Raw genomic sequence first — 72089 nt, forward strand, 5'->3', positions numbered from 1 at the left:
ATGCATCCCCCATCACCCCTACACACACACACACACACAATGCACCCCCCATCACCCCCTACACACACAATGCACCCATCACCCCCTACAAACACAATGCATCCCCCCATCACCCCCCCCCCCACACACACACACACAATGCACCCCCCCATCACCTCTACACACACACACACACACACAATGCACCCCCCCATTACCACTCCCCCCACACACAATACAATGCAACCCTCATCACCCCCTACACACACAAATCACACTGCCCCATCCCTACACACTCCTGCCTCCCCCCCTCGGAATACAGTACTCCCCCTCTGCCTGTCACAAAGCTGTGTTCCACTTCCTTCACAGATGTTCCCTGTTATGTGTCCTCAGCCCCTCCCCACTCATCATCATTAATTAAACCTGTCTATTCGGCTCCTTCATGGAGCGCTTACCATCTAATCTCCCTTGTGTGCCGGCGCCCGCAGCACTGTGATGACGTCAGCAAGGTGCTGATCTCATCACGTTGCTGCACGTCGGGGGCGGGGCCCAGTCCCGGCGCGCTGTTCAAATGTATTTACGTCTGAAAGACACAAATACATTTGAACAGGAAGAAGGAGGAAGCTGCAAGCACCGGCTCCGGCTCCGCTGCGCTCCTCTGCATTGTGTGCATGCCGGGCACACAGCACACAGCAGAGCCGGCACAGCACAGCGCTGCCTCCTGCTCTTGCTGCAGCTAGTGTGTCGGGCCTGCATGCACACACTGCGGAGGAGCGTGGCTGCACATACAGCGGCCCATTGCACCATGCCCCTGCTTCTAGGAAGGGGGGGGCAGGTGCCCCCCCGCCCCTCGCTGGGTACGCCCATGACGGCCGCAGCACATAGCAGGGAGCTCATTGGCACACCTCTGACCCCGGAAGTACAATCGCTGGTACTTCCGGGGTCATTCAGCGTCCTGAGCCCGCAGTTTGTTTTTGCGTCTTAAAGACGCAGATACAAAAAAATGCCGGTGCACCGCCCCACCCCTCCCCCCTCCGAAAACACAGCTGATTTATTAGACTGTCTTTACGGAGGGGGATAGGGTGTGAAGAAAAAAAAAATGCTGACAAGTATGGCCCTGGTGGTGGGGGCCCCCTTAGAAGCTCTTTTGGTGGGGGCCCCTGGGCTGGAGCCCCGCTTGCCCCACGTATAATCCGGCCCTGCATATTGGCACCACCACAAACACTCTGTCTTCCACACGGTCAAGTGTCAGTAGCCGTGATACTGCACCGCACATTTCAGAACCTGATCCTCCTTCCTACCACCAGGCCGAGTACACGTCCACGGACACTCAGAAGAGCTGTTCACGTTTCCATTCACACATTCTGGCCTCTCGCCAGCTCCTATTGAAGTGGGTCATGACGAGATTGTATGTACAGATGCCCAAATATTTGAGCAGACACGTTCTCACGAAGTTGGCAATGTGTCTCAACAAGGGGTGGACGATGATGAGACACAATTGTCAGGAAGTCAGGAGGAGGAGCAGGGTGCGGAAGAGGAAGACGACGTGGTGGATGATCCAGTAACTGACCCAACCTGGCAGGAGGATATGCAGAGCGAGGACAGCAGTGTACAGGGGGAGGGAGGCGTAGCATCCCAACAGGCAGTAAGAAGCAGGGTGGTTGCCCCAGACAGAAGTCAGGCAACCGTTCCCCGGAACAACAACACGACACAAGGTGCCTGTACAAATGTTAGGTCTTCCCGAGTCTGGCAGTTTTTTAAGTTGGCTCCAGTTGATTCTAAAAAGGCCATTTGCAACACCTGCCATGCCAGCATCAGCAGGCGTACCAAAACTAGCAGCCTGACCACCACCAGCATGATCAGGCACATGTCAGCCAAGCACCCGACCTTGTGGGATGTACAACAGAGTCGAGGAGCAGTGCTTGGTGATGTCACTGCTGCGTCTTTGCTTGTTGTGCATGCGAGCAAATCCCCTGTCCATGCTGCCCGCGAACAAGCCTCCTCCGGCCCTGCACCTGCAGTTGCCCACGCAGATATAACACCATCATCAAGCACATCCTTGTCCCAGCGCAGCGTTCAGTTATCCATTCAGCAAACCTTTGAACGCAGGCGCAAATACACTGCCAACGCCCCACATACCACACTTCTAAATGCTAACATTTCGCGACTGCTTGCACTGGAAATGTTGCCTTTTAGGCTGGTGGAGACAGAAGCATTCCGCGACCTGATGGCGGCAGCTGTCCCACGTTACTCGGTCCCCAGCCGCCACTATTTCTCCCGGTGTGCCGTCCCCGCATTGCATAACCACGTGTCAAAAAACATCACACGTGCCCTGAACAATGCTGTTTCAGCCAAAGTCCACCTAACCACAGACACGTGGAAAAGTGCTTGTGGGCAAGGCCGCTACATCTCGTTGACGGCACACTGGGTTAATATTGTGGAAGCTGGGACCCAGTCTGAGCAAGGGACGGAACACGTCCTTCCCACACCAAGGTTTGCAGGCCCTACCTCAGTCAGGGTTTCACCTACACTCTACAGCTCTGGAATGTCATGCTCCTCAGCCTCCTCCTCCTCCTGCGCATCCTCATCCACTTTACCCTCCACACCAGTCCCAAGCTGGAAGCACAGCAGCACTTCCTCGGCGAAGCGGCAACAGACTGTGCTGAAGCTAATCTGCATAGGTGACAAACCCCACAATGGAGAAGAGGTGTGGACAGCTCTGAAACAGCAGGCAGATCACTGGCTCACACCTCTGAACCTAAAGCCAGGAAAGGTCGTGTGTGACAATGGCCGGAACCTGGTGGCGGCTTTGAGGCGAGGCCAGCTGACACATGTTCCATGCGTGGCCCATGTGCTCAACCTCGTGGTTCAGCGGTTTCTAAAGTCATACCCAGAGCTGTCTGATCTGCTGGTAAAAGTTCGCCACCTGTCTGCACATTTTCGAACATCACCTACTGCTTCAGCCGGCCTTGCTGGCTTTCAGTGCCATTTGCATCTTCCGGCTCACAGACTGGTGTGTGATGTCCCCACGCGTTGGAATTCAACTCTGCACATGTTGGTCAGGATATGTGAGCAGAAGAGGGCAGTTGTTGAGTACCTGCATCACCTAAGCCGTCGGGAAATGGGTCAAACTCCACACATAACACCTGAGGAGTGGAGATGGATGTCCGACCTATGTACCATCCGCCAAAACTTTGAGGACTCCACCAAGATGGTGAGCGGCGATGACGACATTATTAGCATCACCATACCGCTTCTCTGCCTTCTAAAATGGTCTCTGCTCAAAAACAAACATGATGCATTGCAGGCGGAGCGCGATGAGTTTGAGCAAGAAACAGTAGTGGGTGTGGGTTATAACACACAGCCCAGCCTCTTCTCATCACAACGTGCAGTGGAGGACTATGACGAGGAGGAGGATGAAGACATGGAGCAACTCTCCGGCCAAATTGAGGATATGACATGCAGTCATATCCTCGGTTCAGCGTGGCTGGCCAGAGAACAGGGTAGATGATGAGGAGGAGGAGGAGGACAGCATGTTCAGTCATCGTGTTGGTCAGGATACTGAAGTGATGGCTGTTAAGAGTCTGGCGCACATGGCTGACTTTATGGTAAGCTGCCTGTCTCGTGACCCTCGCGTTAAGAAGATCTTGGCCAACAATCATTTCTGGTTGGTAACACTGTTAGACCCACGCTACAAGGAGAAATTTATGTCTCTTATTCCCGAGGCGGAGAGGTCAGGCAAAATGCAGCAGTTCCAGAAGGCCATAGTCACGGAAGTAGGCAAAGCATTCCCCTCACAAAACGCTAGAGGCATAGGTCAGGAATCAGTGGACAACCAAGGCGTACAGCCGAGAGGGGCACAAGTCTAATCCGCCAGAGGTACGGGAACAGTCTTTAAGATGTGGGACAGTTTTCTCAGCCCCTCACCTACCACAGCCCCTGAGGTGCGGGGTAGTGCCACAAGAAATCCTAAGTCTGCCCAGATGCTCAAGGAGTACCTTGCAGATCGAACAACTGTACTCCGACATTCCTCTGTGCCTTACAATTATTGGGTATGCAAGCTGGACACGTGGCATGAATTGGCTCTCTACGCCTTGGAAGTCCTGGCCTGCCCTGCCGCTAGCGTTTTGTCAGAGCGTGTTTTTAGTGCCGCAGGTGGAATCATTACAGATAAACGCACCCGCCTGTCAACTGAAAATGCTGACAGGCTGACTCTGATCAAGATGAACAAGGGTTGGATTGGGCCAGACTTCACCAGCAAATGACAGCGGAGTTTAAAGTTTGTAACGGGAATTTGCCATGTACCTCCACTCACCCATGGGTACACACTTCTGGACTTTGGCTAATCGCTGGACTGCTCCTCCTTCTCCTCATACGCCACCATGATGACCGTTACAATAGTTAGGTCGTTGTTTCAGGTATACCCCCAGTGGCAAATTTTTTCGCCCATTCTTGGGCATTCAATGGGCATTACAACGACAGGAGACCCGCTCCTTTGTAATGGGAACAATGTTTTGAGGCCCTCATGCACGTCTCTATCCAGGGACAATGTGGAGCCTCCCAATTTTTGGCTGCCCTGCCAAAGGGCTATACTATAATAGACCCACTTCCTTACAATGGGCACTTCAGGTTTACAGGCCCTCATGCATGTCTCTATCCAGGGACAATGTGGATCCTCCAAATTTTTGGCTGCCCTGCCTAAGGGCTATACTACAATAGACCCACTTCCTTACAATGGGCACTTCAGGTTTACAGGCCATCATGCACGTCTCTATACAGGGACAATGTGGAGCCTGACGCTGCCACCGACTGCCACACACGTGCGGTTTTTAAATGCAAGCACGGACGCAATAAGAACCTAACAGGTTTTTAGGAGCGACAATTACTGAGAAGTTTGACACTATCAGACACTGCTGACGTGTATTATTCACTAGACTTGTGCGTTATATACTAGTTTGTGCAAAACGCACACAAGTGCACCTGTACGCTGCCACCGACTGCCACACACGTGCGGTTTTTAAATGCAAGCACGGACGCAATAACAACCTAACAGGTTTTTAGGAGCGACAATTACTGAGAAGTTTGACACTATCAGATACTGCTGACTGACGTGTATTATTCACTAGTCTTGTGCCTTATATACTAGTTTGTGAAAAACACACACAAGTGCACCTGTACACTGCCACCGACAGCCACACACGTGCGGTTTTTAAATGCAAGCACGGACGCAATAACAACCTAACAGGTTTTTAGGAGCGTCAATTACTGAGAAGTTTGACACTATCAGACACTGCTGACATGTATTATTCACTAGACTTGTGCGTTATATACTAGTTTGTGAAAAACGCACACAAGTGCACCTGTACACTGCCACCGACAGCCACACACGTGCGGTTTTTAAATGCAAGCACGGACGCAATAACAACCTAACAGGTTTTTAGGAGCGACAATTACTGAGAAGTTTGACACTATCAGACACTGCTGACGTGTATTTTTCACTAGACTTGTGCGTTATATACTGGTTTGTGCAAAACGTGCACCTGTACGCTGCCACCGACAGGCACACACGTGCGGTTTTTAAATGCAAGCACGGACGCACTAAGAACCGAGCAGGTTTATGGGAGCGACAATTACTGAGTAGTCTGACACCATCAGGACTGTTTTAGACTGTGTACACCAGCCCCAGATATGATGAAGGCTGGTATACGGTCACCACTAGGAATGGCTATATGCCCTGCCTGCCTGCCTGTATACAGCTACAATAGTCCTGAGAAGGACTCTTCTGGTCACTATCCTGTATTCCGACCTGGCTATACCCTGCCTGTATACAGCAACAATAGTCCTGAGAAGGACTCTGCTCCTGTACTCCGACCTGGCTATACCCTGCCTGCCTGTATACAACTACAATAGTCCTGAGAAGGACTTCTGGTCACACTGTTTGCAGCCCTGCTACGGAAATAACTATAAAGGGCCGCAAACCTTTCCCTGAAGCAGCAACACTCTCCCTGCACTGACTGTCTGGATGGCTGTGTGCAGAGCACAGCGCGCCCGCCGGTATAAAGGCTCGGTCACGCTGTGCAGGCCGGCCAATCACTGCAATTCCACAACTAACAGGGCTGTGGCATTGCAGTGGTCTGCCAGCCAATCCCTGCATGAGGGCTGGCTCTCAAAAGAGCGCCAACATGCTGGGTTGAAGACCACGAGTACAGCACGAGTATCGCGAGATTACTCGGTCCCCGCCGAGCAGCCCGAGTACAGCGATACTCGTGCGAGTACCGAGTAGTTACAAGCATGCTCGCTCAACACTATTTATTACATGACATGTTCCCTTCAGGCTGTGCTCCCTCTACAAGCATTTGATGAGTTTTTGAAGTTGCTAAAGTTCTGCAGCATTTCTGCTTCTATCATGTAAATTAGAGAGATACAGCTTATGTTGCTGGTGTAGATAAAAAAAAACACCAACATAATTGTGGTAGGATAAAATAAAAAAATATGTATTGAAAGAAAACATTTAAAACAGGTTGTCTGAATGCATATCACATAGATAACAGGTCAGACAAGTAAGGAGGATTAATCAAAACATAAGAGCACAAGCAAGAACTATCAGTAGTAGTGTGTATAGGCAAGACATAGTGCTAGAAGGTCCCAGTTAGTTGCCAGACGTCCTTTGACAAATGCAAAATAGCATTACATAGATGATAATGTTCATTGTGCACAGTTTTCCCTAAAGTGATGTTCTCTAGTGTCTGTGGGCTCGTCACTTCTAGTATATGGTATGTTTGACATCTGATATTGCATTCAGTGATATGTCATATACCTAGGCAGAAATAGAGCGATGTCACAAGCGCTGTCAGTATGAAATCTCCTTTATTAATGTCATGCAATGCATTTAAAGGGCGTAGCGTCCTCTTCCTCAGGCAACTTTAGGAACACTATTATAGTATACTATTATGTGTACTATTTTACCACTATTGTAATGCCCTGTTCCAGGTAGATTTTTTTTTTCTGAATTTTATTATGTGTATTTGCTCGCCACCATTTTAACTGTTATATTTCAACTATGCGTCAATAAAACTATTTTAGTATTATATTCAATAAACACATCAATATATTGGAGCAAGTCCAGAGAAGAGCAACAAAGATGGTAGAAGGTCTGTAAGCCATTTTAATTGAAGACTTTCTAAAAGAACTAGGAATGTTTAGTTTGCAAAAGAGAAGACTGAGAGGAGACTTAATAGCGGTCTACAAATATCTGAAGGGTAGTCACTGTCATGATCCAGGCCGGTTTTTCCCTGCTGTTGGTTACACCCAGCTCTGGCCTGGTCATGTCAGGGGTTCACTTCCCTTGCCTCGCTCTAGATCCCAGGACACTATATATTGCCTCTCTACCTTCGGCTCAGTGCCAGTGATATTTCTGCCTTGCAGTGTGTATACTGGCTCTGGTGAGTGTTCCTGATCTGTTCTGCCTCCCTGCTACTGTGTCCTGACTTTGACCCTCCCCCGTTTGTCTGCCTGACCCTGACTGTTTGACTACTCTTTTGCCCCCTGGTGATTTGCCTGTTAACATGACCAGCTGAGGGAGGATTCTCCGGTCGTGATGTCTGTGTAACCAAACCCCCCTATCCTCTAAGAATAAACACACGGACTGCATGCGACTTGGTTCAAAATGGCCACAGCAGCCTTTTATTGCCTATTGTTTTACAGACTAGCACCTTAGGGACGCCGTCCAACGGGCGACCCAAAACAACCACATAACGGTAACAATAGACAATAACATTTACAATACCCCCCGGGGTAGGCCCAGTCCACTAACTACTACTCCCCCTGTCCCCGGCCGCAACACACCGACCCAGAGACGAGGTGCCAATCACCCACGGATTGACCCCCACACTTTGGCAGAACCCCGTGCCTGCCACATCCCGGAAACCGAGAGCCACCATACCAAGACAATGACTCCCGGTCCAGCCACCAATCACTTCCAAACCTCTGGACCAGACCTACCCCCACCGCTGCTGTGACAAAGGGTATCCCAACTACCCAAAAAACATCCCCCACATGACAACACAAAGGGAGGGTGGGCGGGGATCGTTCGGCGTCCGGAAACAGAAGAGGAGGTAACTCTTTCCTCTCCCAGACTAACCCTTTCCCTGCTCCTCCTCTTCCTCCCCGGCTAAGACCATCCCCAATGCCATATTAGGCATACACACCACTGTCCCTATTAACCCCATCACTCCCTACCTCCCCCTTGGTCATGTCGCCCCTCCCCCCCAAGTGGGTCCGTGGCTTTCTTGACCAGCTGAGGGAGGATTCTCCGGTCGTGATGTCTGTGTAACCAAACCCCCTTATCCTCTAAGAATAAACACACGGACTGCATGCGACTTGGTTCAAAATGGCCACAGCAGCCTTTTATTGCCTATTGTTTTACAGACTAGCACCTTAGGGACGCCGTCCAACGGGCGACCCAAAACAACCACATAACGGTAACAATAGACAATAACATTTACAATACCCCCCGGGGTAGGCCCAGTCCACTAACTACTACTCCCCCTGTCCCCGGCCGCAACACACCGACCCAGAGACGAGGTGCCAATCACCCACGGATTGACCCCCACACTTTGGCAGAACCCCGTGCCTGCCACATCCCGGAAACCGAGAGCCACCATACCAAGACAATGACTCCCGGTCCAGCCACCAATCACTTCCAAACCTCTGGACCAGACCTACCCCCACCGCCACAGGACAGACCACGTGACACCTTACGTGGCCTGGACCCGCCACACACCAAAAGCACGCTCCATACCATCCTGCAGACCCAACGCCCATAAATCCAGACCGACCTCGTTGAGGTGCACACCATCACCCCTCCGAAATCGCCAATCTGCCGGCTCCAAATCCCTGTGCCGTACCACAATCCCACCATTCCTGGTCACAAACCTAGCCACTACCCTATTCACCTGGGCCCTGGCCTTATTAACCTTCTCCACCGACCGAGCCCCTCTCCATGCCAACCTGGTCACTATGTCAGACCATACGACCAGCAAACCAGGATACCGCTTCCACAACTGCAGTAAGTCAATCTTTATGTCTCGGATCAAATCCCGTGACGCCCTGGCACCAAGATCATTACCCCCCACATGTAATACCAGCACATTCGGGGGCCGCTCCACTTTACAATGGAAACGAAATTCCGGGACCACCCTGCCCCACTCCATGCCCCGAACTCCGATCCATCGAACAGTTGCCTGCGCACGATCCAAACCCAGCTGTCGACCATTCGGGCGGACCTCAGCCCGACGGGCACCCCAAAATACGAAGGAGTGCCCCAAGATCCAGATCAGGCACTTCCCTATAACAAATAAAACAAAACGAAAATATCAAAACCAATAACAGCACAACCACCAACACATCTAGAAACACCCCTTTCCTCAAACCTACCGCACGTAACCAAAGTACCATGATGCTACAACAACTGCGGTCTCACATACCGCCGAAAACAAGAAGATTCCCATCTACCAATACGCTTTACCACCTCATCTCCAAGCCCCCAATGAGCTGCCTCCGTTGCTGCACCAATTCGGAATGAATGCGACCCGAATTCCTCCGGGCGCTCCCCCGCGTTACGTAGACTTAGCCGCAGCACCGCCACAAACTGAAACCTCGACAAAAACGACCCATTCAAATGCCGCAACAACGAGCCAGGTAAGCCTCCCCTCACGGCCATAAATCTCTCGACTAAACGCACAGGGCACAATTCCTCTCCTGGAACCGCATATAACACCACCAATCTACCACGGCCCAGCTGATCCATTTTTGACCGGCGAATCCGGCACTCCACCTGACTACTGCTCACTCGCACGTCCTCAAACATCAAACCACCACCCGTCACCCTGGACGGGCTTACCAGCTCGCCTATCCGGAACGCCCCATAAAAAGCGAGACCGAAAGCCGTTGTAAACAGAACCGTCTCGTACACAGACTCACAAATGCCGCTCAGGCCACCCACCATCCGTCTCAACAAACCGAACGATACAGGACGCCTCTTGTTCCTCTCCCGTACGCTGCGGCGAAAACCCCGCAAAGCCTGACGAACCCGAAAATCCTGTGAAACATCACGCTCCCCTCTCATTTTTAACCAAAATGCCACTGCCGACACCCGATGTGCCACAGCCGATGCCGATCGCCCGGCTGAAAAATCCGTACTCACCAATGACAACAAAGCCACCAAGTAATCCACGCTCTCCCCACCAAACATCAGACACAACAACTCCTCCCATTCAGCCCACACCTTAGCATACCGGCACCAAGTCACCTCGGTCACCGAGTTCCGAATCAAGTCTGAGATCACCGCCTCACCAGATGCCACAAATCCTCGGGACACTCCACTCCAACTTCGTCCGCCCACGGCAACAGCGCCCGAAACCTGCTGAACTGAAAACGAGACAAAGCATCAGCCACCTCGTTGTCAACACCCGGAACGTGCCTTGCCACTACCTGCACATTCAACTGCAGACATCTCAACACTAAATGCCGCAAATACACCACCACCGGCTCCGACTTAGCAGACAAGTTGTTAATCGCGTGCACCACCGCCTGGTTATCACAATGAAAACACACTTTCCTTCCGGCAAAGTGCGACCCCCATAGCTCCACTGCCACTACAATGGGGAATAGCTCTAACAGAGCCAAATTCCTAACCAAGCCGCTCTCCCGCCACGCCTGTGGCCACTGCCCGACACACCAATGACCTCTGAAGACAGCCCCAAACCCGGCCGACCCCGCCGCATCCGTAAACAGCTGCAACGCCCCGTTAGACGCCACCCTCTCCATCACCAGCGTCCGGCCGTTGAAATGCTGCAAAAATTGATCCCATACTTCCAAATCGTCCCTGATCGCCTTTGTGATCCGCACAAAATGCGCCGGCAACCTTACCCCGGCCGTCGCCGTCGCCAAACGCCTCGCAAACACTCTCCCCATTGGCACAATTCTGCAAGCAAAATTCAATTTTCCAAGCAAGGACTGCACCGCCTTAAGCCGCACCTTCTTCGCCGCTTTTACCCCCGTCACTGCGGTCCTCAAATCACGGACCTTCTCCGCCGGCAACCTGCATTCCATCGCAGTGGTGTCAATTTCAATTCCCAGAAAACACATCACCGGCGCCGGGCCTTCCGTCTTATCCGGCGCCAAAGGAATCCCGAAGCTGGCCGCAACTTTTTGCAACGCAAATAGCAAACCCGCACAAACCATCGAACCCGCCGGCCCGACACACAGGAAATCGTCCAAGTAATGAATGATGGACGTAAGCCCGGACACGTCCCGAACCACCCACTCAACAAACGAACTAAATGCCTCAAAGTACGAACACGAAATGGAACAGCCCATTGGCAAACAACGATCAACATACTAACTGCCATCCCACCAGCAACCCAACAAATGCTGACTATCTGGATGAACCGGTAACAACCGAAACGCCGCTTCCACATCCGCCTTTGCCATCAATGCACCCCGCCCCGCCGCCCTAACCAGGTCCAACGCCTTATCGAACGACACATAATATACCGCCGACAACTCCGGTGCAATGCCATCATTCACCGATAACCCTTCCGGGTAAGACAAATGATGAATCAGCCGAAATTTATTCCGCTCCTTCTTTGGTACCACCCCCAACGGTGAAACCACCAAATTCCCGCACGGCGGGGCGACATAAGGACCGCCCATCCTGCCCAAAGCCACCTCCTTTTCCAGCTTCTCATCCACCACTTCCGGGTGATCCCGAGCAGGACGCAAATTACGATACGGCGGGCCCGACGCATTAACAACCGACGGAATATGAAAACCATCGGAAAAACCAGAACATAACAACGCCGCAGCCTCCTCGTCCGGATACCTATTTAAAAACGGAACCATCACTTCTACCTTCACCGGCGTCGTCCCTCTTACCAGCCCCATCACCAGCCTTTCCTTTTCCTTTTTTAAAACATTTGGACAAGCTATGTCCCCCCCCACATCCGGAGCATTCATGCTTAAAACGGCACGCCGCTCCAAACCTGCACTGCCCTTCATTGTACTGCCAACACAAACCTTTTTTGAAACTTGCCGGGGACCCGGCCCCCGAACCCCCGGCGCCCCCCCGAAAGGGCTGAGCCGGTGCCGACATCAGTCGCATCCATAAGGAAATATCCTTATGGTCCCAACGCATATCTGGCCGCAATGCCTTCCGCTGCCTAAATTGCTCGTCGTAGCGCAGCCACGCCAGCCCGCCATAAACTCGATACGCCTCCCCTATCGCATCCATGTAGCCGAACAAAGCCGAACAATGCTCCGGCTCCTTCTCCCCGACCACGCTCGCCAAAATCGCAAATGCCTGTAGCCAATTGGCAAAAGTCCGAGGAATAAGCCTATAACGGCGCTTTTCCTCCTCGTCCTTCTCCTTTTTGGAGTCACTCGGCTTAACCCTATCCAAATTAAATTTCTCCAGGGGAAGCAGAGAAAATATCTCTACATATTCCCCTTTCCAAATTTTTTCCCGCACCTCCTTCTTTAAATGGGCCCCCAGCGGGCCTTCAAAACAAACATAAACTTCGCTTTTAGCCCTATCATCTAAGCGCACCACCTCATCCTCCTTCTCCTTTTCCTTCTCCTTTTCCTTCTCCTTTCCCCCCCGTCTCACTCCCCCCTTCGCCCCCCCCTTTACTCGCACCCGCTCCGTCACCCCCCGTCACCGACGAGGCCCCTAAACCGGCTGCACCCACCCACGCCGCCACCGGCGCCTGAGCCCCCTCCCCCCCCCCGCTCCCGAAGCCGCCGCCAGCCCCTGCAACAGCCCCAACAATTGACTCCACACAGCTAAACCAGCGGGCGCTGCCGTAGCCGCAGCCGCCCCCCCCTGAAGCCCCCCGCCAGCGCAGCCCCTGCCGCCTCCGCGGCCGTCTCACCCGACCGCCGCTCGGCGTCCCCCGAGACCGCCGCCTCGCTGTCCTCCGTCTGTCGTCCATCCGACTCCTCCGAACTGAAAGCCTCTTCCCCCTCCTCGCCGCTGGCCTCATCTTCCATCCGACATCCGGGGGGCGCCGCCGCAGCACCCCCCCCACCACGGCCGCCAGACAGGGCCGCCGCGTGGGCAGAGTCATCCCCGCTCCATCTCTTGCCCCGGGGTGACAACCCAGGAGACCGTCCTGTCCCCCGCGCCGGCACCCCGGGCCTCGACCTCTTGCGCCCGCCCCCCTGCCGACTGCAAGGGGCCTCTGGGCGCGGACGAACAGACGCCCGGCTCCGGGTCTCAGCCGTCGTCGCCTCTGGCCCTCCTGGGCTATTGCAGGCCTCCATCCGCCGAGTCCTCCCGCTCCCACGGGAGACTGCCACATCCGGGGGCTGCACAGCGGTACTGAGTGACCCGGCGGTCGCCGCAGGGCTCCCGCCGTCACTCCTTCTCTCAGCCGCACCGGGGTCAGGCACCGCAGACCTCCCCCCGGCGCCGGACCTACCGCCACGTGCAGCCCCGCGGTCCCCCCCGCCGACTGCAGGGGGATCTGCTGGCATCTCTCCTGCGCCGAGCGCGCTCCCGGCCTGGAGCCGCTGCACTCACAGTAACTCCAGCCCGGAGGCCGGGACCGGAAGCAGGCCCCGTGCTGGCCACTCCCACCTCCCGACCGCCGCGGCTGGAACGAAGATTCCTCCCGCCGGCCTCTGCAGCAGCCAGACGCTGCTGCTGCGCTGCACTCTGCGGAGGGTCCCTGGAGGGGCTCTTACATCTCCTCCTCGCCCCCCCCGCGCCCGGGGAATACCTGCGGGGGGGCCGCGACTGGCGCCCGCCGCTGCTGGGGGGACGAGGGGCAAGCGCCGACGGGTTAACCCCGGCAGCCCTGATGTGGGTCTGCACTGCCAGGGGCCCGTGCGCTGCGACCGCAGCCTGAATCATACGCTGGAGCTCCTGAAGATCTGCCATGGAGGTGCACGTCCAGATCGTTCGGCGTCCGGAAACAGAAGAGGAGGTAACTCTTTCCTCTCCCAGACTAACCCTTTCCCTGCTCCTCCTCTTCCTCCCCGGCTAAGACCATCCCCAATGCCATATTAGGCATACACACCACTGTCCCTATTAACCCCATCACTCCCTACCTCCCCCTTGGTCATGTCGCCCCTCCCCCCCAAGTGGGTCCGTGGCTTTCTTTGCTGAAGTTACTCTGCTATACTTCAGCTGCCTTTCCGTTACAGTGTTTCTTTGTCTCTCCTTCACTACTCTGCTGCCACCTGAGGATTATGCTGTACTGCATCTTACTAGCCTTTGTACAGCGTGACAGTTACTGTGTGGAGGGATCTATCCTATTGTCATTAGCACAAGGAAATACAAGAAGCAGATTAGACATCAGGAAAAATCTTCTGGCAGTGAATTCAGGGAGTAAAACAGGCTATTGCAAGAGGTAGTGAGCTCTCCATCAATGGAAATCTTCAAGTGAAAACTGGATAAACAAATAGATGGGATAAATTAGGAAAGCCTGCAGTTGCAGGGGGTTGGACTCGATGGCCCTTGAGGTCCCTTCCCACCCTACTATTCTATGATTCTATTACTGTATTTTTCGGTTAATAAGACACACCGGATTACAAGATGCACCCCAAATTTAGAGGAAAAAAAGGTTAAAAAAAAATGTGCTCCATCTTTCAGTCTGGTTGTGTCTTACTGAGGGGGGATGTCAGCGATAGTGGAGCAGGGTCACAGGAGGCAGGGGCGGTGGTGGAGCACGTCGATGCTGCAGGCGGTGCGGCCAACAGGTGTCTAGATGCACTGAGGTAGGCAACTTCCAGAAACTTTCGGCTTTGCAGGCTTCAATGAAATGGCGCCCGGGGTTGGCGTGTGCGCAAATTGAGCTAGCGGCTCAATGACAAGCCCAGATCTCATCTGCGCACGCACCACCTTCGTGTGTGAGTTTCCTTAAGTCCGCTGGTGGGAGATCAATAGGCCAGAGGCGGCGCGTGCGCAGATGAGATCTTAAACCGAGAGCTCCATCAGTGTACTCGTCGCCTCCGGGTTCCATTATTTGAAGCCCCCATCGCCATCATTTTCAGGATGCCCCTGCCTTACCGCTTGCAGCACAGCAGCCCACAACACAGCACCGCGTAGGCCCTAGCACAGCATAGTGCCCCACAGGCCCCAGCACTGCCCCTGCCTCCTGCGACCCCCCCCCCCGCCACCACCTCCTGGTAAGGTACCTTTGGATTATAAGATGCACTCCACATTTTCTTCTCAAATTTTTGGGAGGAAAAGTGCTTTTATATATTGGGAAAATACAGTATATACTTTTGTAATTGTCCACTCGCCTTTTGTTTAGTGGCAATGAGAGCCTGTAGAGGAGGAAAACTGGTGAAAATGTAGAGTACAAGTCACATAATTGCCGGAAATAGTGTTATTCCTCATGTAAACACATGACAATTTATTCTATAGAGTCACCTTAAATGACAGAAACACTTTACCTTTGGATAAAGACATCTGGATCTGCCCAGTGTTCTTTTTTCCTTAAGTGAGTAATGTTATACAAGAAATAGAAAATGGAAGCAAAATAGGTTTGCCTCGAAAAATATTGAAATCTCCTAAAATTCATGGGTAAAGGAACACAAATTTAAATTACTGAAAATAAGTGACTGCAGAATAAGTGGCTGCAATTAGCCACCAGCAATACAAATCTATCCCCAAAAAACTAATAATATCTGACCAGGAAATGCCAGATTCTACACAAAACTCCACTGCTATTTATTTGCTTAACATTGTTGCGCACAATTATTTGGAAAGGTTAAATATCCTATCTGACTACTCAGTAAAATCACTTCTATAAACAAACGGTAACATTTACAAATGGGGATGACCACAATCGCAGCTGCTTCAGGGTGGAAACATTCTGTTTTATTATCATTTACATTATAAAGCTTCAGATATACATAGCTCGGCTCCTGCTTAGTGCCAGATGGATATTAATTCTAAGGAAGTATGCATTGTAATATTTATAGACATCTGTGTGCCATGGATAGAGCAATGTAGTTCCCATGCTAAGAACAATAAACAGAGAGGTTATTAAGTCACTTTCACGCTTCTTGCTTATTGCAGCACCTCACATGAAGCATCTGCCTTTCATACGGAGATTAAAACCTACTGGCCATGTGTGGGAAATGTTAAACTAAGATGAATATGATTTACAAATAGTCATAGTAAGAATGACAACATCCTGATGGGATCCGTGAGCTCATTACACTATGTGACTTATTGTGACACATTTTGATTTTCTTATGCAGTATTTCAATGATTCACTTCTATTCAGTTTGAGTGACAAGACACATGTACTTTATTAAACAGTTTGTCCAGGCCTGGGGAAATTTTTGGTAAAGACTGCATCTTTTTGGCCAGGACTGCAACTTGATTCTCATCTGCTGGTCTAATGTTCTACTTGCATACTTTCTGTTACATGCCCGCTAGATTCTCATTCGTGTCTCTCAATGGTTGACACATGACCGCAAGAATACAAATCACCTATTTGTTGTTACACGATGACTGCTCGAATCAGCCATCAGAGTTGCCAATTGTTAGCAATAGGCAAGCTGCAGAGCTTGCCGAGTATTTCCCACTGATTAGAAAACCCTCTTAGCATCAAATATATTAAGGGCATAGATATTTTGGCATTTACAAAATTCTTAATTAAAGGGGTTAGGGGATGCTGGCCCTTTAAAAAAGAAGGTGTGGCCACACATGTGTCATTGGCACAAATCCAGGAAGCCTGCAGAATGTGCACAACCTCTGGGAGAGAGTAGCATGAGCTGGAGATGGGGTAACCACCTCAGGGTGGCCAGATGAGTGCGAAAGCTGACGTGCCCACCTGGGGACGGAGCAGGACAATGCGAGGATGTTGGTGTGGATATTTCAACTAGATATGAGCAAATCAGGCAAAATTCAAATTCACCTGATCATACAGGATTATTCCAAGAAATGTGATTCACGAACAAGTTATTCACTGCAAATTTCTTGTCTCTTATTAGGCTCTGGGGTCTATCCCAGATCCCAGAACAAAATAAACATAAGATGTAAAGAATAAAAAATGCTATGCTTAGTCACCTCATCACTCAACTCTTTAGCCCCTCCAATCCATGCCATTGTTTGTTTGGTCCTCGCAGCCTTCAGATTACAACCCCTTGTGCTGAAGTCCTCTCTCACGCTGGACTAGGTTCTCAGCTTTGAGGAGGCCAACGAGGGTGCTTCCCGTAGCTCACAAGGTCACAGTGCATGCAGAGATGCTATAGCAGTATGACCTTTTGAGTGGACATGTAGAATCCTCCCAGGCCACCATTTTGCTAAATCTGTGTGGATGAGAATAATAAAAAAAAATCAGCATTTTCTCGAATCCAAATGTTTTAAAATTTGAGTAAAATTCAATTCCATGCAAATGTATTTGCTAATCTCTACTGTGAATGCAGTTTGAAACCAGTTACTTATATGATAGATAAAAGCTGTAGAAGCCAAATATATATTAATTTTTATAAAACCCTATTACAATAACTACTTTAGAAAAAAAATGCACACATGGACACAATAGTTGGTTGCCTTCAAGTAAGTAAAAAACACATTGGTCACTGAAACAATTTGAAACTGACACAAGTAATTGTCAATTTAAATTAAAGATTGATACACCTGAAAAACAGTGTAAATATCTTGCAAAAATTATAATAGGTATGATATACTAAATCCTACATACCAATGATGGTAATCCAGAAGATCATGTATATTTTACATTAATAAGTATCTCAGAAAATGGCATTAATACATAATATTCAAATAAATATAGTGAGAAAATGAGAAGTATGGCAAGGAATAAGGTACAGTCAAATATGCCACTCATAACTAAAATATATAAAATATATACACCAGCATATACGTATATGGCTAAAAGAAGCTTCTTAATATTTTGTTGCACAACCTTTTGAGGCAATCACTATACATAAGAGCTTTCTGTAACTCTCTTTGTGACATCGGCACTTGTCCATAGGTATTTTGTTACACTTCTCATGAGCAAACTATTCCACCTGTCTTAGTTTTCAAGTGTACCTTCTCCAGAGTGTGCCTGCTTAGCTCCTACCACATATGTTTAATAAGATTTAGGTCAGTGCTCATAGAAGGCCACCTCCGAATAGTCCAGAGCTTTGCTCTTAGCCATTTTGGATGTTTTTAGCTGCATGTTTTGGGTCTCTGTCCTGTTGGAGTGTCCGCACCATGTGGCACAGATCAAGCTTTTTGACACTGAGCAGCACATTTCACTCCATAATACTTTGATAATCTTGAGATTGAATTGTACCATATGGAGATTCAAGACGCTCTGTGACAGATGTAGCAAAGCAGCCCCAAAACATTAGGTAACCTCAACAATGTTTCACAACAGGTACAAAGATTTTTTCTTTGTACGGTTTATTTGCGTCTTTAAACATAGAGATGATGTGACTTGCCAAAAAGCTCCAAGCTTTGTCTCATCTGTGGAAAGAACAGTCTCACAGAAGCTTTGTGGCTTGTCAATATGCATTTTGTCAAATACCAGTCTCACTTTTTTATGTTTTGCTTTCAACAGTGATGTTCTCCTCATTCATCTTCCATGAAGCCCACTTGGCCAACACAGACATTTTGTGATCAGGCACTGATGTACCTTGACCTTGGAGTCAGGGGCCAATTAAAATTAGCCTGGGCCCTCGGCAGTTTAGAAGGTGAGGGCACCCCCAGCTCCCAATGTATTACGTGACATGACACATGATCCACTTTGATAGATCATGTGATGGGTCACTTAATTAACACACAGGTGCACACCTGGAGACAAAATGAGAGACAGGGTTTTTTTTTCACTTTATGTACAGCGCTATTTCCCAGAAGGGCCTCATGAGAGACTGTGATTGATGGGGAGGGTTGAACCAAAAAGCTGATATTAATTCTAATCAATATTAATATTAAGATATTAATTACATTTTATAATAATGTTAATTGAATCACTTAATAGAGCTAACCACATAGCCTCCAAAATGCAGTATGAGCCCCACACAGTCCCCTATATACAGTATGAGCCTACACACAGGCCCCTTTACACATAGCCTCCTATATACAGCATGACCTCCCACATAGCCTCCTATATACAACAGGAGCCCTCACATAGCTGCCTATATAAAGCCTACAATATACAGTATGAGCCCCACATAGCCTTCCATATACAGCAGGAGCCCTACATATGAGCCCCCTTATAGTCTCCTATGTACAATTTTAGCTCCACACATAGCCTTCTATATACAACAAGAGCACCCACATAGCCTCTTATATACTGTATGAGCCCTCACAATTCCTTCTATATAAAGTATGAGCTCCCTCATAGCTTCCTATTTACATCAGGAGTGAGCACCAAAATAGCCTCCTATATACAATATTTAACTGCCACATAGCCTCCTATTTACAGCAGGAGCCAACCACATAGCCTCCTATATGCAATATGAGCCCGACACAATCCCCTATATATCGCATGAGCCCACACACAAGCCACCCATATTTTTGCATGAACCCCTACATAGCCTCCTATATACAGCATGAACTCCCACATAGCCTCTTATATACAGTATGTGCACCTACATAGCCTCCTGAATACAGCAGGAATTCCCACATAGCCTCCTATATTCAGCATAAGCCTCCACATAGCGTCCTATATACAGTAAGAATCTCCACATAGCCTCCTATTTGCAGCAGGAGCCAACCATATAGACTCATGTTTACAGTATGAACCCCCACATTGCCTCCTATATACAGTACAGTATGAACCCCCTTATCCTCCTATATACAGCATGAGCACTCACATAGCCTCCAATATACAACATTAGCCCCCACATAGCCTCCTACTGTATATACAGTATGAGCTCCCACACATCCCCTATATACAGAACAAGCCCCCACATCGTCTCCTATATACAGCAAGAGCCCCCACATAGCCTCTTAAATACAGCGTGAGCCCCCACACATCCCATACACATATAAAAAATAAAAACATACTCACCTCGCTTCCTTTCCTCTGGCACTCCAGCCGGGTTGGACATGGGCATAATGGGGGGGCTTGACTCCACAGCTTGTCTAATTCATAACAAGCTTTGGGGATCCTTATGCCAGAAATCTTATTGCAGTGACTAACTAAAATAAGATTGGTGGCTAGGTAGACAAAGGCACACACTGCTTGTCAGATGCTCCTTATTCATTAAGAGAAATGTGCCTCCAAATGATTTAGGAGCAACTGACTCCACAATGCCCCCTCATAAAAACTGGGATGAAAATCGATATTCTTGATAAAGGAAAGCCATAAAATAATAATTTTGAAATAAAAAAATTGACTTTTTTGGGAGTGGTGAGCGGCCAGATGCAGCTCTGACTTCCTCTTGATGTTTGATTTGACTGAAGGCAGAGAGAGGTAAGCCAGCGCTGATTGGGCACAGGAATCGCATTATGTAACAACCTCATGTCAGTCCCAGGAGAGGGAGTGCCGACACTGCTGGAATGACACTGTGACGCCCTGGACCCCCAGGGGTCACAGGTCACTACAGACACCACACCCCCACCCACCCCAGTAAGGTACCATCAGTCAACAAAGACCTGATTGCCTCCCTCAGAGTCAGACAGGCACACCAGATGGGCGGAGTCAGGCGGATAGACACGCCCCCGAGGAGTCTGCTGACCTGAGGCAGGAAATACAAGGAGATGAGGATTGAGTTTTGGAGAGAGTAGTAAGAGGAGTACCGTTCTGTGAGGGGCCTGAGTTGGAGCCTAGAACCCCCGATCAGTCAGGCAGGCAGACGGTGGTGGCCGCCTAGAGGAGTCCGGGGGGACAGCACTGCAGAACCGTAGGGACCGCGACCGGGTGGTGGTCCGTCGCACCCAAACCGGGGAGCTAACTTGTTTACCGGAGCACCAGGCAGGGTACTCAGACCCCGAACTAGCCTAGAAGCTACTAGGTGTAGTCAAATTCACTGATTGCGATCTGGACCTCAGGGGTTCATTCCCACCCAAAGTCCCGATTGACGGCAAAAGCCCACTGATTCCAGATAAGAGCCACCGCCAAGGGCCAGAGATCCAACGGGCCGGCACCTGCGGGCAAAAGGGACTCCGGCATCTGAAAGTCGGGGAGCGGACTACCGTTGCTGAAGCATAGGAGTCAAAACACACAATCAGAGGTGCAGGAGAAAGGTGACATCACCACCCTTACTGGGGACTCATGCAGCCGGCTGCGGGCACCGATCTTCACCGAACGTGGTTTACCAGTGACTCTGTGTGGTTTAATCGTGAGTACAACAGTGCCATCAGGCACCGCACTGCACCGCACCTCGACACTGCGCCCTGCAACCTCCCTCGGGTCCCGGGACCAACATCCCCTACCCACGGAGGGGTCAACACTGGGCTGCGCCCACTACACTGCTCCCGGGAGCCCTGTACCTACACGGCAGTGGTGGTGTCCACCATACAATCACCACAACCCGTGGGTGGCATCACGAACTTTACCTATTCCATCAAACCCCTGCGTGCACCGCCACTATCCCCCCTTTCAGAGCGACGTGACCCCCGGGTCCGTGAGAGGCTCGAGCCATCACCCGCAGTACACAAGCACGGATCCAAGCGGCTCTGCGGTCGCAGCCGAGGCCGCGGGGCGGTACAACACCAGTACTGGAGAATATTATAACTGGTTTTATTTGTGTTGTCTGTGTGAAATGTCCGTGTGTGATGTAAAATGTAGTTGCTACATACCCGCAGACAGAGTCGCGCACTGAGAATGAACTCGGGTGAACTTCACCCAACTTCATTGTCATCCCGCGGCTGTGTCTGTGTGTCGCGTCCTGATTAGGACTCACCGGTAGACCGCTAATCCCCTGAGTGACTGAAGTGGGCAGCGCTATTTGTGCTGCCGTCACTCAGTTACCCACGGCTAGCTGGATCCTCCACCCGAGACCGCAACTCACCTGTCACTCGGGCGACTTGCTGTCACAGTTGGAGGATCCAGCGGTGGCGCGAGTAACCTCAGTGACAGCACAGCTGATCGCGATACTCACCTCAGTTGCTGTGTGGAGCTGGCAGGAGCGGCGGGGTCTTCTGCCGCTCCTGTCACCTTCATGTAGCAGAGCTGGAAGCGACGCGGGACCTCCGTGGATTACGCCAAACATAGATGGGTATTGGGGCTTAATAAATTGGTGAACGAGGGTTTATTTTAGTGTTTATTATTTCAAATAAAGGATTTTTGGGTGTATGTGTTTATTTACTGTAATTTACAGATTAATCATGGAAGGTATCTCGGGGAGACGCCTGCAATGATTAATCTTGGACTTAGTGGCAGCTATGGGATGCCATTAACTCCTTATTACCCCGATTGCCACCGCACCAGGGCAATTCGGGAAGAGCCGGGTAGAGTCCCAGAACTATCGCATCTAATGGATGCGGCAATTCTGGGCGGCTGCTGGCTGATATTGTTAGGCTGGGGGTTTCCCCATAACGTGGAGCTCCCCATCCTGAGAATACCAGCCTTCTGCCATGTGACTTTACCCTGGCTGATATCAAAATGGGGGGGGGAACCGCACGTCATTTTTTTTTAATTATTTTTTTTTTTTTTTTACTGCACAGTATAGACCTGCCCACCAGCGACTGTGATTGACTGCAGTGAGACAGCTGTCACTCAGCGTGGGGGCGTGTCTCACTGTAACCAATCATAGGCGCCGGTGGGCGGGGAAAGCAGGGAATACGAGATTGTTTAATGAGCAGCCGGCTTTTTCAAAAGAGGAAAAGCCGCTGGAGTTTAGTGAACAGCCGTGCAGTGCCACGCCGGTGATCGGGGAACGGTAAGTATGAGAGAGGGGGAGACTGACCGACAGACTGTGAGAGAGGGACAGACAAGACAGAGAGAGACCGACAGACAGACAGAGAGACCGACCAACGGACTGAGGGAGATTGACCGACATAGACAGAAAAAGAAAGAATGACCGACATCGCGACTAAAAAGCACAAAACGTACACGGAGCATACAGAGATGCATCCGTGTCACGTTATTGTGCGCACATAACCATTGACTTTCATGGGGTCCAAGTGTGCGTGTTCCGTGCAGAAAACGGACATGCTTCCGTGCAAAACGGAAACACATACGGATCACGGACACGGACACACTGACCTTATGGAATAACGCACGTGTGACCTCAATGATAGATTAACATTGGTGCATGTTTCGTCCGTGTCTCCGGTACATACGGAAACGGGACAAACACGCACGTGTTTAACGGATGTGTGTTTCAGGCCTAAAAGACATCTCTCAGTCAGATTCTTCCAATAAGGAAGTATTTAAATGTTCTGCAGCCTTGAAATATTTTACGGAAAAAAATAAAGGAAATGTGGACTCATGTAAAGTAATCCGAATTGGAAAAGTTAAAAAAAGTAATTAGAGGTAGAGATTATAAAGATAGCTACTGTACCTTGTCAAAAATCATGCAAAATCCAATCCACATTCCCTTCATGTTTTTGAGTAAAATGTTTTGAGACTGCATGTGTTGGAATAGATTTCTAGCATAATTTACGTCAGTAAAGTGGCACACATTTTTATGAAATTGATGGGAGGGCTTTGACAAGCCATATGCCACCCAAGCTGAACCCACATTGGTGAAGTTGTCTGGAATTGGTGTAGAAATTGCAAATGTTGCAAAATATTTGCAGATTCCAGTTGTGCAACTGGAATCTGCAAATATTTTGCAACTTTTGCAATTTCTACACCAAACTGCAACATTTTAAGTTTTTAGATACCAGAAAACAGGTGAAGAAACTTTAATCAATTGTCCCTATGTACAGTTGAAATGAGAGAGAGAGAGGGAAAGAGAGAGAGATACATTTAATTAGTATTAGTATTCGGTGCCATTGCACTTAAACTGTATTACTTGGGTAAAACATTTTGTATATCCTTCCACAAGCTTCTCATAATAGTTAGTAGAAATTTGGGCCTATTGCTCCTGACAGAACTGGTGTAACTGAGCCATGTTTGTAGGTCGCCTTGCTCGCACCTACCTTTTCCCCATAAAATTTTGAATAAGATTGAGATTAGGGCTTTGTGATGGCCACTCCAAATCACTGAATTTCCTATCCTTAAGCCACTTTTGAACTAGTTTGGCAGTATGCTTTGGGTCATTGTCCATCTGGAAGACCCATTTCTACCCAAGCTTTAAGTTCCTGGCTGATGTCTTGAGATGTTGCTTCTATATTGCCACATAATCTTCTTTCCTCATGATGCTATCTATTTTGTGAAGTGCACCAGTCCCTCCTGCAGCAAAACAACCCCACAACATGATGCTGCCACCCCCGCGTTTCACAGCTGGGATGGTGTTCTTAGGCTTCAAAGCTTCTAACTTTTTCCTCCAAACTTAATGATGGTCATTTTGGCCAAACAGTTAAATTTTAGTTTTGTCAGATCACAGGTTATGTCTCCAAAAACTAAGGTCTTTGTTCCTGTGTGCATTTGCAAACATTAATCTGCCTTTTTTTTTGTTTCTTTTGGAACCCATCTTCATCCTTAGCGGTATCATGGTTGGACACATTCTTGTTTGTACTTGTGTATAATGGTTTGTACAGATGAACAAGGCAACTTCAGGTATCTGAAAATTGCACCCAAGGATGATCCAGACTTGTGCAAGTCCACAATTCTCTTCCCGAGATCTTGACTGATTTCTTTTGACTTTCCCATGATACTACACAAATAATCAGTGTTTTTCAGATGTGCATTAAAATACATCCACAGGTGTGTCTCTAATTAACTCAGATGTTGCCAATAAACCTGTCAGAAGCTTTCAAAGACATGACATCATCATATCGGCTGTCCATATTATTTAAAGGCATAGTACTCTTAAGCGGGCTTTACACGCTACGATATCGCTAGCAATTGCTAGCGATATCGTACGCAAAAGCACTCGCCCCCGTCATGCATGCGATTTCGTGTGATCGCTGCCGCAGCAAACATTATCACTACGGCAGCGTCACACGCACTTACCTGGTCGGCGGCGTCACTGTGACTGCCGAACAATCCCTCCCTCAAGGGGGAGGGACGTTTGGCATCACAGCGACGTCACTAAGCGGCCGGCCAATCAAAGCGGAGGGGTGGAGATGAGCGGGACGTAACATCCTGCCCACCTCCTTCCATCCGCATTGCAGCAGCGATGTGTGCTGCCGCAGGAGCGACGAACCACATTGATAATCAACCATTACCGATTTTTGGTTTTGGGACGACCTCTCCATGGTGAACGATTTTCACCATTTTTGAGGTCGCTTAAGGTCGCTGGTAAGTGTCACACGCTGCGATATCGTTAATGACGCCGGATGTGCGTCACTAACAACGGGACCCCGACGATAAAACATTAACAATATCGTAGCGTGTAAAGCCCCCTTTAGTGTATGTAAACTTTTGATTTTGCAGAAAGTAATAAAAATGCCTTAAACATTCTCTCTCTCTCTCATTATTATACAGGAAAGATTTATTCTGATTTCATGTCAGATAGTGAGAAAAACATGCATACAGTGGAACCTTGCTTAACGAGAACAATCCGTTCTGGGACTGTGCTTGTTAACCAAGTTACTCGTTAGGCAAAGCAAGATTTCCCATAGGATATCATTGCAATGCAAATGATTTGTTCCACAACGTGTTCAATTTCCCATCCTGGTCCCCTATTGTGTCATTCCACACATGCACAAACACACAAACACGTACAAACACACACAAACTCACAAAAACACACACAAACACATATGCACGCACGCACACGCACATATTATATGCTCACCTTACCTTCCGTTCCATCGCCGGTCTCCTGGAACTTGCTGTTCTCTGGTACGGGGCCGGGCTGTGCATCGCGTTACCATAACGATGAGGGAGGAACTTCCCGGCCACAGCGCTGACGTCAAAGCAAAGTAAGAGCCGCTAGCCTCTGATTGGCCAGCGCGCTGCCTTTCAGTAGCGGTGACAGGAAGTTCCTCCCTCGTCGCTATGGATGCCGATACACAGCGTGGACTGTAGCGCAGCGGCGAGCTACAGCACCCAGGAGGCCGGCGATGAAACGGAAGGTACACTATATTATGTTATATTATATGTTCACCTTACCTTCCGTTCCATCGCCGGCCTCCTGGGTCTTGTAGTTCGCCGCAAGGACGTCCCAATGTACCCGGGAACTACAAGAACCATGAGACCGGCGGTGGAACGGAAGGTAAGGTGAGCATAATACTGTATGTGCGTGTGTGCATGTGTGTTTGTGTGTGTTTGTGCGTACATGTGTGTGTTTGTGTGGACTGCAAGTGCGGGTCAGAGCGTGGTGGATGGACGGAACCGGAAGTGTGTGCAGTGAGGATTTCGCTCGTACAGCAAAGCTTTCTCGTAAAGCAGGTTACAAATTTACAGAATGCTTTGCTTGTTAAGCGAAATTCTCGTTAAGTGGGTTACTCGTTAAGCGAGGTACCACTGTATATGTCTTTTTAGATAGCGTATGTAAACTTCTGGTTTCACCTGTATTTTATAATTAGAGGAAACGGATTGTGCGAACTTACAGCAGGATGTGACTTAATTTGCTGAGTTGTTCACTTTTATAGATGCTTTGACTAAATACTCATATTTTTATATTATTGTTGCAAGCTCTGCCTTCTACTATATATTATAATCATCTTGTTTTTTACAAGACGGCACTGGTGCTGGATTCATACCCTTCCACATGTTGGCCTGGGAACTTTCAGGAAACATGTTGTCTAATATTGCATCCAAAGAGTTCAATTTTTGTCTCACCTTACACGACAGTATTTACCAGTATGTCATAGTCTTGTCTAAATGTTGCTGAGTAAACTTTAAACGCACTCAAACCTGCTTTTTATCAGGCAATGGAGTCTTGCATGGTGACTGTGCATACAGGCCATGGAGGTTGAGTGCTTACTCACTGTATTCTTTGAAACAATGTACCTGCTGATTTTAGGTCTTTCTGTAGCTCTCCACAGGTGTTCCTTGGCTCTGGGACAACTCTTAAACTGTGCCACAAAGTCCTGCTGAAAAAAGACCTCAATATGCACTAAAGGGAACCTGACTTCTACCCTAGCCTCCTCCTAAGGTGGAGTCACTGATGATGCTACGCAAATTTAGAGCATGTGCAAAACTTTGTGCTTCCCTGGAAACATGCAATGAAGTCGTGTGTACAGACCCTAGGAACACGAGTTCCAACATGTCAGGAACCACACCGACCACAGGAAGTAAGTATCAGATTTTATTTTTTTATGCTGCCAAACATAGGGAATGACAAGACGTTGTCCAAGTAGTGGACAACCCCTTTAAGTACCTGTGTACCAAGTTTCAGGGACTGTCCAAAGCAAAACTGAAGGAAGGCAGTTTTGTGAGTCTGGATATTTAGTAACTTATGGAGGATGACTAGAGAATAGCGAGTATACTCATTACTACTCGGTATTCGCCGAGTAGTATGGTATTCGGGCTATTCGTTGCTCCATGAGTATCCTTGTAATTACTCGTTAGGAGTAGTAGTAATGGGAAATGTGAGTAATTGTCTGCTGGACACTACAAAGCATTCTGGGGGCTGAGTAAAAGGCTGAAATGGATGCATAATTGTTTAAAAGCCGGGCGGTAAAAAGCCGCTGGCTTTTTTAAGCAATCAACTGATGCACTCTCCCCACCTGGGTCCTTCACTCCCTGGTGCTGCGCTCCCTAACTTAGGATCGGGCGGGGAGGCGGCGGGGGAACAAAGTATTGGGCAGCGGGGAGGGAAGCAGCAGGCTGGGGAGCGAGGCAGCAGGGAGGGAAGCATTGGATGGGAAAGCTGACGGTGAAGTCTCTCTCTCTCTCTGTCAGTCTCTCTCTCTCTGTCGGTCTCTCTCTCTCTGTCGGTCGGTCTCTCCCTCTCACTCCCCCTCTCATACTCACCGATCACAGGCACAGTGCTGCACGGCTGTCACACTACTCCGGCGGCTTCTCCTGCTTTTGAAAATGCCAGCCGCTCATTATTCCATCTCGTATTCACTGCTTCCCCGCCCACCGGCGCCTATGATTGGTTGCAGTCAGACGCGCCCCCGCGCAGAGTGACAACTGTCTCACTACAACCAATCACAGCCGACGGTGGGCATGTCTATATCATGCAGTACAATAAATAAATAAATAATTAAAAAAAAACGGCATGCGGTCCCCCCCAATTTTGATAGTCAGCCAAGATAAAACAGACAGCTGGGGGTTGGTATTCTCACCCTGGGGAGGCACAGAGTTATTGCCCTCCCTGGGTAAGAATAGCAACTGACAGTCGCCCAGATTTGGCGCTCATCCAGCTGCCCTGGTGCGTTGGCAAACTGGGTAATAAGGGGTTAATGTCACCTGAATTTTACCAGGTGATGTTAAGCCCCGAATTAATAAAGTTTGCTTGAAACCAGACTTTATTAATTCACTTGTAGTAAAGTAAAATAACACACACTGAAAACACCTTTATTCAAAATGAAACACAGACAACAAACTTTTACTGTAAATAAAATCAGACAAACCCTCATTTACAATTTTATTAAATCCCCAAAATCCGTCCGAAGTAGTCCAATATGAAGTCCCATGCAGTCATCAGCTCAGCTCCATGTTAGTGATGGTAGAGAGGGTTAATCCTCTCTCTACCGCTGCTAACAATAGAATGACTGGGTTACTAGAGTTCATGCGGCGGGGATTAGGCAGGTCTGAAAGTGTGTTGGGCAGCGATGACGTCATTGCTGCCCGACACAGTTTAGCATTAGCAGGGAGACGCCGAGATGCAGAATGACAGCTCTGACATCATCATTCCGATAACAGCAGGCTTCAGAGCTGTCATCCTGTACTTGTTCTTGATCTGAGTGGCAGCTTCATGTCACCGCTCAGTACAAGGACTGGATTCATCAGAGCCGGCGTTGGACCTCGGTTGTGGATTTACATCGGAGCTGGGTATGTTTGCAGTTAATAAATGGGTTAAAGAGGGTGTCTGTGTGTTTATTTTTAAATAAAGGATTTCTATGTGTGTGTGTGTGTGTGTGTGTGTTGTTCATCTTGGCTCTTTTTTAAAAACACAGCAAGGGTTACTCCAAGTGGAGTCTACCTTTTTTTCCAAAAATTAGGCCACACAGACACCCACCCTTTCAGTGGCAGCACTTGTGCCCCAGTTGTACACTTCACAGATAGATTTGCATCAAGCACATTCAAAAATACGCTATCCTTAACCGTCCCCAGGATTGCAGCGGGGTAGGTAGCAAAGTCTTTGCTGAGCCATGGCTTGTTCATCTTGGCTCCTTTTTAAAAACACTGTAAGCAAGGGTTACTCCAAGGGGAGTCTCCCTTTTTTCCAAAAATTGGGCCACACAGACACCCACCCCATCAGTGCCAGCACTTGTGCCCCAGTTGTACACTTCACAGGTAGATTTTCATCAACAACATTCAAAATTATGCCATCCTTAACCCTTCCCAGGATGACCCCGGGGTAGGTAGCAAAGTCTTTGCTGATCCCAGCTCTGTTCATCTTGGATCATTTTTAGAAACACTGTAAGCAAGGGTTACTCCAAACGGAGTCTCCCTTTTTTGCAAAAATTGGGCCACACAGCCACCCCATCAGTGGCAGCACTTGTGCCTCAGTTGTACACTTCACAGGTAGATTTGCATCAACAACATTCAAAATACACAAGCATTTACTCTCCCCAGGATGACACAGGGGTAGTAAATTCCTTGTGGATCCATGACTTTTTCATTTTGATGAACGTTAGTCTGTCCACATTGTCACTGGACAGACCCGTGCGCTTATCTGTCAGCACACACCCAGCAGCACTGAAGACATGTTCAGAGACAACGCGGGCAGCTGGACACGACAAGATCTCCAAGGCGTAAGTGGAGAGCTCTGGCCAGTTTTCAAGATTTGAAGCCCAAAATGAGCAAGGCTCCAGTTGCAAAGTCATGGCATCGATGTTCATTTGGAGATACTCCTGTATCATCCCCTTCAGCCGTTGACTATGTGTCAGACTTGTTGTCTCTAGTGGCCTTGCAAAGGATGGTCTAAAAAAATTATGAAAAGATTCAATAAAATTGCTGTTACCAGCACGAGATACGGTGCTGCTGGTACGGTTTGACTGTTGAAGATGACGAGACCGTCCCATGTTTGTCGAGTTACAACTGGGAGATTCACTCCGTGCACCACAGGTGTTTTGTGGAAAAGCCTAGTTAAGATCGAGTAACAGCTTTTGCTGATACTCCTGCATACGTGCGTCCCTTTCTATGGCTGGAATTATGTCACAAAATTTGGACTTGTACCGGGGATCTAATAGTGTGGCAAGTCAGTAGTCATCATCACTTCTAATTTTGACAATACGAGGGTTATGTTGGAGGTAGTGCAGCAAGAAGGCGCTCATGTGTCTGGCGCAGCCATGCGGACCAAGTCCACGCTGTGTTTGTGGCATAGAGGTGCTAACCGTTCTTTCTTCCTCTGACATCTCCCCCAACCTCTTTCAACTGAAATTTGACCAAGGTCTCCCTCATCCGCTGAGTCTTCCATGTCCATGGACAGTTCGTCCTCCATTTCTTCATGTTCTCCTGCACCTTCCTCAACATTTCGCCTGCTACCATGCGCCCTTGTTGATCCCTCTCCCCCATGGTCCCATGCCTGCCGCCTTGGTGATGATGAACGTCTGGACCTTGGTGATGTTGTTGTCTCTTGCGCATATGAATCCTCCTGTAGTTCCTCCCCTTCCTGTTGCCCCACCCCCTGAGTCCGAATAGTTTTTAGCGTGTGCTTCAGCATGTAAATGACTGGAATTGTCATGCTGATAATGGCATTGTCAGCGCGAAACATATTCGTCGCCATGTCGAAACTGTGCAGAAGGGTGCATAGGTCCTTGATCTGAGACCACTTCATCAGGGTGATCTGCCCCACCTCTGCATCTCATTGGCCCAGGCTATACGTCATGACGTATTGCACCAGGGCTCGGCGGTGCTGCCACAGTCGCTGTAACATGTGGAGAGTCGAATTCCAGCAAGTCGGCACATCGCATTTCAGGCGATGAACCGGCAGGCCGAAAGACTTCTGGAGCGATGCAAGTCGCTCAGCTGCGGCAGTTGAACGGCGGAAGTGAGCAGACAGTTTTCGTGCCCTGTTCAGAAGGCCATCTAGGCCGGGATAGTATGTTAAAAATTGCTGGACAACAAGGTTCAACACGTGAGCCATACAAGGCACGTGTGTCACCTTGCCCAGGCGAAGGGCCGCACCCAGGTTTGCAGCATTGTCGCACACGGCCTTACCAGGCTGCAGGTTGAGTGGAGACAACCATTTACCAAACTCAGTCTCCAGAGCTGCCCACAACTGAGCCGCTGTGTGACTCTTAGTTCCAAGAGATTTCAAGACAAAGACCACCTGATGCCATTGCGCTCTGCTGCCAGCATAGTAATGAGGTGTGCGTGATTCCTTCTGCGAAGTTACAACGCTGGTGGGCTGACCAGGAAGGCTTGGGGCGGAGGTGGAGGACCCAGACGAGGTTGAGGAGGCAGAAGCAGTGGAGGAACTTGGACAGACAGAGGATTGACACACAAGTCATGGGGACGGCAAGACTTGTGTAGCAGACCCTTCACCATCTATCACCATAGCTACCCAGTGCCCAGTCAGTGACATGTAGCATCCCTGTCCATGCTTACTGGTCCAAGTATCTGTGGTGAAATGCACCCGTTCACACACAGAGTTTCTCAAGTTAGCGGTGATGTTGTGTGCGATATGCTGGTGTAGCGCAGGCAGACCTTTCTTAGAGAAGTAGTGGCGACTTGGCATCTGGTACTGGGGCACAGAGACAGACATAAGGTCTCTAAAATCCTGTGTGTCCACCAGGCGGAAAGGCAGCATTTCGGTAGCCAAGAGCTTACAGAGGGATAAAGTCAACCTCTTAGCTTTGTCATGGGTCGCAGGAAATGGCCTTTTATTTGTCCACATCTGAGGTACAGAGATCCGGCTGCTGTTTGTAGACGGTGTTGAGTAGGGTGTCCCTGGAAAAATGCAGGTTTGTGAGGAAAGTGCAGGCGTAGAGAGCTGTACACACGCACTTGTTTCCCCTTCCAAACCAACTGACAACCTACCAAGCAAACTGCCTGTTGCGGTTACAGTGGTGGAAGTTGTGCGTGGAAAACCAGGTGTGACAGCTGTCCCCACAGTCCTAGAAGATGAAGAGCGCGCGGATGCACTGGAAGGGGCAAGCGGTGAATGGTCCACTCCGCTAGGCCGCATTGCAGAACGGTGAGCTTCCCACTGGGACATATGATATTTATTCATGTGACGATTCATGGAAGAAGTTGTCAAACTGCTGAGGTTTTGCATTCTACTAACAGAATCATGACAAATTTTACATATCACATGATTTGGGCGATCTTTTGCTATGTCAAAAAATGACCAGGCTAGGCAAGGCTTAGATGGCATGCGACCTGCTGAGCCACCCCGACTAGTGCTCAGAGGCAGAGTGGTGGCTGAGGATGCAGTTGTAGAGGTGCTACCAGTACTCCTCCTCTGTCCAGGAAGGCGCAAGGTAACTTCGTCGTCAGTAGCATCCTCCTCCACCGCTTCTGTTGACCTCCTCGAGTGCCTGACTGTGTGTTGACAGTAGGTGGGATCTAGAAGTTCCTCATCAAGTGTTGTGTTTGCACTCCCCTCCCCCTCAGACCGAGCCTCTTCCTGCCCTGAACAAATATTTAAGTTGTCATCCCAATCTGGTATCTATGTCTCATCGTCATCAGTATGTTCCTCATTGTCTATTACAACAGGTGTTTCAGTTTGTGAATAAGGCTCAACATTATGCTCATGAACTTGGTCATCACGGCCTGAATCTGAGTCACAAAGGTTCTGGGCATCACTGCAGACCATTTCCTGGTCTGTACTCACTGTAGCTTGGGAGAAGACCTCTGATTCCCAGGCTATAGTGTGACTGAACAGCTCTGCAGACTCAGCTATCTCTGTTCCACCATACTGTGCAGGGCGGATGGAGACTTGAGAGCTGGGAGAAAGCAAGTTTGATTGGGATGACAACTCAGAAGATTGGTGTTTTTTGGATGCGGTAGTTGAGGTGGAGGAGAGGGCACTTGTTGGACCACTTGAGATCCATTCAAGCATTTTCTTTTTTTGGGCAACATCTACCTTTGATCCAGTTGTTCGTGTTCGTAAAAAAGGGAGCACATCCGATTGTCCACGGAAAGTAGTAGACATCTTACTTTTGCTGGAAGATGGCCTATCTTCAGCAGATGTTAATGGAGATTTGCCACCTTCCCCACGGACACAAATTTTTTTTTTCCTTTTCCAACATGCCTGTTCCCCTTTCCACCAGCATCTGTCATTTTGCCACTCATTTTGCTAGTGACAAGAATGTCCACTTAAAATGTGGTAGTAAAAATTGAGAGGTGGTGTAGATTGCAGCGGTGGTCTACCTTTATTGACAGCAGAATAAACAACAATAACTATCCCGGACAATGAAACTATGGCCCTTAAAATGGCAGCACAGTTTGCTAGTATAATAGCTTAGTAAAAATGAGTTTGAGTGTGCAATGCAGAGGTGCTGCAAATAGATTTGCACCAGTGGGACACTAATGAAGTCCAACAGCCACTTTTAGGATGCCACTAAGTTTCCTCAGTGTTTGCTAGTATAATGGCTTAGTAACATTGAGATGAGTGTGCAATGCAGAGGTGCTGCAAATAGATTTGCACTAGTGGGACACTAATGGAAGTCCAACAGCCACTTTTAGGATGCCATCAAGTTTCCTTAGTGTTTGCTATTATAATGGCTTAGTAACAATGAGCTTGAGTGTGCAATGCAGAGGTGCTGCAAATAGATTTGCACTAGTGGGACACTAATGGAAGTCCAACAGCCACTTTTAGGATGCCACTAAGTTTCCTCAGTGTTTGCTAGTATAATGGCTTAGTAACAATGAGCTTGAGTGTGCAATGCAGAAGTGCTGCAAATAGATTTGCACTAGTGGGACACTAATGGAAGTCCATCAGCCACTTTTAGGATGCCACTAAGTTTCCTCAGTGTTTGCTAGTATAATGGCTTAGTAACAATGAGCTTGAGTGTGCAATGCAGAGGTGCTGCAAATAGATTTGCACTAGTGGGACACTAATGGAAGTCCAACAGCCACTTTTAGGATGCCACTAAGTTTCCTCAGTGTTTGCTAGTATAATGGCTTAGTAACAATGAGCTTGAGTGTGCAAAGGGCAGGAGGGTACAGTGGCCGTGTTGTTGGTCAGTGTAGAAGAAAGGAAGCCTCACTTTCTATCCCTCCTAATGGTGAAATGCAGCAAGGAACTCCCTGACCTTAGCTACACAGACGCTCTTATCTGTAGCTGCTAAAACCTCTTTCCACGGACCTGACTGTCACCTATGGCTCTGAGCCTGCTGTTATTAGCCCTTACAAAGGCTGAAAGAAACTTCTATCCCTATTCTGTATAGCGCTGTGTGTAGAGCGTACACAGCAGTATCGGAGACAGGAGCTGCACCTGCGGTGACTGACACCCAGACGCAGAAGGCAGATAATGGCGCCCAGATGGGCAGATACCCGTATTTATAATGCAGGGACATGTGACATGGACATCCTATCACACATGCCGTTGCTTCTCTGGCTAAAAGTCCACTTAGGGCTACTTTGCACACAGAGATAAATCTTTGGCAGATCTGTGGTTGCAGTGAAATCATGGACATATTGTTCCATTTGTACACAGCCAGAAACCTGGCACTGATTGTCCACAATTTCACTGCAACCACAGATCTGCCACAGATTTATCTCTGTGTGCAAAGTACCCCTTAGCTGTGTCTGTGTCTGGGATTGGCTGACATGCTGGCCCGCCCCACTACACACGCGCTTAGGGAGGGAAAGAGGAACAGAAAAAAAATCCCAGCAGCAGTGATCTGAATGCACTGTTCCCGTAGACTATACGCTGAAATTTCATATTAGTGTGAGTCACAGAGTGACTTACAGTATTACAGAGGAAAGCCAGCTAGTAATTAGCTTGGCTTCTTGCTGCTAGAACCGTTCTCGAACGTAACTAGAACTATCGAGCTTTAGTAAAAAGCTCGAGTTCTAGTTCGATCTAGAACAGCCCACCAAATCACTCGAACCACGAACTGGAGAACCACGAACCGCGCTCAACTCTACTTATAACAGCCGGCGGCTTTTTACCGCCCAGCTTTTAAACAATCATGCATCCATTTCAACCTTTTACTTAGCCCCCAGACCACTTTGTAGGGTTCAGCAGACAATTAATCACATTTCCCTTTGACTTGCATTGGACTCGCTACTCATAATGAGTACCCTAGTATTAGGACATACTCGTTACGAGTATAGCGAGTCTGAGTATTTCACTACTCGCTCATCCCTAAGGATGACGTGTTTGAAGCAAAAATGAAAGTTGTTGAGAAAAGTGCTTGCGATTCTCTTAAAGAAGACAAAGAAATGTCTAGGTAACAACAAAGATCCAAAATTGAAGTCCATTTTGAAGAACATGCTGAAACGCTTCAGAGCCTTGTGTTGTACGATGAGCTTGAAGTTACATTTTTTACTTTATCATTTGGACTACTTTCCTAAAATCCTTGGTCTTGTTACCGAAGAACACAGGGGAAAGATATCATCAGGATATCAAGGAAATGGAAAGACAATATTAAGGAAGATGGAACTTGAACATGATGGGGTACAACTGCTGGATTTTTCACAGAGAATATCCGCAAGCCTTATATAAGAGAAAAGGTATCAAAGAAACTTTGAAGAATAAAGGAAATGGCGCAAGAATTTCCAATAAGGCTGCAGAATGAATGTTCAATAAATTTAAATATATAACCTATAATATTATGTACATTTTTGGCTATAATAAAGATTTTCTTGTTCATCTCTTCATTTCACTAGCAAAATTGATACATTATGGTTAAAAGAAGTGTTTTTTTAAATCAGGGAATAAGAAAACATAAGAATTAGTCATTGGATTTGAAACAATTTTGATAAACCCAAATTTTGCAACCTGTGTTATTAAAGGTTTTTTTTTCATTTTTAATACTTCTTTATTTATATTACTATGGCATAAAAAAAAGATAAGTAGAAAACTGATACGGCTGCTTCTATGAGTTAAAGACATAACTGCTTTGACAGCTGCATCCGGTCAGCAGTTGAACCAGCTTACTGAGCAGAAAAACAACCTGTTCAATTCTACATTACCTCAGTGTGGTCATACTGTTACTTGTCCGTAAACCAGTGGAATTTTCTTCCGGTACTACTGCTTTAGTCATTGTAAATAAATTTGTGGTGAAGTACAAGAAGTTTACATAAATTATAAGCATTTATTGTACCTGCACTTATGATAATCAAAGAAAAAATCCTATATTTTTTTGTTGGATAATCCCGGTACTCACAACTAAACACTCACAGTAGATGACCATAAATAAGTGGACGCTTGACTTTCAATGCCCGCTGTATATGGGCTTGTTTGGTATCCCATTCAAAAACCACGAACAATAAGTATAGAGTTAGCACACGTTTATGGCCATGATAGGCTACCCTTTTCTGAGAAGGCATGCCAGATGATTTAAAACTTTATAATACTGAGAATTGTAGTGAAGTGTCCCCAACTGCCGTTCTCAAAGCCCACTAACAGATCATATTTTCAGGATTTCCTTAGTATGGACCAGGTGATGGAATTATCATCTGTGCAATAACAAGAAAATCCTGAAAACATCTGTATACCATTTGTATGCAATGCATTTTTAACATCATTTTTTACATACTTTAATAACTCTATGTATTTCTTAATTAATAAAAAGTGATGAGCGGACCTCCAAATACACAAAATCAAAAAGTCCAATTGGGTTTAAAAAAGACCCTGGTTATGGTCAGAATTAATCTCAGATATCTGCCATATAAGTATATGGGGACCGGAATCTGGTGATTTAAAATGTTGGTAGAATGAACAGGGGATTAGAGCAAGCGTATTATTCTTACCAGTCTCTGCACGGCTGTAACACTACTTCCGGGGCTACTTATTACCCTTCATACATATGCAATGCTTCCCCCACCCACCAGCAGTCCTGGCGTCTCTGATTGATTGCATATAGACAGTTCCCCCACCCTGTATGAATTAAGAATTGGTGTAGGATTCCCCCATATTATGATACCCAGCACAGATAAAGCATACGGCTGCAAGCTACAGCCACCAGCCATGTGCTTATCTTGGTTGTGTATCAAAATAAGAGGGACCCATGAGGTTTTTTTAAGTGTTTAAAGAAATAAGTTTTAATACCAATTTTGATGCAACTTTTTGCCAGAATATACAGATTTGGTAAAGGATATGGTGTTTAAATTTCAGCACAAAACTGCATCTCATGGCAAAAAGAAAATGTGGTTTTCGGAGGAGATGTAGGTCTGTGAACTCAGTGACCTCATCTGATGTGAGGTCACTGAGTTCAATGAGGTCACCTTAGGTCAGGTTACCTGAAGTCACACATGGAGGATTGAGGAAACCTACAGCTGTAACTGCAAATAAAATAAGTGACATCACCGCTCATCACTGTGGCTTAGTCATTCTCTGCCTGAACCTTACAGCGTGTGGAAATGTACTGTGCCTGCACGCTGTGCATTCACTATGTAGTAGACCTGGAATCGTCATAGGAACTCATGTGGATTATGTTGGAACTGGGTTTTTGGGGGATTAATAAAGGGGAGGTCTTTTTTGTATTTTATTTTAAATAAAGGATTTTTTTCTGTGTTTTGTGTGTTATTTCTTTTCACTTACAGCTTAGTAATGAAGTGGTTACATAGACGCCTCCCATTACTAATCTAGGGCTTATTGGCAGCTCTGCGTTGTCATTAAACTCTTATAACCCTGATTTTCCATTGCATTAGGGCAATCAGGATGAGCTGTGTAAAGTTCAAGGATTGTCGCATCTAATGGATGCAACAATACTAGGTGGCTTCAGCCTGCTATTTATAGGCTGGAGGGACCAATAACCATGGGTCTCCCCAGCCTGAGAATAACAGCCCCTAGATGTCGTCTTAATCATGGCTGGGTATGAAAATTGGGTGGATTACAAAATGTTTTCTTTAAATTATTTATTTAAATTAATAAAAAGCCACATAGAGTCCCTCTTATTTTGATACACAGCATAGATAAACACATGGCTGGGGGCTGCAGCCTGTAGTCGTATGCTTTATGCCATGGATATCTCATGTGTTACAGACAGTAATGTGGTTCCTGGCCTTCGTAGGTCACAGGGTCTGGCTGCACAGAATGCTTCCTGACTTTCCATTATTCCTGCTGTCAGTATTCATTGGCATAGGTTGTTTCCTCAAGGATTTATCTCTCTCCCTTTTGGACCCCGCAGGAGCTCGACTTCTACCAGCTGTTTATTGTCAGCATTCCCTTAGTGTTTAAATACCCCTTCCTTCCTTTGGACTGTGCTGGTGATATTTTCAGTTCCTTCAAGATGAAGTTACAAGCAGGTGGTTTGTACGCCTCTGTGGTATTGTTGCTGAAAGCTCTGCTGAACTTCTACCTGAGTCATCTTATGATAAGCAATTCATGCTTTTCCCCTGTGTGTCCCTCTTGTGTCTTCTATAGTTGTTTAGTGGCGGTTGAGAAAGACGTCATCCAATCTATTCCCTATTAAGTGCCCCGCAATAGGAATACCTAGGGTCAGGTATCCGGCTCAGTGCATAGGTGTGGAACCTATCTAGGGTGGTGAGGGACCCCAGGGACTAGCAAAATGTTCTGTCAAGGGTCACCATCTTCCCTATCCCTAGACACAGGGTTTCCCCTCCCTTTCACCATGCACTTGGTACTTCCCCGTACCCAGTGTGACAATTTGTCTGCGCTGAGTACCATAAAATGGGGGGACCCCAATGCCAATTATTTTATTTATTTAATTATTTTTCCCCTAAAAGACATACACAGGCAGTGTGTGTGATTGCAAGCAGTCAGACACACACAAGGTGGGGGCATTGTACAAATGCAACCAATCAGAGACACCGGGACTGCCAGTGGACAAGGAAATTAGTGCATATGTATGAAGAATAATGAGTGATAGAGCCAGCTTGGGTGACTGTTAAGTATAATGTGCCTGCTTTTCCCTTTTTGTCTTTATTTTTCATTTATTTTATTTTAATTACCCAAGTTGCTGAATCTGGATTGGTACCCGAAGTTCCCTCAGAACTTGGGTGCACGAGTACTTTTGATGCCGTGCGCATCCGGACTTTTTTAGTTGGGGTCCGTCCATCACTATTAATAAAACAATATTATATAAAGATAGACAGATGTCACATTTATAATAGATATTTTAAAAATAAATATAATAGATATATAATAAATATAGATAGATAGATATTATAAAACTAAGAGGCAGCACTCCAGAAAAAAATTAGCTTGATAAAGGTTGGAATCAACCGAAACGTCGCCACGCCACATGGGTTATTAAAATCCCCTTTTTCCTAATTTTTTCTGGAGTGCTGCCTTTTAGATAGATAGATAGTTTTTGTAATATCTATCTATCTATCTAAAAGGCAGCACTCCAGAAAAAATTAGGAAAAAGGGGATTTTAATAACCCATGTGGCGTGGCGACGTTTCGGTTGATTCCAACTTTTTTCAAGCCAAACAACTGAAATAACTAAAACTTCACCACGCCACATGGGCTACTAAACTCCACTTTTCCTAAAAAAATTTCTGGAGTGCTGCCTGTTAGTTTTCCTAATATATTATCTACCTTTTGGATACATAGTATTTTGAGAGGCATTGCACCCATCTCTCATTTTCTAATGTGATGTTCCAATTTGATAGATAGATAGGTGGATATATGGATATCCTGCAGATATATAACTTCATAACGCCCCAACACATTATAAACTTGCACCCTTTAGTGCCTTTCATGTGATACTAAACAGTGTTTAGGCTTGTTTAACCTATTAGATAAACACTTGGAAAAAAAACTGTGTTGGGTTCCCCCTATTTTTGATAACCAGCAAAAGTAAAGCAGACAGTTGTGACCTGATATTATCAGGCTGGGAAGGTCCATGGTTATTGCGCCCTCCCCAGCCTAAAAATATCAGCCATCAGCCACCCCAGAAGTGGTGCATCACATTAGATGTGCTGATTCTGGTACTTCGCCTCGGCTTTTCCTGATTGTCCTGGTGAGTTGGTAATCATGCTAATGGTAGTTTGGCTTAATGTCAGCTGTGAATTGTCCTAAAACAGAGCTGGCATCAAGCATTACTAACCAAGTAAGTAAAAGGAAAAAAGGACACATAAAAATAGTTCATTTTAAAAAAACACTCCCCAACTTTTTCTCTGGTTCAGAAAAAAAAACCAAACATGCAGGTTCCAAATAGTCCAGGGAATTTGATGTAGTCCACAAATGGAAACCTGAAAAACATAAAAAGAGAGGAACAAAAATAAGAGTCTGTCCCTCGGTGACCAATTATTTAGAAAGCAAAGTTTCCCCACAGGTCTGATGTAGTCCAAAGCTTTCAATTATGTTTCCTGACTCTGACAATGAAAGTATATGGTCTACTGAGCCTCATTCTGAAGCTCCATAGACTTTTTGCAGCAGCTACTTCAGGCTCACATTGAGCTTCGCAAGACCCGGCGACTGTGGAGTGATGACATCAGTAAAATCACTGCTCATCACAGTGATAAGCGATGATGTTACTGATGTCATCGCTCATCAGCGTTGCCAAGTCTCGTGGAGCTGAGCGTGAGTCAGGAGTGGCTTTATGCAAACCCTATGAAGCCTTATTCTGAGGCTCCATAGGCTTTGATTGTCTGAGTCGGGGAACGTCGTGGCAACTGCTGGACTACGTCAGACCTATGTGGGAAATTTGCTTTCTTATAACTTGGTGAACAAATGACAGTTTCTATTTCTCTTAATGTTTTCCAGGTTTCAGTTTTTGGACTACGTCAAATTCCTTGGACTACGTCAGACATGAATATTTTTTGTTTTGTCTTTAAATAAGTTGGTTAACCAGGGAAAAAGAAGGGGAATGTTTTTTTAAAATAAACCAGTTCACTGTGTTTTTTCTTTTTTCTCTTGAATGAACAATGGGTGTGTGCAAATAAAAAATATAGTAATGTCCTATTTTGATCCTTTTTGCAAATCAATGTCAAGTGATTTGGTCTGTGAAAAAAAAGTTCTCTGTTGATATACTTTTTTTCATTTGAGTTATTGGTAGGAGAAATATGACACATGGACTGTAAAAACTTACACATGAACTAAAATGGATCCAAAATACTGAAGAAAAGAAATGTGGAAGAAAAAACTGATGTGTGTGAATTCAGCCTAAGGGTAACAGTTTATGATAAGGATCTTTGGAGGGAAAATAAGACCTGTATCCTATTGTTTTGTTATCCTATTGATCAGTAAAATCAGCAATGAAAAGAACACATTTTATAACAATATGGACTAATGAACATCATGTAAACAGAGTCTGTCAGCAGGTTTTTGCTATGTAAGCTGAGAACAGCATGCTGTAAAGCTGGGGTCACACTAAACGACAGCGACAACGACGTCGCTGTTACGTCACCATTTTCTGTGGCGTAGCAGCGACCTTGTAAGTCGTGTTATGATTGCTGCTTAGCTGTCAAACACAGCAGCCGAAGCAGCGATCATAACGACACACGTCGCTGTGCTGCAACATGTGCAGAGAGCAGGGAGCCGCGCACACTGAGCGCTGGCTCCCTGCTCTCCTAGCTACAGTACACATGGGGTTAATTACATGATGTGTACTGCAGCTACATGTGCAGAGAGCAGGGAGCCGCGCACACTGCTTAGCGCTGGCTCCCTGCTCTCCTAGCTACAGTACACATCGGGTTAATTACACGATTTGTACTGCAGCTACATGTGCAGAGAGCAGGAGCCGGCGCAGGCAGCGTGAGAGCGGTGGAGGCTGGTAACGAAGGTAAATATCGGATAACCACCTTGGTTACCCGATGTTTACCTTGGTTACAGCTTACCGCAGCTGCCAGATGCCGGCTCCTGCTCCCTGCTCACTTCATTTTGTCGCTCTCTCGCTGTCACACACAGCGATCTGTGCGTCACAGCGGGAGAGCGACGACCAAAAAATGAAGCTGGATATTCAGCAACGAGCGGCGACCTCACAGCAGGGGCCAGCTCGTTGCTGGATGTCACACACAGCGACAGCGACGGGACGTCGCTGCAACGTCACAGAAAATGGTGACGTAGCAGCGACGTCGTTGTCGCTGTGTGTGACACCACCTTAAGTGTGTGAGGTGTGCTTAACACCTCACAGTCAATGCACAATCTCTATTGAGAGCCTGGTGGGGGTGGTGGCAGCTATCACCTCTATTTAAATTCTTTGATTGTTTCAGAATGGCTTCAGCCAGTAATCTGTGTGATACACCACTGTTGGATTCAGAATCTCGTTGCCTAAATTTTGTTACTATCATATGAGGTAGCAAAGCTTGATGACTTTCACTGAGGATATATAGTGGAGCAGCACAGAACAATTGCCTACATCTAAGGATGCATTCAGACGCCCTTGAGGCCACACACACAACCCCAACACCAAACTGGGAGGGCACTGATTGGATAGTACCACCCAGCCTGTAGGGAGAGACCCAGCAAGGGGGAGGGGCCAGTGGTCAGTTGGAAAAGGCGGGAGGAAGTGGTGTGCAGTCAGTCAGTCACTCAGAATGAGGTAAAGAAGGAAGCAGTCTCTGTCAGGAGAGTCTGTCAGAAGAGAGTGAGGAGAAGTGAAGGAGAGGAGGAGAGGAGTAGTAGAAAGTTAAAAGTAATGAAAAGACCTGCAGTGAGAACAGAGTGCTGTAAAAGGAGTGAGAACTGTGGAGTACGGAACGGGACTCCAGGCACCGTGGGTTTCCTGTGGAAGCAGCAGAATGCAGGTGCCACGGAGGGCCTGTGGAAGTTTGGAACCAAGGCTCATGGGACTAAGCACAAGGTGGGGTGCAGACCCTAGGACAGTGGGACACTTTATGGTCAGCTGTTAACTCTGCTGGGCGAGAAGATCTCCAGGGTCCATCGCCAAACCAAAAAGTCTGAAGCACAAGCAGCAAAGAGGAGACTGGTGACTGAACCCCTTAAATAGTCCAGGCTGCCTGCAATAGGACCAAGACAGAAACAGAGGGGTTCCCAAGTAGCTCTAGGCCACGGGAGACCATCATCAACAAGTGTGCACGGAGGACAGCCATCCCAGGTCCAGCAGGCACGAAGAACAAGGGGAGTGGAAGCAGATACACCTGGGACCGGCATCCACGGGTTCAGGTACTACCACAGCAAAGTAAACAAGGCAAGTTAAACTACAGTACTGGTGTGGACTGTTTCCTTGATGGCGTGCACTCACATAGACTGTTTTCACACTACAACCCCCATCATTCACTGCTGGGGCCTGTCCCTGCTTGCGAAGGGCTCTAACTATCCAGGCTGCAGCACTCCATCAGCCCCAGCAGAAACCTGCAGCGGCGGCCCCAAATGACCTGGCCGCACACCACAAGTGGCGTAGTCGACAAAAACTCTTTTTATTTTATTTTTTTTATTTAATACCCCTTTTTTTTACTTTAACCCCATAGCGACGGCCTAACGTCTCAAGACGTCGGGAAAAAAAGTGTACTTATTCTGTTCCGACGTCTTGTGACGTCAGGCCGGAAAAAGCTTGTAGCGCCCCCCGGTGACGAAAAATCTCGGGGGTTTCAGCTACCGGAGGTAGCTGAGACCCCCAAGATTATGAATCGGGGTGTTTTTTTTGGACCCCGATAATGTGATCGCCGGTATACACCGTATACCGCCGGTCACATTAAAAAAAAAAAATGGCAAATAATACTGATTTCTTTCTCATCTGACATGATCAAACATGTCAGATGATAAAGAAATATAAGCCCCTAGTGCCCCCAAAGCCCCCGGTACCGGAGAAATCAACCCCCCCCACCCCCACAGGACATCCAAAATGGCGCCGACGCGCGGCGAAAACTGCCTCCGCCGCCGGCTCTGCATTCATTTCCCTCCGATCTGAAATGATCAAACATTTCAGATCGGAGGGAAATGTCCTCCCCCTGATCCCTCCTCCGGTACACCGGAGATCTCTGGTCCCCCGGAGCACCCTCCGGTTCTCCAGAGCTTGCAAGATGGCGCCGACGCGCGCTGAAAACTGCTGCTGCCGCTGCCAGTGCATTCATTTCCCTCTGATCTGAAATGATGAAACATTTCAGATCGGAGGGAAATGTCCTACCACTGACCCCTCCTCCGGTCCACCGGAGCCCTCTGGTTTACCGGAGCCCCCTCCGGTTCTCTAGAGCGCTCCCCCCCCCTCCGGAGCATGCAAGATTGCGGCGCACAGCGCGTGGCCACATTCATCCTGCTCTTTCTGCCGCATGTGACACATCACATGCGGCAGAAAGTTGTCCCCAGGTCCCGCCGTCACCCCCCCCCAGCCCCCGGTTTTACGTTACCTGGCTGCTGGTGCTCCGTCCCCGCGATCACGCCGCCTCCTTCTTGAAAGCTGGCGGCGCATGCGCAGACAGCGGCTTTCAGCTGGATCCCTGCAAGCAGGGATGCTGACGTCGCTGCTGCACAGGCTGCTGCACTGTGGACCGGGGGAGGGTGAGTATAGTGATCTGCAGCCACACTCCTCACATGGAGAGGCTGCTGTTCCAGAAAATGGGGGGTACGTTCTGTGAGCATGCCCCTCATATTCTGGAATGAGGTTACTGCAGGTCACTCTGCCCTAAGTTGGACCGGGGCAGTGTGAGTGCAGTATTCTCAGATTACTGCACTCACACTGCTCATGGAGAGCTTGCGCTTCCAGAAAATGGGGGATACGTTCCCTGAACGTGCCCCCCATATTCTAGAAGGTCCAGAGTCGCCGAGGGACGCTGACGTCGCTGCTGCACAGGCTGCTCCACTGTGGACCGGGGGAGAGTGAGTGCAGTGATCTGCAGCCACACTCCTCACATGGAGAGACTGCTGTTCCAGAAAATGGGGGGTACGTTCTGTCAGCGTGCCCCTCATATTCTGGAATGAGGTTACTGCAGGTCACTCTACCCTAAGTTGGACCGGGGCAGTGTGAGTGCAGTTTTCTCAGATTACTGCACCCACGCTGCTCATGGAGAGCTTGCGCTTCCAGAAAATGGGGGATACGTTCCCTGAACGTGCCCCCCATATTCTAGAAGGTCCAGAGTCGCCGAGGGACCTCCAAAATGGATTACAGTGACCGAAATTTATTTATTTTCAATAAATTGGTGAAAGAGGAATGTTTCGGGGAGTTTTTTTTGCAAATAAATTTTTTTTTTGTCTTTATTTTTTTCTATTACTTGACTGGGTTAGTGATGTCGGGTATCTGTTTAGATGCCGTGACATCACTAACCCCAGGGCTTGATGCCAGGTGACATTACAGCTGGTATCAACCCCGTATATTACCCCGTTTGCACCGCACCAAGGCGCAGGATGAGCTGGAGCGAAGCGCCAGGATTGGCGCATCTAATGGATGCGCCACTTCTGGGGCGGCTGCGGCCTGCTATTTTTAGGCTGGGAAGAGTCCAATAACCTTGGCTCTTCCCACCCTGAGAATGCCAGACCCCAGCTGTCCGCTTCACCTTGGCTGGTGATCTAATTGGGGGGGACCCCACGTTTTTGTTTTTTTGGGTTTTTTTTTAAAAAAACGCCTGGGGAGCCCTTCAAATTGATCACCAGCTAAGGTGAAGCTGTCAGCTGTGGTTTGCAGGCTACAGCTGTCTGCTTTACCCTAGCTAGCTATCAAAAATAGGGGGGACCCCACGTCGTTTATTTTAATTATTAATTTTTTGGGGGGCTAAATGCAAGGCTAGGCACCCTTTAGTGCCACATGAAAGGCACTAAAGGGCGCCAGCTTAGAATATGCAGGGGGGTGGGACGTTATATATGTTTGACATCTATCCGTTCATCCATTGTAGCATTTTAGGCTATGTGCCCACAATCAGGGTTTGCAGCGTTTTGGGCGCAGAGTGTTTTCCCTGCATCCATAGCGCTGCATTGTGCAGTAGAAGCACAGTGGAAGGATTTTTAGAAATCTCATGCCCACTGGGCTTCTTTTCTCCGCAGCATAAACCGACCTGTGGCGCAGCTTCCTGAGCCTCAGCATGTCAATTTATGCTGCGGAGACAAGAGTGTTCTCTGCAGGTAGCATAGAGCTCCACAGCAGCCTGAACCCAAATCGTGGGCATGGGCAGCTGCGTTCTCCCGTGGACAACACTCACATCTCTGCAGGAAGGCTGACACTGTGTACTAGACGCCGTGTTGCTGGATCATGGCCACATAGCCTAACAGTGAGAATATTGTTGCTACAGCAACATTTTTGTGAAGTACCTGTGGATTCAAAATGCTTACTATACTCCTCAATAAAATCCAGTTTCCAAAATGGGGTCACTTGTGGGGGGTTTCTGCTGTATAGGTACCCAAGGGGCCCTGCTAATGTGACATGGTGCCCGCAATTTATTTCAACTTTTCCAGAATTCAAATGGTGCTCCTTCCATTCCAAGCCCTCCCATTTATCCAAACAGAGGTTTTTGGCCACATGTGGGGTATCCCTGTGCTCATACGACATTGGATAACAAGCTGTGGGGTCCACGGTTTGTTGTTGCCTCTTGAAAAAGTAACAAATATGATGCTAAAGCAACATTTTTGTGAAAAAAATGAAAATATTCAATATGGCAACCTAAGCTTATCAAATTCTGTGAAGTACTCTTGGATTCAAACTTCTCACTATACACCTAGATAAAAGCCTTGAGGTGTCTTGTTTCCAGAATGGAGTCACTTGTGGGGGACCGCCACTGTTTAGGCACCTTAGGGGCTTTCCAAATGCAACATAGCGTCCGCCAATGATTCCAGCCAATTGTGCAGTCAAATGGCGCTCCTTCCCTCCCGAGCCCTGCTGTGCACCCAAACAGTTGATTTTCATCACACATAAGGTATCAGCATACTCAGGAGAAATTGCACAATAAATTTTATGCTGAATTTTTTCCTTTTACACTTGTGAAAAAAAAAGCTACCTGGTTGAAGTAACAATTTTGTGGTAAAAATGTATTATTTTATTTTCACAGCTCAACATTATAAACTTCTGTGAAGCACCTGAGGGTTCAGGGTACTCACCAAACATCTAGATAAATTCCTTCAGGGGTCTATTTTCCAAAATGGGGCCACTTGTGGGGGACCTCCACTGTTTAGGCACCTCAGGGGCTCTCCTAATGCAACATAGCGTACGCTATTGATTCCAGACAATTTTGCAGTCAAATGGCACTCCTTCCCTTCCGAGCCCTGTCATGCGCCCAAACAGTTGATTTCCACCACATATAAGGTATCGCCAAACTCAGGTGAAATTGCACAATAAATTTCATGGTGATTTTTTTCCTGTTACCCTTGTGAAAAAAAAAGCTACCTGGTTGAAATAACAATTTTGTGGTAAAATTTAATTTTTTTATTTTCATGGCTCAACGTTATAAAATTCTGTGAAGCACCTGGGGGTTCAGGGTACTCACCAAACATCTAGATAAATTCCGTGAGGGGCCTAGTTTCCAAAATGGGGTCACTTGTGCGGGGTTTCTGCTGTTTAGGTACCTTAGGGGACCTCCAAATGTGACATGGTGCCCGCAATCTTTTTCAGCCAAATTTCCTTTCTAAAATTCAAATATTGCTCCTTTCGTTCCAAGCCCTCCCATTTGTCCAAACAAAGGTTTCAGACCACATGTGAGGTATCACCGCGCTCATAAAAAAGTGGTTAACAAACCTTGAGGTCAAATTTTTGGAATTACCTCTTGAAAAAGTGAGAAAATTGATGCTAAAGCAACATTTTTGAGAAAATGTATTAAAATTTTCAATATGACAACGTAACGTTAACAAAATCTGTGAAGTACCTGTGGATCTAAAATGCTCACTATACCCCTAGATAGAAGCCTTGAGGGGTCTAGTTTCCAAAATGGTGTCACTTGTGAGGGATTTCTTCTGTTTAGGTACCTTAGCGGACCTGTAAATGCAACATGGTGCCCGCAATCTATTTCAGCCAAATTTGCTTTCCAAAATTCAAATATTGCTCCTTCTGTTCCGAGCCCTCCCATTTGTCCAAACAGAGGTTTCTGACCACATGTGGGGTATCGGCGCGCTCATAAGAAAGTGGGGAACAAGTTTAGGGGTCCATTTTGTTGTGTTATTTCCTCTAAAAGTGAATAAATTTGGGTTAGAGCAACATTTTTAGGTAAAATTTAATTTTTGCTTTTTTTCATTCCACACTGCTTTTGTTCATGTGAAGCACCTGAAGGGTTAATAAACTTCTTGAATGTGGTTTTGAGTACTTTGGGGGGTGCAGTTTTTATAATGGTGTCACTTTTGGGTATTTTTTGTCATCTAGGCCTCTCAAAGTCACTTCAAATGTGATGTGGTCCCTAAAAAAATGGTTTTGTAAATTTTGATGTAAAAATGAGAAATCGCTGATAAACTTTGAACCCCTCTAACTTCCTAACAAAAAAAAAATTTGTTTCCAAAATTGTGCTGATGTAAAGTAGACATGTGGGATATGTTATTTATTAACTATTTTGTGTCACAGAAATCTCTGGTTTAACGGTATAAAAATTCAAAAGTTGAAAATTGCTAAATTTTCAAAATTTTTGCCAAAATTCAATTTTTTTCATAAATAAACGCAAAAAATATTGTCCTAAATTTGGTACTAACATGAAGTCCAATATGTGACGAAAAAACAATCTCAAAATTACCAGGATCCGTTGAAGCGTTCCAGAGTTATAACCTCATGAAGTGACACTGGTCAGAATTGCAAAATTTGGTCTGGTCATTAAGGTGAAAATTAGCTCCGTCACTAAGGGGTTAAAAGACACTGCCAGGGTCACGGAACTGGACCCCGCACACAGCTGACGTCCCCGGACTAGTCCAGCCCGCTTCTGAGTCCCTCGGCCCTGGGGCAGCCGTGTCAAAATCACTTAGATGTCTGATTTGATCCGAGCCATACAAGTCTAGGGGTCTGTGAAAGTCATTGTAAGGAGTAGGAGAAGCTTTGGAAATGTTACTTTTTGGGGTGCATTCACGAATAGTAACAACAGACACTATGAGCAAACACTAATGAAAATCTCATCTAGCACATGCATGAAAATTGGTCCTTTTTTAATGTACGAGGAAAAGATGGATGCCTGAATGAAGCCTAGATTTTGTTACATTGCAAGCCCCTAGGAGTATATATTACACCAAGTGAGGAGAGATTAAGGATAGACCCACCTCACTGAATAAAAGCCACTAAAATTTTGTACATTCACTGCTAACATATTATGGTATGAAAATATTATATGTACTCAAAATTTTTCCCCTTATTTTTATAACTCCACTTTTACAGACTGTATATCATGACTTAAAAATGCATCCATATCGGAATACCCGGGTAGGTGTCTGGAGAGATCTCTGTATTAGTCTACCATGTTTAAATTGCTCATGAATTCTGACATCTTGGTGGAAAGGCAGTCTGCCAGGATACAGAGAGCCAGATGTAGGGTATACGCTGCACACCCTGAATAGCTTAAGTTAGTATTGGTCCAAAAGCTTGAGAGTTGGAAAAGAAAATGTGCCAGGCTAAACAACCAGACGTCGCTTCTGGATATCAATCAGCTGGAGATCCTGAAATAATTTGTTTATTTGTATATATAGGGAAAAATAAAATAATATTTGTAGAATTATATGGAATATTCATTACAATATTTGTGAAAGAAAATATTTACAATAGCAAAAAATCAGAAACAAAAAAGATAATAGTCAATGGAACAAAATGCTTATTACCCCTAAATAAAACATGTGTTAATGTTTTAAAGTACCATATTCCCTATGCCAACGACGTTAGAATCATACTTAGGAATGTTTATACTGGCAGTAACAGTTAAGACTTATTTCTACCCCTGAATTTGTAGCCTTTTATTGGAGTATAACTTTTAGGGATAAGCCCTTACGAATCACAAGGTTGTGCTATAAGCACTGCTATTCCAGAAACAAAAGGAAAAAGATTACAAGGCTCTCGGCTCCTGGAATGCAAACTGTATTTGCTGTGCAGGAACAGTAGCTTGCTCTATTAAATGCAAAACAACTGGATAAAAGGCTCTGAGTGTAATATTACAACAGACCATCATATTTGATATGTTTGACATGAAAGGATTTGAGAAGAATAGATTTAGATTTCATACCACTATACCACTAACCAGTAGATAAACTCAATACTACTAACATTTATGTACGTTAATAGCCCTTCTCATTTCAGAACCTTAAATATTTATTCCAATTTATGATGTAAAGATTTAGTCTTATGTTATACATACATAAAGGAAAACTGATACATGTAAAGAATCTACTATGTATATGTAAAAGATACTAACACTACAGATTGTAAAAATCATTTCACATCAGTTTACCATTAGAATAACAGTTAAAGTGAAAAATCCAATCCCCTCTTTGTAGGTTTCCGTGTGGTCTAAAAGCTGATTTTTGATTAGGAGTTCTGCACAATAACATGTTCAACCTTTAAGGGTACATGCCCATGAAGCAGAGACACTGTATCATCCCTTCTGCGAAGACGCAGAAGAACACAGCAGTCCGTGCCCACGATCGGGAGTCTGGGTGTTGTGGACTCTCCCTGCTGAGAACACTCGCGTCTCCGCAAGCTAACATGCTAATGATGTTTTCGTATTCCGATTAGGGCTGAGAAAATATTCGCTCATGGGTGCCGGCACCTAGGCTAATATTGGTCCGAGTGGAATGCGATGTTTATCGCATTCCACTCGCTTCGATTTTCATGCCATGTGGCTTAGGCCTAAAGGCCGCTTTACACGCAACGACATTGCTAACGAGATGTCACTGCGGTCACGGAATTCATGACGCACATCCGGCCTCGTTAGCGATGTCATTGCGTGTCAAACACAGGAATGACCGTTAACGATCAAAATTACTTACCTTATCATTGATCGTTGATGCGTCGTTCCATTCCCAAATATCGCTGCTTTTGCAGGACGCAGGTTGTTCGTCGTTCCTGCGGCAGCACACATCTCTATGTGTGACACCGCAGGAACGAGGAACAACCTCATACCTGTGGCCACCCGCAATGAGGAAGAAAGGAGGTGGGCGGGATGTTAAGTCCTACTCATCTTCGCCCCTCCGCTTCTATTGGACAGCCGTTTAGTGACGTCGCTGTGACGCCGCACGAACCGCCCCCTTAGAAAGGAGGTGGTTCGCCGGCCACAGCAACGTCGCTAAGCAGGTAAGTGTGTGTGATGGATGTTAGCGATGTTGTGCACCTCGGGCAGCGATTTGCCCATGACGCACAACTGTCGGGGGCGGGTACGCTCGCTAGTGATATCGATAGCGATATCGCAGTATGTAAAGTGCCCTTTAGGGTGAGACAAATATCTTCGGGTGTCCGGGTGCAATGAGGAGTAACAGGAAGAGATAGGTTATAGAGCATATAAAAGAGAGAGAGAGGGAGGAGAGCAAATACAATTGGTTGACCACAAAAAAGGGAGTGGGATAAGACATGGGACATAACCTTAACCCTTCGTAACAGGGCACAGCATACAGTCTAAAGCTGGAATGCCCTACAGACTGCTGAGACCCCCAACAAAAAACAATAAAATGTTCCCATTTATCCCAGTAACCTGGACAAATGGGATCGGGGATGGAAAAATAGATAGAAAATAGAGATTTTTGGATGTGATTATAAAGCTATATATAAAAAAAAAAGTAAAATTGTCATAGGGAAGGCCCACCGGATTTCGTTTGGATAGAGAAAACAGTTCACTAACACGAAATGCTCCACAAAAGGCAAGGCCAAAAGCAGTGGAGAAAAGGGCAGACTCAAATAGAGACGAGCAAATAGAAAAATTGCAGACAATGAGACGCTTAAGCAAATGAAAGGACATAGGACGTCTGCTGTCTTCTCGGGTGTGAACCCTTCTCCCGGGTTTTACTAAGAAAACAAATAATGAACAACTTTGTAATATTTGTGTCATGCCTCAGGATTTCATTCTGTGACCTTTTGTTCCAGACTCTGTTTCCTTGCATGCTTAGCTACAGCATGGCTAGTTCTCTGTCCAAATCCTGATTTACTTTTACCTTTGGTTTCATTCCTATGGGTTGCAGTCACAGGTGTTATGACTTGCTCATTGTATCTTTCCAATAATATCCCTGGTGGGGCTGTAAATACTTTCCTGTTTCCAGCATTAAGTGTTGGCTGTACTGTATTTCTGTGTGGACTGCTACTAAGGAGATCCAGTTGTGTTCTTGGGATTTTACCTCCTGTTTGACAGAGATCTGTGTGGTATTTAGTCTGTGTTGTCTCATTTGTCTTTCCTTCACCGTCCATCTATTTTTTATTAGGTTATTAATAGATTTATTATGATTCATATGTCCACTTGTGCTCATGTTATATGTTTGCTCACTTTGGGTTTTTGACTACCACTGATCTCTTACCTTAGTTTAGTGAGTTGTGTGCTACCATCTCCTTTCTGGTTCCTTAGGATGAACAAGAAACAATCCAATGGCCATTCAGCCAGCCTCGTCTGAATTGTGTGTTTCTAGTTGTGTGGTTAGGGATATTCTAGTCTGTGCTTTAACCATTTGCAAGCTGTGCAGATTTGAATTCTAGTTTGTACAGAAACCAGCAAGGTGCAAGTGCCGTTTCAGAGGGTTAAGGCTATACAAACATAACAACCTGTCCAGCCACAGAGTCGGAAATGAAAGTATAAACCCAAGAAGCAGCTCCAAACAATCGTACTAGACACTCCTATACTATGAAAGTTAAGTAAGTACTGAAAAGTAACATCCAATCACATGAAATCAAATGATGAAACAAGTCTATTGCCCACAAATTCATAACACTCCCGAAATGCCTTACAATAAGCTTGCCAAGTTAACTGGGCAACCAAAGGTCTCAACAGTGTTTTCAACTGTTCTCCACCACTTCCCACATGAGGGATAGACATGGGTGACCCTCTGCTTTGACATTGGGACAAAGCTCTCAGAATCTCTGCCAAGCAAAACAAGAAAGTGAATCAACATTGCCATTATTCACACCCAGAACATGGAAAGCCTGAAACCAGATGTTGAAACCTAGGTATTTAAAAACAAGAACCTAAGTAACTTTATTACTGGAAGGGACAAAGATGCTAAGTGACTTATCAAATGGACAACACTTATGTTGTCTGTTCCCCAAAAAAATCTTTTGTATTCCGAAACAAAGAACCCCAAATGGAAATGGCTGTGACAATAGGGAACAGCTCTAGCAAAGTTAGGTTTTTTGTTCAACCCTGGAGTGCCGGGATGCCTTATTCTGCACAGTATTTTTCCCTGAAAATTACACCAAAACCCGAGGAACCAGATGCATCATAAACAAGAGATAAATCCTCATTAGACAATTCTGGAAACAAGTATGACCTTTATAAATCGAGAAAACCTTTCTCAATAATATCAAGTCAGCTCCCGATCAAAGGGTAATCCAAATGCAATGGTGGGGAAGCCTAATATCTCTGGCAGAAAGGAACAATTGTCTAGAAAAAAATGGTACACATGGGCATGACACGACATGCAAAAACAATGAGGCCTAATAAATACTGCATTTGGTTAATTGTGAAACTCCTGACTGAGCAAAAACACATAATTAAAAGCATTTTTTGAGATTTTTTTAATTTAAAGGCAAAAAATCAATGCTACTGAATCAATCTCAATTCCTAGAAAAGTTAATGAAGTGACTATGCCAAATGTTTTCTCATTGGACAAAGGGGCCCCATAATGTGTCGTAAAGCAATGAAAAGTGTCCAATAAAGATTGTCAAGAGCTGGAATCCTGTGAGCCAACAAAATAATGACCTATAAGACTGAAGAAAGACCTATCTCATACAAGGAAAGAACTTAATAGCTCAAAATAAAAGCAAAAAATAGTGGATATTTGTCGCGAGTGTGTCATGGGTGACAGACTGACAGACAGTGATGTGGTTTCTGGCCATAGAAGGTCATAGCATTTGTCTGCACAGAATGCTCCCTGATTTTCCATTGTTCCTGCTGTCAGTACTCATTGGTATAGGTAACCTTCCTGCTGGATTCATCTCTCTCTCTTTTGTACCTAGCAAGAGCTGCCTTCCAACCAGCTGCAGATCATCAGGATTATCATTTTGCTTAAATACCCCTTGCTTGGACTGGTGCTGGTTAGTGATGGGCGAACCCTCCGATGTTCGTGTTCGGGAGACATGCCCAAACGTTTTGTAAAGTTCAAGTTCGGGTTCTGAGATAACGCAAGCTTGCATCCGAACACCGAACTTGGACTTTACAGTTATGGGATGGAGCTGGGGTTTGTAAAATAAAGAATACAGTTAATAATAAACATTGTCATTATACTTACAGGTCCAACGACGCGCCCTGCAGACTCTGTCTTTCGCCGCTTCAGCTTCCGATCATCGCTGTGCCCTCCCGGTAACCAGCACTGACGATAGGACCTTCCGTGACATACCCATGTGATCACTATGGGGAGATAAGGTATGCACACCAGTGACTATGTAAGGGGAATACATGGAATAGCAGAAACTGCTGTGTGAATACTGACATGAAAAATTCAATAGCTATATGTAAGAATGAAATATGAAAAATGGAACTTGCATTACTGCCATGAATATATGAATAAAGAGAAATTTAGCTACTGAATTGATCAATGCAATAGAGCCCCAACACTACGCCAAAGTATTTCTCTACGTTGGGGTCCCTAGCTTGTGTGTGTCCTCTCATGCAGTTAAAAAACTTACCGTGTATGGGAAGCTGAGACCCATGCTATATATACGATGTGGATTGGCAATAGGTGTGTGTGGGGAGGGTTCACAAACGAAAAACTACTAACATTAAGGAATAACGTTTGGAACTCCATTCTATGTCTGAACTGGGTGCAAAAACCTAAAAAACATCACTATGGGGAGATAAGGTATGTACACCAGTGACTATGTAAGGGGAATACATGGAATAGCAGAAACTGCTGTGTGAATACTGACATGAAAAATTCAATAGCTATATGTAAGAATGAAATATGAAAAATGGAACTTGCATTACTGCCATGAATATATGAATTAAGAGAAATTTAGCTACTGAATTGATCAATGCAATAGAGCCCCAACACTACGCCAAAGTATTTCTCTACGTTGGGGTCCCTAGCTTGTGTGTGTCCTCTCATGCAGTTAAAAAACTTACTGTGTATGGGAAGCTGAGACCCAGGCTATATATACGATGTGGATTGGCAATAGGTGTGTGTGGGGAGGGTTCACAAACGAAAAACTACTAACATTAAGGAATAACGTTTGGAACTCCATTCTATGTCTGAACTGGGTGCAAAAACCTAAAAAACATCACTATGGGGAGATAAGGTATGCACACCAGTGACTATGTAAGGGGAATACATGGAATAGCAGAAACTGCTGTGTGAATACTGACATGAAAAATTCAATAGCTATATGTAAGAATGAAATGTGAAAAATGGAACTTGCATTACTGCCATGAATATATGAATAAAGAGAAATTTAGCTACTGAATTGATCAATGCAATGTTATTCCTTAATACCCATGTGATCAGTCACGTGTGGATGTTGTATTACCTTGCTGGTTACTGACCGGTGACATGGCTATGTCATCATGCTAGGTCCTGTCAGTGCATCTCGCTGGTAGGCGGTGCCCGCCTAAGCATCTCAGTACTCAGTATACTCGGCGAGTGCCATGTACCAGTGAGATGCTAGGGCACATGCTTGGCTCCCCATCCCTGTATGTTGGTGCTCTTTACAGAGTCAGCCCACATGCAGGGATTGGCTGCCTTAGCCAGTGATGAATAGCGGCGCCGAGAATCAGGTGATCGGAGATCACCGTTGCTATAGTAACCTGCTCGTCAGGTTACTATGGCAACGGTAGCAGCGGTGATGTCACTGCTTACCAACCCGCAGCTTCTGATCACTTATTGAGTGATTAAACTGTACGGGGAGCAACAGCGTTCCTCCTCCGCCCTCGTGCATTCTGATACAGCAGAGCTAGATCAGTTGAAGAAGACAGAAGACCAGGATCGTGGAGAGGTGAGAGGCAGTAATAAATATGTAGTCCCTAAGTTGTGTATTTATTTAGAATAAAGTATTTTTTCTCTGTGTGGTATCTTTTTTTAACCCTTTTATTGGAGATTCTTCATGGCCGGGTAAAACTTTGCCTGACATTAAGAATCTCGGGCTTTATACCAGCTGATAAAACAAAGCTGGTATTAACCCCTTATTACCCAGTGTGCCACCCGGTATCAGGGCCGCTGAAGAGTTGGATACAGCGCTAGAAGATGGTGCTTCTATGAAAGCGCCATTCTCTGAGGCAACTACAGACTGTAATTCTCATCGGGGGAGCCCAGCTTGGGCCAACCTGCGCTGTGGATTCCAATTCCCAGCTGCCTCGCTGTACCTGGCTGGACACAAAAATTGGGTGAAGTCGTTTTTTTTTTTATTATTTCCCAGCCGGGTACAAATCGGCAGCTGGGGGTTGGAGGCAGCCGATACCTGCCTGCTGTACCTGGCTAGCATACAAAAATATGGCGCAGCTCACGTCATTTTATTTTTTAGTTTTTTTGCCAAAACACTTTTTTTTTTTAAAAAAAAAAGGGCTTCACTGGATTTTTCATTGCAAGTGAAGGCAACACCAAGCAGTGGGTTTTAGCAGCCAGTATGTGCTTGAATTACACTTAGCTAGCAATAGAAAATGCAGCCGGAGCCCACAATTTTTTTTTTCAATAACTAAAAAAAAATATATATACATATGCTTCCCTGTATTTTTGATTGCCAGCTAAGGCAAAGCAAGGAAGATGGGGGTGGAGATGGCAGCCCGTAGCCGTCTGCTTTATCTGCGCTGAGAATCAAAAAATATCACGGAGCGCTACATCATTTCTTAAAATTATTTATTTTGATACAACTATATATCGTGTACATTATATATACTGTATATACTGCTCAAAAAAAATAAAGAGAACACACTAAAACACCACATCTTAGTTCTAAACAGTCCCTTTATTTTTTTGAGCAGTATATATATATATATATATATATATATACAGTACAGACCAAAAGTTTGGACACACCTTCTCATTCAAAGAGTTTTCTTATTTTCTATTCAAATGATTTTTTATTAGGTTTTTGTTGTTAACAAATCTTGAAATCATGCGTTAGAAAATTTAAGGTCATATAGATAGTAATATCAAGGTTAAGAAAATTCACATATTTTGACCCCCCAGTTTTTTAGTGTTGATACATCAAGCAGTATATTTTGTTGGACAAATCAATTGATTATGAATTAACTTTTTGCAAAACATAACTAAATAACAAAAAAAATAACAACTTCCTGACATGGATTCCGTAGACAGTCCAGCAAATTTGCGAGATCAAAAACATATAATTCTAGTGAGTTTTAGATCAGGGAGATATCAAAGACTAGACTAGAGCTTCAGGCCTGGAATTATTAGTGTGCTTGTATTTCTCGAATATAGTTAGTGTTTCCTTAACGTCAGTTGGGCTATATAGTTTGTCGGTGATTGGGCTCTAGCCATGAGTCCCATTTGGTGACGTACTTGGTTTGAGTATTATTTTTTTATGGCATAATAGCACTCTAAAGTTTTATGTAGAGATAGTTTCTCCTTAGCTTCTTGAATATTAGGATCTTTCTCACTTTTCCATTTGGATGCAATGAGATTAGTGGACACTAGTAGAATATGTATTATTATGGGCCTAAAAAGTTTAGGTATCGCTTAAATGTTTAAGAGAAGAAGAACTAATTCTGGAGTTAGAGTTACATCTAGCTGTGTAATGGACCTTATAAGTGATTGAATGTCTCTCCAGAATTTCTTAATTTTTGGACATGACCAAATTATGTGAGTTATGTTTCCTGAATTTCCACAGTTTCTCCTTTTAGGATCGCTACTTCCAATAGGTGGCGCTGCGCTAGAGTTTGTCTCCTGTCCTGGAGAGACAATTTGAATATTTTGCAGAGGGGCATGGCAGCTATAAGTCCCCTTACTGGCAGCCAGACTGGCTTACAAAGTCTCTATAAGGAGAATAGTGTTCCCCCATGGTCCACACAAAGCTTCTCATGAGCCAGATCAGACACCCCATACTTTGCACTGACGAAGGGCAAGCACCCCGAAACACCGTGTCTGCAAATTGGGATTCTGATCTGGCATATATATCCTAAGTTATATGTAAAGGATTGTTAAAAATCCACATTTAACTTTTAGGATCGCTACTTCCAATAGGTGGCGCTGCGCTAGAGTTTGTCTCCTGTCCTGGAGAGACAATTTGCACAGTTTCTCCAGCATTTGTTTGAGGTATCTGGGTTAATTAAATGCAATTTATGGGGTGTGTAATAGCAGCGGGTTATTATCTTATAATTGGTTTCTATAAGAGCAACACAAGGTATATTTTTGTAGACTGTGGCCAATGACTTTTGAAATCTTTCTTCAAATTGATTTTCTGGGATTTTTAACTCGATTTTCCACTTTTCTAAGTGTTTTAAGTTAAGGAGATTTGTGTCTTCGTTATAACTTTGGTAGATATATTTGGTTTTCCAAGTATTTTGATTATTTGGATTATTTAAGAGAGCTGTGATGTTACTTGGAAGGTGGAGGGTGGTGCTAGGTTTCATGAATATTTTTTCTATTATCTTCCAAGTTTTCTTATTTGACTTTGTTAGTTTGAATTCTTTTGCTAAAACTTGGAAGGGTTTTAGCTTATCGTTATCGAGTATGTCTGAGATTAAGCATATTCCCTTGGATTTCCAGTGGTTGAGCTTTAATCTTGGTGAGAATGCAAAAAGCGTTTCGATCTTCATCCAACCTATTGATTCGGTGCCGGAGTTTTCCTTATTTTCATGACTCTGAAAATGGTAGATTCACATTGTAGGCATCAAAACTATGAATTAACACATGTGGAATGAAATACTTAATGAAAAAGTGTGAAACAACTTAAAATATGTCTTATATTCTAGGTTCCTCAAAGTAGCCACCTTTTGCTTTGATTACTGCTTTGCACACTCTTGGCATTCTTTTGATTAGCTTCAAGCAAGAGGTAGTCATCGGAAATGGTCTTCATACAGTCTTGAAGGAGTTCCCAGAGATGCTTAGCATTTGTTGGCCCTTTCGCCTTCACTCTGCGGTCCAGCTCACCCCAAACCATCTCGATTGGGTTCAGGTCTGGTGACTGTGGAGGCCAGGTCATTTGGCATAGCACCCCATCACTCTCCTTCTTAGTCAAATAGCCCTTACACTGGAGGAGTGTTTGGGGTCATTGTCCTGTTGAAAAATAAATGATGGTCCAACTAAACGCAAATCGGATGGAATAGCATGCCGCTGCAAGATGCTGTGTTAGTCATGCTGGGTCAGTATGCCTTCAATTTTGAATAAATTCCCAACAGTGTCACCAGCAAAGCACCCCCTAGCAGCTGTTTTACCATGAAGGCCTGCTGCACAAAATCTCCTCTTAAGGGCTCATGCGCACGTAACTGCATAATATTGTGCAGCGATTTGACAGCACATGTGTGCTTCAAATCGCTGGAGAAACACTGTATAATGAATGCAGTAATTTTGTTAAAAAAAGACAATTTTATGTGCTCGGGATGCTGCCTCCACCATAGACAGAGTGGGAGCTGCATCCAGAACGCAGAAATAATTGACATGCTACTTTTATGAACGCACGGATTTGGGTCAAAATTTTAGCACCCGAATTTCTGCATTCAAAAAAGCAACGTGCGCACGTCTCATGCACAATCTACATAGATTGTGCAGGGGATGCAGGATGCATGCATTTACGCTGCAGTTCAATACGCATTGTAAATGCATGTCAGTACGCAACATGCGCATGAGCCCTAACAGTTGTTCTAGAGATGTGTCTGCTGCTAGAACTCTATGTGGCATTTACCTAATCTCTAATCTGAGCTGCTGTTAACTTGTGATTTCTGAGGCTGGTGACTCGGATAAACTTATCCTCTGCAGCAGAGGTGACTCTTGGTCTTCCTTTCCTGGGGCGGTCCTCATATGAGCCAGTTTCCTTGTAGCGTTTGATGGTTTTTGCCACTGCACTTGGGGACACTTTCAAAGTGTTCCCAATTTTTCAAACTGACTGACCTTCATTTCTTAAAGTAATGATGGCCACTCATTTTTCTTTACTTACTGCTTTTTTTCTTGCCATAATACAAATTCTAACAGTCTATTCAGTAGGACTATCAGCTGTGTATCCACCAGACTTCTGCACAACACAACTGATGATCCCAACCCCATTTATAAGGCAAGAAATACCACTTATTAAACCTGACAGGGCACACCTGTGAAGTGAAAACCATTTCCGATGACTACCTCTTGAAGCTCATCAAGAGAATGCCAAGAGCGTGCAAAGCAGTAATCAAAGCAAAATATGGCTACTTTGAAGAACCTAGAATATAAGACATATTTTCAGTTCTTTCCCACTTTGGTAAGTATTTCATTCCACATGCTTTCATTCACAGTTTTGATGTCTTCAATGTGAATCTACAATTTTAAAGTTATGAAAATAAAGAAAACTCTTGGAATGAGAAGGTGTGCCCAAACCTTTGGTCTGTACTGTACATATATATATATATATATATATATATATATATATATATATATATATATATATATATATATATATATATACATATATATATATATATATATATATATATATATATATATATATATATATATATATATTTATACATACACAGCTCTGGGAAAAATTAAGAGCCCACTGCAAAATTTTCATTTTTTCTGATTTTATTGTATGATCTGCCTCCAGGTAAGTGGGTGTGACCAGCTGAACAAGACTACATGGCTGTCCCTTCCTGAAACAGGCAATCACAGACGCCCATTCCCTGTGTCGTGTCTGTGATTTCTTGACATCACAGTACTGTAAAAATAAATCATTTTAAAAAAATGACGTAGCGCTTCACGGTATTTTTGATTCTCAGTGCAGATAAAGCGAACGTCTATGGGCTGTTACCCTCACCTCCATCTGCCTGGCTTTACCTTGGCTGGCGATCACAATACAGGGAAGCCCATTAATTTTTGTTTATTTAAAAAAATAATTAAAAAAAAAATGTGTGGGCTCCTGTCGTATATAGATCGCCAGTCAGGTAAAGCCAGGCAGCTGGGGGCTGGGATTCTTGGCAGCCCGCAGCCACCCCTGGAAATGTTGCATTGTTTATTAGTGCCATTTTCAGGCGCATTACCTGACTCATTCAGCAGCCCTGATGGCGGTGGAATGCTGGGTAATAAAGGGGTTAATACCAGCTTTGTATTCTCAGATGGTACTAAACCCGAAATTCATGGTGTCAAGCCAAATTAGACATGGCCACCATGAATTTCTAGGAAACACAACAAATAGAAACACAACACATAGAAAAACTTTTTTATAAGAAATAAAACAAAAAAAATATTTAGAGACTCCATCTTTATTATTAAAAGATCCTTAGTCTGACGTAATCCACAGGGACAGCAATGTCAACACTGCTTCACCACTGTGCACAGACACAGTCTATACATAGTGAGAAGCAAAGAGACCCATGTCAGCTCTGCTACATCACTGCACATAGCGATGAAGCAGAGGATGACAGCGAGGGGATGATTTCACTTATGTCTCGCATTGCATCACCCCACTCTCAGGACAGGAGCGACTAAGCTGCATGGAAATAAACGCAGCTGACCCGCTGCTGTCGGGAGATTGTGCGCTGTGATGAGATGTGACGAGACGCTCGCATCACGGCACACAAGGACCTTTGATGACGTCATACTCCCATGACCAGTCTGTAGCCAATGAGGTAATACAACATTCCCACGTGACTGGTCACATGGGTATGACGTCATGGAAGGTCCTGTAACTCAGTGCTGGTTACCGGGCGGCAGAGCAATGATCAGACGGATGCGGAAGCGGCCGGGAGACAGAGTCTGCAGGACACGTCACGTGGCCTGGTAGTATGATCATGTTTTTTAATAACATGGGTTTTTTTACAACCCTTGACCTGAACTGGACCCGAACTGTAACACGAGCTTCCCAGGAAAGCTTGTGTTCGGGGTCATATTCCTGAACACCATGTGTTCCGTACGGACCCCGAACTTTACAGATCAGGTTCGCCCATCTCTAGTGCTGGTGATACTTTCAGTTAATTTAAGCCTTGGTTGCAATTAGGAGGCTTGTACTCCTCTGTTGTATAGATGCTGAATACTTTGCTGAACTTCTACCTGTGTCATCTGTAGATAAGTAGTTCCCCCTTTGTGTCCTCCTTATGTCATCTATAATGTTTAGTGGGGTTGATAATGATTTCATCCCATCTGTTCCCTATTTAGGGCCCAGCACTAGGGATACCTAGGGTAAGGTATCTGGCTCTGTGTATAGGTGCAAAACCTATCTAGGGTGGTGAAGGACCCCAGGAACCAGCTGTAGGTTTGGTTAGGGGTCACCATTATCTCTTTCCCCAGACGCAGGGTTTCCATTCCCTTCCCTTTCGCCATTCGTTGGTACTTCCCCGTACCTAGCGTTACAATATTTCATAATAATTGTAACCATCTACAAAACAACCCAACAAGTGGTGACAGTTTGGATGAACAGGTAAAAGTTGAAAGGTAAACTGAACGGCAAATTTAGCCATTAAAGCCTATGGGTCAGCTTCTTTAACTAGAGCAATCGCTCTGAAAAAAGAAATGTATGTTATGGATGCATCATCTTCTGGAATTTCATCAATAACAGATAAACCTTTGAGGTGAGAAAGGTGATGTATTAAACAAAACTTTCCAACTTCATTCTTAAGAATGACTCGAGTCCCAACTTTGAAACCCGTAAACTGTAAAAGGGTAGTTTTGCAAATGGAGCTGCAATCCTACCCATAATTGTTGTTTTTTTGTAATTTTTCTTTACAAAAATGAGGAAAATCACTGGCTGATTTTAGGCTAGTTGAAAAGAACAGCTGTTTGCTAAAAGTTTAGTGGATAAAGAAACCAAAGCTAAAACAAACCACAATTGAGCTCCTGCTTCTTTTTTGGGGTACAGGTCAAGCCACGGCTTGATCGTGATTATGCTCATTGGGGTCCTTATGCTCCAGTTGAGTGGGGATTTAGTTGGCCAGATCAGATCTTGTACTTTGCACTGATGAGGGGCAATCACCACAAAACACCGTGTCTGCAAATTGAGGTTCTCAGCTGGCATAAATCTTAAGTCATATAACAAGACTCGTTAAAGGGTCACTTTTGACTTTTAGGATTGCTCCTTCAATAGGTGGCACTAGAGTTTGTCTACTTAATCCCTACATAGACAATTCACATATTTCCCAGAAGAGCATTACGGCTTAAAGTCTCCTTACTACTGGCATGCTGGATTGGTCTGTCAATCTCTGAAAGGAGAATAGCTTTCTCCTTAGACCCCATCTTAGCCTCTCATATAGACAGATCAGATGTCATACTTTGCACTGATGAAGAGCATCACTCTAAAACACCATATCTGCAAATTGAGGTTCTAATCTAGCATAAATCTTAAGTCCTATAACAAGGCTCGTTTAATAGTCACTTTTGACTTTTAGGATTTCTACTTCCAATAGGTGGCACTAGAGTTTGTCTACTTCCTCCCTGAATAGACAATTGGGAAAAAATTAGCATGTGGAAGAAGGTTCTCTGGTCAGATGAGTCAAAAGTAGAATATTTTGGGCTAAATAGGAAATGCTGTGTGTAGTAGAAAACAAACACTGAAAATACCATCCCAACCATCAAAAATGGTGGTGATGTCAAACTTCGCTGGGTATATGGGCTGCACATATAAAAAAAGAAAAAATTGTGGGGGGGCACATTTTTTGCAGGGACAAGTGACATTTTTAGTAGTACCATTTTTTTCCTATACATCTTTGAATCACTGTTTTTGAACATTTTAAGCTCATATATTATAACAAACGTGCACTTTTTTCTTTATCTATAGCAAAGCATTTTTAATGGTAAACAAATCATGCTTTATTTTGGATTTTTTTGTAAGTAATATCATCTTACAATTTGTTCCATATAGTAATTTTGGCTAATATCTTGTAGTAATGTTCCCATGCTGGTCCTCATTTTTTAGTACTGTCCCCCATCCTTTCACATTCTTGTAGAAACGTGCCCCATCATGGTTTCCATTTAGTAGTAATGTGCCCATCATTGTCCTCTTGTAGTAATGTGCCCCAGCCTTGTCCCCATCCTGGTCCCTATCCTGTAGTAATGTTCCCATCCTGCTCTCCATTCTCTAGTAATGGGTCATCCTTATCCTCTTGTAGTAATGTGCCCATCCTTGTACACATCCTGTTTTAGTATGTCCATCTTTGTCCTGATCCTGCAGTAATGTTCCCATCATGTAGTAATGGGCTCATCCGTGTTCCCATCCTGTAGTAATTTGCCAATCCTGGCCCTCATTCTGTAGTAATGTGTCCATCCCGGTCCCCATCCTGTAGTGATGTGCTCATCCTTGTCCCCTTGTAGTAATATGCCAATCCTGTAGTAATGTGCCCATCCTTGTCCCCTTGTAGTAATGTGTACCATCCTTGTCTCCAACCTGTAGTAATGTGCTCCATCCTTGTCTCCATCCTTTAGTAATGTGTACATCCTGCCTGGTCCCCTTTCTGTAGTAATGTGCCAATCCTGGTCCCCATCCTGTAGTAATGTGCCCATCCTGGTCCTCATCTTGTAGTAATGTGCCCCATCCTGTAGTATTGTGCCCCATCCTTGTCACCATCCTGTAGTAATGTGCTTATCCTTGCTTTCATCTTGTACTAATGTGCCCCATCCTTGTCCCCATGCTGTAGTAATGTGCCCCATCCTTGTCACCATCTTGTAGCAATGTGCCCATCTTTGTCCCCATCCTGTAATAATATTCCCATCCTTGTCCTCATTCTGTAGTAATGTGCTTATCCTTGTCCCCATCATGCAGTAATGTGCCCATCATTGTCAGCATCCTTTAGTATTGTGCCCGTCCTGGTCCTCATCCTGTAATAATGTGCTCCATACTTGTCCCCATCCTTTGGTAATGTGCCCATTCTTGTCCCCATCATGTAGTAATATGCACATCCTGGTCCTTATTCTGTAGTAATAAGCTCCGTTCTTATCCCCATCCTTTAGTAATGTGCCCATCCTTGTCCTCATCCTGTAGTAATGTGCTTATCCTTGTCCTCATCCTGTAGTAATATGGCTATCCTGGTCCACATTTGGTAGTAATGTGCCCCATCTTTGTCCCCATCCTGTAGTAATGTGCCATCCTTGCAGTCATCTTGTAGTAATGTGCCCATCTTTGTCCTCTTGTAGAAATGTGCCCATTCTTGTATCCATCTTGTAGTAATGTGCCCATCTTTGTCCTCTTGTTGTAATGGGCCCATCCATCTGCCCATCCTGTAGTAATGTGCCCATCCTGCAGAGTTGTCACCTATTGTGCCATTCTTCACATATACACACATACTAAAAAAAACCCAAACAATTATTCTTACCTGTCCTCCATTCCCTTGCTATCCTCTTTCCTGCTTCTTCAGGCCCGCAGGCCCATGACCCCCTTGATGATTGCGGCAGGTGCAGAGGCCGCCGCAGTCAGCTTTTACTTCGGATGACTGATTTGCAGGCGCTGCGCAGAGTCAAGCTCTGTGCACAGCTATTCCAATGGCAGACACCGGCCAATCAAAAGTCAGGAGCTGATGCGTATGATGTCAGTTGCTGGCCTCTGATTGGCCAGCGGCTGCCACTGAAATAGCTATGCACAGAGCTTGTCTCTGTGCAGCGCCTGCAAATCATTAATCTTAAATAATTGCACAGACAGCGACGACATCTTCTACCGGCCATGATCATCAAGGGTGTCATGGGCCTGCAGGCCACAAGAAGCAGTCTCAGGGGCTGCATGCGGCCCACGGGCCACTTGTTTGAGACCCCTGCTTTAGATGTGCAAGCCTGGTAGAGATATACTCCAAAAGTCATGCAGCAGTAATTACAGCGAAAGGTGGTCCTACAAAGTATTGAGTCTTTGGGGCTGATTACAAATATATGTCACAATTTTCTGATTGATATTTTTAAATTATTTAGAAAACCTTGTATAATTTCCTTTACTCATCACAAATGCTGGCTACATTTAAGTTTGTGGGTGTAATCTGAAAAAAATTTGATACATTTTATGGGGTATGAATACTTTTTCAAGGCACGACATATACCACAGAATTGTACATGGATTATCATTATCCTGAGTGGTGCCCACAATCCCTGTGGTCTTTGTGGTCTCTGGTCTGCATTAATTCAGTGTGAGGCTTGGGGTCTGCATTCTTTTTAAGACCTGGATTTATTAATTCTGAGGTCTGAGGTTTCAGTTAACTCTATTGTCTGTCTTAATGAATTCTGAGGTCTGTTTTTTTATAGGGCTGATAAACACTTTGATACAAGGGCTTCACTTTGAGTGCATTTTGGAGATGTTTTCTATTAAAGTGGTGTTAATTGTTGCTAAAAATATCCGTGATTTTTAGCTTAGTTTTTCACGATGAGTGATTTTAAGAGGTTGCCAACTTTGTCCCTGTTGTTTCAAAGTTTCATAGTTTCATAGTTTTTAAGGTTGAAGGGAGACTCTAAGGCGGGCTTTGCACACTACGACATCGCAGGCCGATGCTGCGATGCCGAGTGCGATAGTGCCCGCCCCCGTCGCAGCAGCGATATGTGGTGATAGCTGGCGTAGCGAAAGTTATCGCTACGCCAGCTTCACACACACACTCACCTGCCGTGCGACGTCCCTGTGGCCGGCGACCCGCCTCCTTGTTAAGGGGGCGGGTCGTGCGGCGTCACTGCGACGTCACACGGCAGGCGGCCAATCAGAGCGGAGGGGCGGAGATGAGCAGGATGTAAACATCCTGCCCACCTCCTTCCTTCCGCATATCCTACGGAAGCCGCAGTGAGGCCGGTAGGAGACGTTCCTCGCTCCTGCGACTTCACACACAGCGATGTGTGCTGCCGCAGGAGCGAGGAACAACATCGGACCATTGCGTCAGCGTAATTATGAATTACGCCGACGCTGCACCGATGATACGATTACGACGCTTTTGCGCTCGTTAATCGTATCATCTAGGCTTTACACACTGCGATGTCGCATGCGATGCCGGAAGTGCGTCATTTTCAATTTGACCCCACCGACATCGCACCTGCGATGTCGCAGTGTGCAAAGTGCCCCTAAGTCCATCTAGTTCAACCCGTAGCCTAACATGTTGATCCAAAGGAAGGCAAAAAAACCCCAATGTGTCAAATAAGCTCCAATGGGGAAAAAAATTCCTTCCTGACTCCACATACGGCAATCAGACTAGTTCCCTGGATCAACACCCTGTCATAAAATCCAATATACATAACTGGTAATATTATATTTTTCAATTAATGCGATCAGGCTCTGCTTAAATTTTACTTGTGAATCCCTCAATACAACATCATACGGCAGAGAGCTCCATAGTCTCACTGCTCGTACAGTAAAGAATCCTCATCTGTGATTATGATTAAACATTCTTTCCTCAAGACGTAGCGGATGCCCCCGTGTTCCAAATACAAAATGACTTCACTAAGATAAGAAAAAAATCTACAATCAACTAAATGAAAAGATTAATAAAAATTATCCATCAGGGAATGGAACAAAAATATTTTATATGTTAACATTCTAAGAACTATTGTTAAGTCAATCAAAATTAAAAAAAAAAAAAGAATCTGAATACAATCTTTGCTTGGTTCTAGTTGATATTCCTCTTCTGATCCACAGTTCTAGAGGATTAATTTTCCATACCAACATTGCTGCTCTTTTCTTTGGTCAATCTGTTTTTATAAAAATAACAACAAAAAGAGGTATAACTATCTTCCAAAAATTAAGTATTACTTACAAAGATGGGCTGCAGTTGTTTATCTCCCAGGTCAAAAACTAGCACTCTACCAGAATACAGCTAAGCCCCCCACTAAGTGAAGGCATCACAGGTGCAGGAGGAGCAAATCACACACACTTCCAAAAAATGGAGGAGGCGATTGCTTGATGACAAAACTGCACAGTGATGGCTTGCATAGAGCGCTGTTCTGCATCTGCATGTGTGAACAGCGTTCTATTCAAGCCATCAGTGTGCAGTTTTATCATCCATCAATCGCCCCCTCCATTTTTTGGAAGTGTGTATTTTTCTTCTCCTGCACCTGTGATGCCTCCACTTAGTGGGGGCTTAGCTGTATTCTGGTAGAGTACTAATGTTTGGCCTGGGCGATGTGCAACTGCAGCCCATCAATCTGTTTTTACTCTAATGAACTTCAATCTGAGTAGTTCACCGTTTAGGTCCAAGTGCTTTGCAAACATTTCTAATACAAGAACATTGAATAAGAAAAAAAATCATAGCATACACCCAATAAGTATTGTCCAAAACCTTTGTTTAAAAAAAAATAAAAAAAATGTAAATAATTTGGAATTAAAATAAATATTATGAAATTGTGCTATTTATTTATTTAATATAAATATTGTCAACTTATAACAATCCTTACATATAAATGGTCCCTAACCATTGAGCTGATTGCATCTTGGAGGAAGGTACAATTGATGGGACCTACCAACATTAGCTTTCATAGCTGGTTTTCAGTTTCTCCGGAGTGGTGCTGTAATAGGCATGAAGAATTATAGTGTGAACCATCTCATTGTTTACTGACAGAACTTTGTTGCTGATCAAAAAAAGTCTGTTCCTCCTCAAAAGTAATTTTGAGATGGACAGTACATATAGAAAACGTAGATATGACTTTTCTGCACATGGAGAACTTTTAAGAAATGGAAAAAAAATTAAATACTAATCAAAATCTTGCCATATTATGTATGCTTCTAAGGGTAAGGGTTTTAAGCAGTCCATAAACTTTCCGACCACAATTGCTTCGAGGTGCCTGAAAGACAAGCATGTCCTGAATTCATCTTGGCTGCATTATGCTCTCTCAGTAGGAGGTATAGGCATCTCTCCTAGACATGGGCGGTATACTGGCATTTTCTAACTCTTAAAATATATTACGCCTAGTATAATTTACACATAAAAGACCTCTTTGTATTTAATCAAGGAAATACAGACAAAAATAACCATTCTGTGTTTTGGGAGAAATGGGAAGTGGTAATAGTAATCGAGCAGGAATGTGATTTTTTTTCCAGTGACATGGTTGATATTAAGTAAATCATCTTGCATTTTAGTGCTACACTTATAAAATGTATATGTTAAGCAAACATTAGAAAGTCTGAAGAGATACTACACCCTTTGGAAAGAAAGTCAATTGGACCACACAGAGACAAAGACAATTCTCTATGGGTACTACTCACAATAGTTATATACGAGGGGCTGCTGATAAGACTTTTGCTTTACTCGGAAAAAAACGAGATAGGATGATGAAACTTTACATTTATTCCATATACTCTGCACTGATGTTAACACACTTCTTACATCGGTACATCCGTATTCCAAGTTCTGTAAGCCTAGGAAAAAGAAGGATTTTGATTGTGCGTCAAACCAGGCATCCGTAGCAGCCATGGCATCAAAAATGGTGTTAAATTTGGTACCCTTGAGGTGTTTCTTCAGGTTTGAAAACAGATGATAGTTGGAGGGAGCTAGATCTGGTGAATAAGGTGGGTGGTCAACAAGCTGACAGTCCAGCTCTGCCAATTTTGCCACAGTTGCTCGTGCAATGTGGGCGAAGGCGTTGTCTTGCAGGAACAAGATTCCTTTGGACAGCTTGCCACACCTTTTGGCCTTCAGAGCTGCCTTCAATTGGTCCAAAAGTTCAATGCATTGCATCGATGGTGGAACCCTTTTGAAGGTAGTCCTCTAGCTGCACGCCCTCCTTATCCCAGAACACAGACGCCATCACCTTAGTGGCTGATGTTTGCATCCTGAACTTCTTTGGACGAGGAGAACCACTGTGCCTCTACTCTTTTGACTGCTCCTTGTTTTTCAGGGTCATAAAAATAAATCCAGATCTCATCCAGAGTGACCAGTCAATCCAGGAAGTTCTAATCAGTCTGGAAACACTGACAAATGGGCAGGGAAGTTTTCACTCTCATGCTTCTCTGATCTGTTGTCAAACATTTGGGGACCCACTTTGCTTTTATCTTCCTCATGTACAAATGTTCATGGATAATCGCACAAACATGTTGATGGGAAATCCCCATGATGTCTGCTATTGCTTTAGCTGAAATTCATTGATTCTCCAGTATGAAGTTGTGCACAGCATCGCCGATCTCCGGAACAACAACCACTCTCGGTCGTCCAGGACGATCCTCATCATTGATGAAGTGGCCTGTTTTAAATTTGGCAACTCAGTTCTTAACTGTAGAATATGAAGGGTATTGAATCCCCAATGTCTGTGACATATGACCATGAATATCCTTTGTGGACTTTCCTTGGAGAAACAAGAATTTTATCACTCCTCTAGAAATATCGCATTAGACTTCGCCATTTTGTTTTCCTGTGTGCGTAGGACACTGTTGCCATAAGCAACAAATGCAAAATTTTGAAACCATACATTAGACACATAAGGCTTTCATGTGATGTAACATTAGTCACCATAGAAACAAAAAAAGATCACAAAGGCAAAGACTTATCAGTGGCCCCTCATACTCAACACAGCACAAGATTTAATTCTTTGTTACTTGATATTAGGTTTCAGCTGGACAAATTGGCAGCAGAATATGCAATAAATAATTAACAATAGGATGCCTTTATCAGTTCCTATTGTATATCTTATCTACATGTGCTGTAGCACATACAGTATATGACCTGGGACCTCCAATGTCTGTACATTTGCTCTTTGACTTTCACAATCCTCTCTCTCAGCATTAAAGTTTCTTATTTGTTTTTTACAATATTATGAAGTAGTTGTTTTTTTTTATAAGATTGTGATCACTCTGATTTATCCCTCATTTTTGCCTTATCAGTAATTTTCTTTTGCTATATTCTTCCATTGGTATTGACAGAAACACAGAACACATTGCTGTAATGCAACCTTAGGCCCGTTTCACACGTCAGTGAAAAACACAGACGTTCTTCACTGACGTGTAAAACACGCACATGTCCCTCCGTGTGCCATGATTCACGGCACACGTGGGTTGTTTAAGTGCAATCCGGGCTCCGTTCTCCGTGGTCCGTGATTGCACATAGAAATCAACTCACCTCTGCCCACTCCCATTCTCCACGGTGCTGAACACTCCCGCGGTGCAGCATCCGGCCGGCGCTGACCCCCACAGCAGCTGCTTCCGTGTCGGCTGTGTCGTGCATTCATGAATATGCACGACAGTAATGAGCCGGCTCAGAAGCACCAGGCAGAACAGGTTGCACAGAGCGTCGCTGAAGCCGGGTGAGTAAAAATGATTTTTATTTTATATGCACGTTTTTTCTGGCACGTGTTTCACGGATCACACCACTGCGTGGTCCGTGGGACATCAGTGATGCCAGAAAAAAATAGACATGTCTCCGTGCGGCAATCACGGACACACGGGTACGCCGCACGGAGACACATTCAGTGAAAAATCACTGATTTGTGAGCAGACCCATTGATTATAATGGGTCTGCGTATGTCAGTGATTCTGGTACGTAGAAAAAAAGCACAAACGTACCAGAATCACTCACATGTGAAGGGGGCCTTAGGCTGCGCGCACATCAGCGGTATTCTGTTGCAATGCCGGATCCATCAGAAATGCGGTATAGTTCAATACAGTGGAATCGCAGCAAGATAAGGTCACATGCGGTTACATGCGGCCGCAAGTGACCGCATGTGACCTTATCTTGCCGCGATTCCATTTAACTGTATTGAACTGTACCGCATTTCTGACTGATCCAGCATTGCGTCAGAATACAGCTGATGTGAAGCCCGTTACAAGAGTGCAAGTTGTAAGTGGATTACTGAGCACATCACAAAAGGGAGTCATAAAACCATCTTTAACCCCTTTAGCCCACACCATGGTTTTCACCTTCATGACCGGGCCATTTTTTTCCATTCTGACTA

Source organism: Anomaloglossus baeobatrachus, chromosome 1, assembly GCF_048569485.1.
Source record: "Anomaloglossus baeobatrachus isolate aAnoBae1 chromosome 1, aAnoBae1.hap1, whole genome shotgun sequence".
NCBI classification, from domain to species: domain Eukaryota; kingdom Metazoa; phylum Chordata; class Amphibia; order Anura; family Aromobatidae; genus Anomaloglossus; species Anomaloglossus baeobatrachus.